Source organism: Hyla sarda, chromosome 2 (genome assembly GCF_029499605.1).
Source record: "Hyla sarda isolate aHylSar1 chromosome 2, aHylSar1.hap1, whole genome shotgun sequence".
Classification (NCBI taxonomy): Eukaryota; Metazoa; Chordata; class Amphibia; order Anura; family Hylidae; genus Hyla; species Hyla sarda.
Genome location: NC_079190.1, coordinates 192,462,791 through 192,534,879, shown reverse-complemented (window position 1 = coordinate 192,534,879; position 72,089 = coordinate 192,462,791). Strand labels below are relative to the sequence as shown.

The following is a 72,089-nucleotide window of genomic DNA, read 5'->3' as shown; positions in this document are numbered from 1 at the left end:
TGTAGGCCAGAAGTCCTCCCGTGCATGCACATGGCAGACAAACAAAGTTGACGCACTACGTTTTCACATGGTTGCTCGTGGTGCTGTGAGACCAGTCTCCCCGCAGCCTTACAGCTGTGTTGCCTTCAGCTGTGAGACCAGACTCATCTGCTAGTCCTGAACTGAGGTTGGTCATGCATAATTCTATGATATTGCTGCTCCTCCAACCTTATATAATGTCCTCCTTGACAAACTGCATCCAAACCAACAAAGAAGCAGCATATAACTATTTTAATGCTGCTTTCACTTTTACAGAGGCATTTAAAGAGTTAAAATAGGGGCACAGAGCTACCTCTGAGCCAGTTAACAGCAGTGGACCACAGTTGGTGACAATAGCCAGGTGTTTCTAGGTATGGAGTAGGCTCATGTCCCAAGCCTGCTCCATATACTGTTGACAGCCACAGAATGAGTATACTCGTATTGTGTCTAAGTGTATGTTCACACGAGCAGATCTCCAGCGCTTATTACGCTGCAGATCCGCCGCTGAAGGGCCCACTGTATGCTGCCTTAACAGGTGCTTGCTTGGAGCGGCAATACGCCGCTACAAGCAGACACACTCAAGCCATGTGCGAGTTGCTGCGCATGCGCGGTGTACTTGCACACATTGCGGCCGCTCCCCCTGCTCTATGACCTAGGCAGAGAGCTTCTGCGATGTGCAAGTATATTGCACATCCCAATGTGTCTGCTCGTAGCGGCGTATTGCCGCTCTGAGCAGGGACCTGTAAAGGCAGCATACAGCGGTCCTTCAGCGGCAGATCGGCAGCGCAATATGCGCTGGTGATCCGCTCGTGTAAACTTACCCTTAAACATTAGTGTAAACCCTTAAACCTTAGGTTAACAAGCATTTTTGTCTATTTGCATCACCCCTCCCTGCAGACGCCTCGGCAAATATGGCTTTTCAGCTCATAGTTGGCATACATTCAATCTATGGTGCAAAAAGTAGAATTTAGCCACAGTTGATGCCAATTTGTGGCATAAATTCTAGTAAGTCTGTCAGGTGATGGGAAGCCAAACTCCCTTTAACTTTTAGAAAGTAGCATGAGTATTGCAAAAATGAGAAAGTTGCAAAATATGTTGCTTGTACAACAATTTGCTACTTTTTTATACCAGAAAACTGCCATGCATAGCAAATCCCAGACACCCCCCCCCCCCCCACTTCCGTCACCAGTTCCATCACTATATCGGCGAAACCCGGCCGTTACAAAACCCCTGACGGCCGTGACTAAATCGCATTGCAGCCTATGGGGTTTTGTAACTGCCCGTTTGCACCCGTATATGCTCGTAATTCATTACAGGCGTTATACAGTGACGGGACATCGTGGCGGAAAAATTACAGCTCTGAGCTGTCGGGAAATGGCTCAAAACTGACTAAATCCTACCCCCATCATGGAACAGGATCTGTTCCATGTTGGGGGTAGTAGTACAGGGGCAAAGGGGTTGATCAAATCGGGTCTCAGAAGTGATCCGATCAAAAGTTATTAAGCAGGGGAGCGGGCGGCATACTCCGCTCCCCAGCGATGTACGATGCATTTTACTTTCATTTTCAAATTCCCCGCCGGGATCCCTGAATGGCCCGTACTGAAGAGCCAATCAGGGATCCCGGCAGGGTTCTCAAATAGAAGAGCTGCGGTGGGGAAAGATATATAGAATCGCTGGGGGGATGTATATGTCCCCACAGCTTCAATATATCTTGCCCCCCGCACAGCGCATGTTATATATGTCCCCTGCACAGCGGATGTTATATATGTCCCCCGCACAGCGCATGTAATATATGTCCCCCGCAAAGCGCATGTTATATATGCCCCGCACAGCGCATGTATATATGTCCCCCGCACAGCGCAATCCTATGCCCCGCACAGCGCAATCATAAGCTCCCGGTAGCGCTATCATTGACAAGCATTTTATTAGCAGAGCATCTCTCCGGGAAGCCGCTGATGCTCTGCTAATGCTCCGCTTGTGACTAATAGCGCTTCAGAGGCATATGTGTATAGAAACGAAGTGGGGACCAGACATATAGCATTATCTGGTCCCCACTTCGCTTCTATACACAGTCCTCCTGATTACAAACACCTCAGCTGCCCCATCGCCTCCCCCCATATCCGGTGTTACAAATACCTCTTCTCGGGGTCCGTGATCCCTCTGGCTCCGGCGCTGTGGCTGTGCGCTGCGCAATAACAAGTGACGTCCCCAACACGACGTCACCGTCAGTGCGCACAGTGACAGCGCCAGAGCCAGAGGGATCGCGGACCCCTGACCCCGAGAACAGGTATTTATAGCACCGGGGATGGGGGGAGGCGATGGGGCCGCTGAGGTGTTTGTACTCAGGAGGACTGTGTATAGAAGCGAAGTGGGGACCAGATAACGCTATATGTCTGGTCCCCACTTCGCTTCTATACACATATGCCTCTGAAGCGCTATCACTCATAGCGGAGCATTAGCAGAGCATCAGCGGCTTCCCGGAGAGATGCTCTGCTAATAAAATGCTTGTCAATGATAGCGCTACCGGGAGCTTATGATTGCGCTGTGCGGGGGACATATATACATGCGCTGTGCGGGGCATATATAACATGCGATGTGCGGGGGCATATATAACATGCGCTGTGCAGGGCATATATAACATGCGCTGTGCGGGGCATATATAACATGCGCTGTGCGGGGCATATATAACATGCGCTGTGCGGGGCATATATAACACGCTGAGCGGGGCACATATAATGCGCTGTGCGGGGCATATATAACATGCGCTGTGCGGGGCATATATAACGCGCTGTGCGGGGCATATATAACATGCACTGTGCGGGGGGAATATATAACATGCGCTGTGCGGAGCATATATAACATGCGCTGTGCGGGGCATATATAACATGTGCTGTGCGGGGCATATATAATGCGCTGTGCGGGGCATATATAACATGCGCTGTGCGGGGCATATATAACATGCGCTGTGCGGAGCATATATAACATGCGCTGTGCGGGGCATATATAACATGCGCTGTGCGGGGCATATATAACATGCGCTGTGCAGGGCATATATAATGCGCTGTGCGGGGCATATGATTGCGCTGTGCAGGGGCATATATAACATGCGCTGTGCAGGGGCATATATAACATGCGCTGTGCGGAGCATATATAACATGCGCTGTGCGGGGCATATATAACATGCGCTGTGCGGGGCATATCTTCATGCACTGTGTGGGGCATATGATTGCGTTGTGCATGGGACATGTATAACATGCGCTGTGCGGGGTATATGATAGCGCTGTGCGGGGTATATGATAGCGCTGTGCGGGGGACGTATATGATAGCGCTGTGCGGGGGACATATATAACATGCGCTGTGCAGGGGACATATATACAATTTTCTATGCGACACAACCCGTGGGACACAACCCGTGGGACACAATTTTTTCCCCCCATGCGACACAATAGTGAATCAGGGAGAAAAATACACAGAGTAAATGAAGAAACACTCAGAGATAAACCCAACACTCTTAGTAAATGAGGGCTATTATGTATACATCTAATGTGCCCATAGACTTTGATCACTCAAACATATGCCAAAAGTATTCAGTTGGCAAAAATTCAGTCGTTTACATGGTGTATCAATGCCATCAGCAGATGCAGGGACTAGTACTGTTTGACAGGAGTTCCTGTTCCTGTACATACTTTATAAATATGTATTGGTGCCCTACAGCAATAACACCAGGTGCCACTATTCCATGCACCATGGAATTTCCGAGTGGCATTCCCCTTTGAAAACATGACAGAATTTCAGCGGCGGAAAACATTGCCATTTATGGGGACCAGCAGTGTACGCAGGTTAGAGCAAATCCTCCTAAACTAAATTTTGGGAGGTTTGCTCATTTCCAATGACAAATCCTTTTGAGAAACAGTCTATATGAATGGAACAGGTGCGATGAGCTGCTGACATAATTTAGTAGCATTTGTCCATCATTTCTTTTCTGAAACCAGGAACCAAAAGAGAAGGGGATTTTTTTTGTAGTCCTCTTCCAGTACTTAGCATACCCCCACAGGTACGGTAACTACTGTCCATGTAAGAGAATAAAAAGATGCCATTATTCTGTACAGAAAATTGCAACCTCCATCTCTAGAACAACCTTTTAAAGGGGTACTTCACTGGAAAACATTTTTTTTTTTATGAACTGGTGCCAGAAAGTTATACAGATTTGTTACTTCTATTTAAAAATATTAATCCATCCAGTACTTATCAGCTGCTGTATGCTGCACAGGAAGTTCTTTTCTTTTTTAATTTCTTTTCTGTCTGACCACAGTGATCTCTGCTGACACATCTGTCCATGTTAAGAATTGTCCAGAGCAGGAGCAAATCTCCATAGCAAACCTCTCCTGTTCTGGACAGTTCCTGACATGGACAGAGGTATCAGCAGAGAGCACTGTGGTCAGACAGAAAATAAATGTAAAAAAGAAAAGAACTTACTCTGGGGCATACAGCAGCTGATAATCACTGGAAGGATTCGATAGAAGTAATTTACAAATCTGTTTAACTTTCTGACACCAGTTGATAAAAAAAATAAAATAATAGTTTTCCACCGGAGTACCCCTTTAATGCCAGAGATAACATTGAGTTAGTTTTTTTCATACTATAAGCTATATATAGTTAAATGAATGATATCTGGCCTAGAAGTATGAGGTTCATTCTCCATTTACAATTTTTCATTGAAAATGACTGCACAGCAGAAGGAAAAAGATGACATGTCAGTTCTCAGGTGACAACAAATGACAGAGCAATGAAAGGAATCCGGAATCCAATTAGAGAGGCAAGTATGCTACAACTACGGGATTCTACATGGGTCAAGTATCAACATATTTGAGAATAACAGGTTTGTATAAAATATTCATAAAGATATTTTATTACGTGTTGTTATTTAATTTCTATGAAATGTTCCATGCATCTTTATATTTCTTGCTCAGGTTTCTGTTATTTGTGTTATAGTGTATAGTCCTTTTACACACCTCCAGGGACTCTGAAGTGTTTTTTTTTTTCTATTTGTATATTGACCGCAAATCTAGTTCCAGTAATCTCTGATAGGTAATGCTAATGTGTTTTTATATAAATACATCAGCAGCATGAACCGCTGCTCCTGCTTATAATTTGCTACAATGTATCAGTGTAAATAACATTTACCAACATAGAAGCAAGGTTGTTTCACACTTACAAAGGACTTCATAGAGTGAATACTGTGGGCAGCATAAAGCTGATGCAGAGATCCCGATCCCGGCACCCTATCCCTAAGCAATGTATAGGGAGAGAGATGTGTCACTCAAGCTGGCTGTGCTGAGAGCAGCCCCCATGACCCGGGAAACTAATCTTTGGAGCGGGTCCTGGCGGGAGCACTAAGCCCAGCCAATTTGAGTGATACATCTCTCCCTATAGAATAGGGATAGTGTGCCGGCATTTTAAACTATGATTACTCTGAATCACCTAAGCATGTCATAGTAATACATATTGTGTCAGGATTGCAAAGCCTGCACCAGTTTTATGCTGACTGCAGTTTGGGAAGCATAAAACTGGTGACAGGTTCACCGCGATGGTCCCGATCAGCTCCACTGAGCTGCCGAAATACTTTTACCTTCGGTTTAGACGCCGCAATCAACTTTGATCGCGGTATCTAAAGGGTTAATGCCGGGCATCGGTCCCATCGGTGGTGCCCGGCATTAACCCTGGGTCCTTGCTGCTTATAGCATTCGGGACCCACTGGGCTTGAAGCGTGCTCAGATCGTACCTGTATGGTTAAAGGGGTACTCCGGTGGGAACTAGTGCCAGAAAGTTAAACAGATTTGCAAATTAAAACAAAAAGAAAAGAAATAAAAGGGGAAAAAAAAGAAAAGAAAAAAAATTGCCAGCACAACTACCTAATAGAAGGTTGCAGCAGAACTCTTGGTCAAAAAATGGAGGCTCTTAGCTCACTTTTTGATCAAAACGTGTCCCCCCATCCACCACACGGAGGTGGCCTAATTTCGGATGGGACCATAACACTCATTCTGAGCCTAACACTCACAACACTCACCTCTGCTGGGAATATAGCCTCTGACTAAGTGACATGCTGGATTAATTATCAATTTTAAATACCTCCTGTGAAAAAGGGGAGGGGTGCACGGCTACAGAGATTTGTAAATTATTTCTATTAAAAATCTTAATCCTTCCAGTACTTATTAGCTGCATCTCTGTCCATTTTAAGAACTGTCCAGAGAAGGAGAAAATCCCCATAGCAAACATATGCTGTTCTGAACAGTTCCTAAAATGGACAGAGATGTCAGCAGAGAGCACTGTGCTCGTGATTCAGCAGAAAGCACTGTATTCCAAAAATAAAAGAATTTCCTCTGTAGTATTCAACAGCTAATACATACTGAAAGGATTAAGATTTTTTAATAGAAGTAATTTACAAATCTGTTTAACTTTCTAGCACCAGTTGACTTAAAAAAAAAATTCCACCGGAGTACCCCTTTAAGGAAAGCGCTGTAAATGTAAAGTGCTGCAGCGAGTACGGCACAGCTATGATAGCAGGTAAACTCCGGCTGCTATCAGCCAATGTATACAAATTAATTTTTGCCAACAATAATGGTGGACAGCAGCGATCACAATGATGCCTGCCATTAACCCTTGAGGTGCCATGAGAAATACTGATTATGGCATCTGAGGTATCTGCAGAGCTCTAGGGGTTTTATTAGATCACCCAGTGCAATCGTGAGGGCCTGATGAGCCAAGATGGCCACTGGAGCTTCACTTACCTGTCTTGGCCATCTGCTGTGATCTTTTCCTCTGGTGTGATTGCCAGTAACACTGATCAGTGCTATATGCATAGCACTGAACAGTAAAAACAATCAACAGATTGCAATAAATGGTCTCTGTGGGGACTAAAAAAGTGTAAAAAATAAATAAATACAAATTTTAATAAAAGTGAGTAAGCTCTTCCCCTAATAAAATGTCCCTCTATTCCAAATTTACAAAAAAATATGTAAAAAAATAAAATAAATCAATATATTTGGTATTGTCATGTGCAGAAAACTCAGAACGATACTATTATAATGTAAATGATGCCATATGGTAAGCGTAATAAAATACCAAAATGCCAAAGTCCAAAATTGATATTCGGTCACAACTAAGGGGGGAAAAAAAAGAATTATAAGTAATCTAAAAGTCCCATATACGCAAGTGAATAAAAACTACAAGTCACTGTGCAAAAAATTAGCCTTTACACAGCCCGTATTGTCTCCACTGTTGCCTCTGCTTACTGCCCAGGGCAAGAGCAGAAGGTGCCCAGATTTTGACATACAATTCAGGTTGTTCACCAAAATCTGGCACGCCTTCTGTTTTTTGCCGAAGGAACTCTATAGGATTTGGCAGAAGTAGGTATGCCAGTTCCTGGTAAACTAGTGTTGGCTTCCTGTGAAATGTTGTGTCAGAGTGACTTACGTTTTATTACAGATCTCTTGTAAATCAGATTTATATAGGTAGATAGATAGAGAGATAGATAGATAGACATGTAGTAAAAATTATTCAGTGAAAATGTATTTTTATTTTGTATGCCAAATTAATTATAATATATTGTACAGCTTTCTATTTCTATAAGTAGTAACAGATGTTAAATATGCTATGGTAACAAAAACTAAATCAATTGATCATTCCACAATTGTTTCACATCATTACAATTAATAAGACTATAAACAATGTTATTAATTGTAATGATGAAATGGATTTTGCATATGCTTCATCATCTACCAAAGCTCCACAACCAGTATGATCAATGTGTCTCCTGGTAAATAATCGTTCACTATCTGTCACATTGCCAAATATATGTTCCAATTACACAGTTAAGATTTATGAGAAATCAAAAGTATATAACATGGCTAATAAATTTTCCTAACAATCCATAAAATTTCAATATTTATATAATCATATAATAAATAATATAATGTGTAGTTAATATAATAATATTAAGCCACTATTTTGAAGCTTTAGTCAATGAAATACAAGCCATGGCAAAAAAAATTTACTGTTTTTTTACTCTAAATATTTTCCCCTTATTATTCTTCCTACACCTAAAACAACAACGTGTTTAATAAACTAAAAGGGGTACTCTGGAGGAAAAGTAATGTTTTCAAATCAACTGGTGCCAGAAAGTTATACAGATTTGTAAATTACTTCTATTTAAAAAATCTGATTACAATTACATATGGTATGTATGGTATGGGTGCTCTAAGTAGGAATCCCAATCCTTACAATAGATGATAAAGTAGACTTGGCACACCAATCAATGCAAAGTTGAGTATTTTTATTAGCAATCCGGTCTGAGGAAGATCCTAATTGGATCAAAACGTTATATTATTTTGGATTGCTAATAAAAATACTCAACTTTGCATTGATTGGTGTGCAAAGTCTACTTTATCTTCTATTTAAAAATCTTAAGCCTTCTAGTAAATATTAGTTGCTGTTAGAGATGGGCAAATCAAAGCTGACGAAGTCAAATTCGTTCCGAATTTCCTGAAAAATTTGATTCGGCACGAATCTGAATTTCCTCGCGCTTTGTGGTAATGAATCACTTCATTCACTACATTTTGTGTGGGCCGGGGGGCTAAAATGGGGGCTACACGTGTGAGGACATGGGGCAAGGAAGTCTGGGAAGGTGGGTAGGTGGGATCACCCTGAATCACATGGCGGCATGCAGCCTATCAGCAGCCAGCCAGCACTGTGATGTCACAGCCCTATATATTCAACATCCATTGCCAAAGACGGGCATTTTGCTGAGAGAGCAGAGACTGTGTGTGTGCACTGATCACCGTTACTGAAAATACAGATCTTTATAGCAGCGAATCCTTTCACCTCAACCCGCATTCGTTCTGGCTAGAGAGAGAGCAGACACTGTGTGGTCACTAATCAGCACTAATCAGCATTACTGACAATACAGATCAGCACATGGGAAAATCACTGACCTCAAGCCCGCATTCTCTGCAGGCAGGCAGGCAGGAAGGCAGGGAGAGTTTAGAAGTCATTTCATAGTCTGTTAATGGAGATCATTCCAGGAAGCATTCCCCATTCAAAGACTGCAAGCAACCATAGTGCAGGCAGGGACCGTTTAGAAAGAGAGAGTACACTTTTTTCTGTTGCAACCGTACTGGGGTCTATTTCTGTAAAAAAGTTAAATATATTCAATAGTTCTACTTTTTTTCTGGTTAAAGCTGATAGGGGCAGTAAGTGTACAAGCACTAAAAGACTTATGCACTAGATTGTTAAGCGTATTTCTTGTGCAACCGCATTGGGGCGTATTACTTTAAAAAAAAGTTAAATATGTACGCACTCAGCAGTTCTAAATTTTTTCTGGTCAAAGCTAATAGGGGGCAGTAAGTGTAAAATCATTAAAAGACATATGCACTAGATTGTTAGGCTTATTTCTGGTGCAACTGTACTGTGGTGTATTACTAAAAAAAAAGTGAAATATATACTCACTCCGCTGTTGTACGTGTTTTCTGTTTCAAGCAAATAGTGGTCAGTTAGTGTAAAAGCAGGGATATACACACACATTGAGTGTTCCACAAGTTCCTGTTGCAGCCATATAGGGGCGTATTTCTCCATAAAAAATAAAATATAGATGCACTCCGCTGTTATACGTGTTTACTGTTTAAAGCGTATAGTGGCCTCTTAGTATAAAGCAGGGACATATACCCACACATAGAGTGTTCCACAAGTTTCTGTTGCAGCCGTGTATTTCTCTATAAAAAGTAAAATATAGATGCACTCCGCTGTTGTATGTGTTTTCTGTTTCAAGCGTATAGTGGCCTGTTAGTGTAAAAGCAGGGATATATATACACACATTGAGTGTTCCGCAAGTTTCTGTTGCAACCTTATATGGGCATATTGCTCCATAAAAAGTTTAATATATACGCACACCACTGTTCTACAAGTATGTCAGGCAGAGAAGTGCCAGGCCATGCACAGAGGAGTGGCAGAGGCCTAAATTTATCAGGCACAGGCAGATGTCGCAGCAGAGTAGAGGCACGTGGCAGCAGGAGGGGCCGCGAGAGGTCTGAGATCCCGATGTCAGCTAGCAATTGTGTCTCAACCAGCAACCCAGCAGCCATCATTGATTGGTTAACTCTTTCATCGATTTAATCCCAAGTGACATCCGACACTCCCAGTCAACAGTCGGTGAGTTTGTCAGACTTAACCCTCAGTTGGCATGGCCCAGGAGCAGTCCCTGTCCTCCAAGTGCCTCTGTCCTATGCTGTTCCCTCACATAGAGAAGTATTATATGCTGTGGGCTCAGCTCCACTGTACAGCGAGGACAATCAACTAGAGGACAGTCAGCAGCTACTGCCCAGCCAAGATGTGGAGGAGACACCCGATGCTTCCTCCACTAGGCGGGCAAGTAGTGATGAGGAGAGTGGCATGGGAGGTGGTGTTGCAAGCGTTCAGGCTCCTGAAACAGACACCATCGGAGGACTTGAGGATGACATCAGTGCCGTGCAGACATAACTCAATAATGATGAAGCCGATCGCACTTGGGAGCCGGGTCAGAAAGGGCTTCATCATCATCATCAGGAGAAGAGGGTGGCAGGTGGCCCGTGAGGCAGCAGCTTAGCCAGCAAGGTGTCAGCAGGGGGGCAGCAGTGGGAACTCTGGAGCCAAACATGCCCGGGGTAGACCACCTGCTTCATGTGGCCTACCCCCCAGAGGTAGTGGAGCAGGGGTTCCGGAGTCCGCAGCAATAGCAGTCAGTCAGTGCGGACTGTTGAGGGAAAAATCAGCTACTCGGTGGTGTGGCAGTTTTTTGTCAAGCATTTTCAGGAGGTTAACATGGCCACATGTAAGATATGTCGGCAGAAGGTGAAGTGTGGCCAGGGTCCCAATGTTGGCACCATGGCTCTGATGTGGTGGTCCAGCCTGCTGCAGCAACCGCTGCATTACCCAGTGGCATGCCGCTCCCTCTTTCAGCCAGTCAAGGCTCCACCACCTCAGCCAAAGGGAGCTGTCTGTCATTGCCATCTTCTGTTGGTCCAGATGCTCCTGCTCCTCCTACTTCTTTTCAGTCATTCCGGCAGCAATCCTTCACAGAAGCGATTTCCAAGAGACAGCAGTATGGGCCCACTCATCCAACGGCGCAGAAGCTGAATGTGCTCCTGTCCAAGTTGCTGGTGCTGCAGTTCCTCCTTTTTCAAGTGGTGAACTCTGCACCTTTCAGAGAACTGATGGCTTGTGCCAAGCCGTGGTGGAGAGTCCCAAGCCACAATTTATTTTCGAAAAAGACAGTACCGGCCCTGCACAAATATGTAGAACAGATAGGGGGCCAGTCCTTGAGCCTGTCGGTGTGTATCAAAGTGCACGGCAGTGCCGACGTATGGAGCTGTAACTACTGTCAGGGACAATACATGTCCTTTACAGCCCACTGGATGAATGTGGTTCCTGCACAGCCACACCAGCAACTTGGCCAGGTCATGCCGCTTCTGCCTCCACGCTCTCACACCGTTGGTCCTGCGACAATGTCTGACTCTGCCTCCTTATCCTCCACCATGTCATCAGCCTCCATTGCACAGACAAGTCACAGCGTGCCTCCAGCATACCAAGTGTGCAGGGCATGGCGGTGTCAAGCTGTTCTTCACCGGAGTCACACAGGGAAGGAACTGCTCAGTGCAAGTGATTTGTCAAGAAATCAAATCATGGCTTTCTGCGCGAAAAATTAAAATGGGAGCCATGGCGATCAACCAGGGGAAGGACATCTGGTTTGCGCTGCGTCAAGGAAGCCTGAACCATGCGCCCTGCATGGCACACGTGTTCAATTTGATTGTCAAGCAGTTCCTAAAGTGTTCACCCATCTGCAAGACATCCTAACTATGGGAAGGAAACTTTGCATGCACTTCAGTCACTTTTACACCGCAAAGCACACCCTCCTTGAGCTGCAGCGTCAGAACGGCATCCCCCAACATAGTCTGATTTGTGATGTTTCCACCCGTTGGAATTCCTTCCTCTATATCTTGGACCGACTATACAAACAGAGAAAGCCATCAACAATTACATGATGATCCAAGCGGATAGGGGTAGTCCCCTGTGTAACTTCGATGTCAACCAGTGGCAGCTCATACGTGACACCTGCCGTTTGCTCACGCCCTTTGAGGAAGCCACATTATTTGTCAGTCACCAGGATTATGGAATGAACGATGTCATTACACTGCTTCATTTCCTACAACAGATGGTGGAAACAATGGCTATTCAGGGCACTGGAGACGTGGCACCTACATCTCACGGCCGCATGAGCCCTATGGGGGCTGAACTGGAAGAGGAGGAGGAGGGGGAGGGGACTGTGGAGCACAGGCAATATGTAGTGAAATGGGTGGTTTGTATACTCAGCTGACAGGAGAGGAGGAGCAGGAGCAGCAAGAGGAGCTACAGGGTGATGAGGAATATGAGACAGAGCACCTAGACACACCGTGGCAGTATGCAGTGGAGATGGAGACAGAGAGTCCCTCCGAGTCATTAGCACAAATGGCAAAATGCATGCTCACTTGCTTGCGTAATGACTGCCGAATGGTCACCATTCAAAAGCAGGATGACTTCTGGGTCTCCACCTTATTGGACCCTCGCTACCAGCACAAAATGGGTGCCTTTTTTATACCCACTGAGAGGGATGACAAACTGACCTACGACAGAGACATCCTACATAGTGTTGAGCGGCATAGGCCATATTCGAATTCGCGAATATTCGCGAATATATGGACGAATATTCGTCATATATTCGCGAATATTCGCATATTCGTTATATTCTCGTTTTATTTTCGCATATGCGAATATTCGCGTATGCGAAAATTAACATATGTGAATATTAGCATATACAAAATTAGTATATGCGAACATTCGCATATGCGAAAATCTACATATGCGAATTTTCGCATATGCGAATTTTCGCACGCCAGTCTCACACAGTAGTATTACAGCCTTCTTTACACCGCACAAGCTGGAAGCAGAGAGGGGTGATCACTGTGATGTGTAATGTGAAAAAAAAAAAAAGAAAAAAAAAACGAATATTCGTAATTACGAATATATAGCGCTATATTCGCGAAATTCGCGAATTCGCGAATATGCGATATTCGCGAATAATATTCGAATTGCGAATATTCGCGAGCAACACTAATCCTACATAGTCAGTTGGCCGATGCCTATCTGCGCCATCTTCCATCCTCTCGCAGGTCTAACTCGGGGGGCCCTCTGCACACACGTTCCACTGCCATGGCTCCTGGGGAGGGGTGGGGTGGCAGGAGAAGTACCAGCTCCATCATCAGCAGCCTGAGTCTACAATTGCTGAAGAGCAGCTTTCTTCACCCACATAGTGAAGCAACTCATCAGCAGCAGGTAGACCTGGCGCAGGACCTAAATTAACAGGTGGTGGCATACCTGGACTGAACCCTGCCAACGCACATTGAAGATTTGCTGGACTTCGGGGCAGCCAAACTGGATTTGTGGCTGCAACTAGTAGAGTTTGCCCTGGAAAAGCTGTCCTGCCCAGCCAGTAGTGTGCCATCAGAGCAGATATTTAGTGCTGCGGGGACCATAGTCACCCCATGGAGAACTCGTCTGTCCACCAAAAATGTGGAGGGACTGACCTTTGTGAAGATGAATCAGGCTTGGATCAGCCAGGATTTCCACCCACCAATGCCTGATGCATCAAAATAGATTATCCATGGTGCCACATCAATACTGACAAAAGAGACCAGTTTCTTTTGCCTACCTGCCTCAGCTACTATTCTGATCCTGCCACCTGCCTGATGCCACACATCTGATGCCAAGTACTCCTTCTTTCACCCCCTTCCTCAGTGGGCACTGGTGTTGCCACTCACCGGCCCACTCTGTCACCAGGTCACTTTCAGGACCCCTGATGCTGCTGCTGCCACCCTCAGGCTTAGTCATTGTGCCGCCATATGGTCTCCTCATGCTACTGCCAGCTCTAGGCTCTGTCATTGTGCCGCCCTATGGTCTCGTCATGCTGCTGCCACCTCCAGGGTCTGTCATTGTGCCGCTCTGTGGCCAACATAGGCTGCCGCAACCTCCAGGCTGTGTCATTGTGCCGCTCTGCAGCCTACATAGTCTGCTGCCACCTCCAGACTGTGTCATTGTGCTGCCATATGATCTCATGTTGCTGGTGGCACATTCAGTTTGTTAGTGTCTTTAAACTCTTCAATTTACATCTCAAAAATTTATTTAATCTCTTCAATTGTGACGCCATATGGTCTCATGACCCTGCTGCCACATCCAGACTCTGACATTGTGCTCTGCGGCAGTGATTCTAATAGTGATGCCTGTAATCTGCATGTCATACTGAATAACAGTATTATTTTACTACCCCAGCACACTCCCTATGCCTGTTATGGCAAGGCAAAGTGTTCTACACCCCAACTGAGGCTCTTTGTAGCCCGGAAATAGACGTTTTTAATAGGGATTTGCCACAAATATATTCGGATCGAATAAAAAAAATGTGAAAAATTTGGCGAAATGGTCGCATTGAATTTTTGAAAAATGCGCCCATCTCTAGTTTCTGTATGTGCCAGAGGAAGTTGTGTAGTTCTTTTCAGTCTGACCCGATCAGCTCACCGGATGATGGGAGGGTCCTCACCTGTCTCTCTGTTGTCCTATCGGTGATCTACTGCTCCATGCCTCTGCAGCAGGCTAGAGCAGCAGATCACCGCTTACACTGATCAGTGCTTTGCAATGGCATAACACTGATCAGTGTATGTCATCAGAAGATTGCATGTTTTAGCCCCCTATGGGGGCTAAAAAAAAAAAAAGTGTAAAACTTTTTTTTATAAAAGTTCATTATCCCCTTCCCTATTAAAAGTTTAAATCCCCCCCTTTTCCAATTTAAAAAAAATATTATGTTATAAATAATAAAAATAGTCATATGTGGTACCGCCACATGCATAAATGTCCGAACTATTTAAATATTAGGTTAGCTAAACCACATGGTCGATGTCGTACATGTAAAAAAATGCGAAATTCCAAAATTGTGCATTTTTGGTCACTTCATATACCATAAAAATATTAATAAAAAGCGATTAAAAGTCCCATCAAAACAAAAATGGTACCAATAGAAACTACAGATGATGGAGCAAAAAATTAGCCCTCATACCTCCCCGTACACAGAAAAATAAAAAAAAGTTATAGGGGTCAGAATATGACAATTTTAAACATACTAATTTTGGTGCATGTAGTTTATAATTTTTTTAAGTATTAAAATAAAATAAAACCAATATGAATTGGGTATCCTTGTAGCCGTATGGACCTGCAGAATAAAGATAAGGTGTCATTTTTACTGAAAAGTGCAATGCATAGAGACGGGAGCCCCCAAAACTTACAAAATGGCGTTTCTTTTTTAATTTGACCCCAAAAATATATTTTTTTTGTTTTTGCAGAAGGTTATATTATAAAGTAAGTGATGTAATTACAAATTAAAAGTGGTGATGCAAAAAACAAGCCCTTATATGGGTCTGTAGGTGCAAAATTGAAAAATTGAAAATTGAAAATTGAGTCCCTAAGGGGTTAAGACACTTCTATATTCTTACTCTGAATGAATGACTACTAAAACAAATGAAACCACTGAATCAAATAGTAGTGAACAATTGAGACTACACTACAGGACAGCTTAGACAGTGTTATAGTCTGACAGGATTACAATGAAAATGCCATGATATACTAAGGAAACCTACAAATGGGATAATGCCAGTATTCTGTCTAACATGACCATTTACCATGTTGTTTCTGGTGATCTCTCTTCTAGATTTATATCATGGAAAATTCCTTGATTTCAGAGGGTTTACTTTTGAGAGTTATTACTAGGAAACAGGCAGTCTACATTTTGCTAGCACAATCCCACAATGGTGGTGTCCACTCTTTCCTATAAGTGTACACATCATGGTTTTTCCATGAGCCCCTGACACGGACAAAGGTGTCAGTAGAAAGCACTGTGGTCAGACAGAAAAGAAATTCAAAAAGAAAAAAACTTCCTTAGTAGTGTACAGCAACTGACAAGTACTGGAAGGGTTAAGATGTTTTAATAGAAGTAATTAACAAATCTCTTTAACTTTCTGGCACCAGTTGATTTAAAAAAATTGCTTTCCACCAGAGTACCCCTTTAATGAAAATTTTTGCTTATGGGTAGACAGTCTTTTACATGCCCCAAATTCCTGAATATATTCAGGAGACAAAACATGTCCTGTCTTCCTTTGAGTATATGATATAGTTATAGATAGAAAGAGTTTGTGTGGGTAATGGCCAACGCCTGCTTGTTATACCCAGTAATTCATCACTTTACAGGACTAGAATGATTTATTGATTTGTACAGTCCATATTTCACAAGACTTGAGATTGTTCTATGACACAATTTATCTGCAAGCTATAGGATCATTGATGGTAGGCTACATTTTCTGCCTTGTTAGCTATCATGTGCATGGCTTGGCAAGAGGAGGACTACATTTTACTGATTTAAATCCATATGGTAATTTTTTTGTTTGGCACGGTGGCTACATTGACAATCTCCTTATTATATGCAGGTCAGGTGTGGCAACCGTGACAGACATAATTCAATATTGTAATAACAATTCATTTGGCCTTAAAGGGAACCAAGCATTAGATTTTACCATCTATAATGCTAGGCAAAACGTAATATATTGTAAAATAGTTATCCTCCCCACATTTTTGAGCCCAGGATTGGTGAGGATATGAAGTTTGGAAGTTACCCCTGCTGCCCCATAAGTAGTCCCCTGGGCGGGGAACTTTTCTTACCTAGTCCCGTTGGTTCGGCCACAATGACTCTAAGCCTGTGTCATCACTCTGCTCCCTAAGTTGATGGAGCAGAGTGGTGACACTAGATAAAGTTGATTTCTGTATATAAAATGGTGACACAGACTCAGGAATAGTGTTGACACGTACTGACCACATGATACCACAGGCAATACAACACTGCACACAAACATTGTCTTGTCATCCCTCCTTTTTAATGACAATGCTTACAGCAAAGTAATCTTTCACAGGATCATGTGATCAGGACACGTTGCTTAATGTGGTTATCTGGAATATAAACCTGATTCCCTATCCAAAGGATAGAGTATCAGTGTCTGTTTTTACCGGATCCGATCGTTGGGACCCCCACACAGACTCCAGAACAGGCAAAGTCTCCTACCTAGGAGCACACCAGCCCAATACCTTTCTAGACAAACTGTTCTGCTGCTGGGGATTTACGTAGTGGGCCATCACTCCCATGACCAGGTCATCTTCGATGGTGGGTGCCAGAGCAATCCAAGGCAGGAGATGAGCCCTGTTTTGGAAATCACAGGAGGTCCCAGTGGTTGGACCCTTCACAATCAGTCACTTATCCCCCATCAGTGTAGGGGGATAATTTTTATTCCCTGAATAATCTCTTTAACGTTTTGTGATAAATCTAATACAATTACATTTAGTGGTAACACACATAGATGATCAGATAACACAGAAGTAGACACACATAATAAATACTGTATTACCACAATTGCCAAAAGGACAAAACATAAAACATAATCTTACAAAGACATAGATAGATATCATACGACCGTTGAGTGCCCATCAAGGAGAAACTTATAAAAAAATCTACAACAATTAATCTTTTTTTTTTTAAATATCTTTTTATTTTTAAAATATCATCATACAAATATTAACAAGTGTGCATCAATAAAGCACATTATGTACACATTATAACCAAGAAAAATTTATATAAATAAACCTCCCCCACCCCCTATCGCTAACCCATTCGAAGAGGAGGAAAAAAAACACCTAGTCTTAATATTTCTAAAGTCACCATTTGCTCCACAGTTCAATCATAGAACATTCTTTTTTACTTAGAGCTGATCCCAAATAAAACCTAATTTTTTTTTAAATGTTTGTTACAAGTGAGACCCAAGCATCAAAGCTTGGAGTTTTATTAGTTACCCAATGCCTCACAATAACAACCTTGGCACACATAAAAAGTTTTGCCCCAAGAATACCTTTACTACCCATTAAGTCTTCACTTCCTAATATCACTTCAAACAAAAGAAGTTATGCCGTTGTTTCCTAAAATATCTTTATTTCTCATATACGAAAAAAAACTTTACAACTTTACAACAATGAATCTTAATAATGTAGAATCAGGTCCTGATTGTGGTTGAGGCTACAAAGCATCATAGTCTTTAAGTTACAAATTCAGAAAGTCTCTCTCAAATATTTGTTTACATGGTCCCAACCTCTATTGACAAATTAATACTTAAAGAGTACCTGTCACCAAACTAAACTTTTAATATACTGTTCCTTATGTAATTATAAGACACTTTGCTATTTATTTGCTGTTAAAATTCTCAACCATTATATGTTTTAATGTAATAAAAAAAAATGGCCACTAGGTGGCTCTGTTGGGTGGCTCTGTTCTGTTCCCTGCACAAGTCAAACAGTTAATTTGGTCTCCTCCCGGCCTGGCAGGAGACAAAACTCAGAAAGTGCATTTGAGGCATGGCGAGGCACAACTCTTGCAGGCTTCAGTGACGTTGCGCCTGCATGGGAATGCCCACTTTCTCCTGCCGGGAGCTCAAACAATGTGAGCAAGTGGAAAGGTATGATACAGAGATATTTAAAGCTCAGTAAAAAAAAAAATTTAAGAGCAGGAGGGGTGTTAGGAGTAGTTAGGGAATATAATCTGTTAGTTTAGAAAATATGGTTTGATGACAGGTACTCTAAGATTCTCAGCACTATACTACATGAAAAGTCATTATGGTGCTTCTGGGCAAAATTCAGGAAGACTAGTGACATAGTATGATAGTTTGAACTAGTAATTTCAGTTTCTTACTAGCTTCTTTATTCATATTTTCACACTCCATACTCCATGATTTGCTACCACAAGTCACCATGTGTACTACAAAAGCTGTATTGCAATTATATATACAGTGGTCCCTCAACATACGATGGCAATCCGTTCCAAAAGAACCATCGTTTGCTGAAACCATCGTATGTTGAGGGATCCGTGCAATGTAAAGAATAGGAAGTTGTACTGACCTGTCCCGCCACTCCGGACCGTCACCGCTGCCCTGGATGTTGCACTCCATCGCTGTCGTCGCATCCCCGTGATGTCCCCGACGCTCCGGAACGTCTCTGCTGCCCGGGATCGTCGCTCTCACGTCGCCGTCATCACGTCACTACGCACGCCGCTCCTATTACATGATGGGACGGCGTGTGCGGCGACTTGATGACGACGATGGAGAGCGCCGGCGATGGAGGGGATCCCGAAGAGGACGCTCCAGAGCCCCGAGGACAGGTAGGAGACCATCACCGAAGCACACGGGGCATCGTAAACGGCTATCCGGCGGCAGCTGAAGCAGTCAGCACTGCCGGATAGCTGTTTATGCGATGGCCCCGACATACAAAAGCATCGTATGTTGATGCTGCCTTCAACATGCGATGGCCTCTGAGAGGCCATCGCATGTTGAAATTATCGTATGTCGGGGCCATCGTAGGTCGGGGGGGTCACTGTATTCAATTATATCAAAAGAGGAATTTTTAGATGTGGAAGCAAAGAATTTATAAGTTTGCATAACACCATAATGAATACTTTTCTATGGTGCATCTGTATTTCCCTTTATAGGTTAACCAAGTCAGTTTTTCTATAATTTTTCTGTGAACTTACTGGAAGAAAAAAAAAAATAACCGCAATGTAAAATGTTTTTTTTTAAATAAATACAATATTGTTTTTAAATAAATACAATATTACAGATGTTATTAAACTCAATGGAGTACAGTGTAAAAAAAAACTCCAAGCCTCAAACACTGGTGTATCAATCTCTGCCTCCTTCTGGTTAACCCTATTTTGTGCCCTACATATCATCCAATGAGGGTATTGTCGCTGGGATAACCTGCTCAGATTCTTCTGCAGGATTGGTCGTTCTCTTATTTTTATGCTCCTGTGTTTATGTGCAACAAAAGCCATCACTTTGGTTAAGATGGTGAAGTACTAAGAAATTGAGCCAGAAAAAGTACAAAATGTACCAGATGAATAGTCACAAGGGTGAGGTAGACCCTAGATCCAGACTGAAGGCTGCGGTGGGGATCAGGGTCAATCAGGAGTTGAACCTGAGACAATAGCACAAGCAATGAGAACCAGTAAACAGGAAAATAACCTAGCTGAATTTCTCCTATAAACAGTCATCTAAGAGCACTGGTTTTCTTAGCAACCCAATGTCATCTAAGCCAAAACCTATTCCAACATGGTGGCAGCAAAAGATTGGAGAAGAGGAAATGCCCAGCAACCAGAGTGCAGCTGCTGTCCAGGACATAGGACTGGAACCAGGCAAGGTAACAAGTAGTATATACGGTAAATGCAAAGGAAGTATCTCTTGTCTTTACACTACTGTATATACTAATGGGAGGGGGAAAAAACTAGTATGGAAATGTACAAAACAAAACAATCTCTAGCAAAACAGATGTTGGGGTAAGTGCACATGGGACTCGACTCCGCATTTGGCCTATAACTTTATCTTGCTTGTGGTACTTTTGTCCTTTCATTCTGGTATGTGCTGGTCTCACAATGTTGGTGTTAGTTTTATATTGCCTATCCAGAAAGATGCAGTGAGTTTTTCCTTTCATTGTACTTTCTACCATGAGAAGCCATTATTCAGTTGTATCTAGATGCATTTTCCAGTGATGTACATAGTGCCTATATTTTATGGATACCTTTAAATTCTATTTGATGTGTCATAAATAAACATTTTTTTGCTTTTTTATTAAAATTTTTGTGCCTTTTTTTGGGAGAGTAATGTTTGTTTCTGCAAAACTATCCTATATTTTATAATATTTGTAAAGATGACAATATAAAATGTTGTATTATGAAGCATTGTTATAATTATTTTTTTTTATTCTACAGTTTTATAGAAGAAAAAGCAGGTTTATACATATGGGATAGATACAACTAAATTTCCAGATTAATCTGCTTATGTCCTATACATTTAGCTAACTCAACATTATTGATCTAAGGTTTCTCATGACTTCTAGACTGTCAATTTACTAAGTAACTGTGAGTCACAACATTGCATGTATTGATAAAGGCAAAACATAGAAAAATTACTGTTCCCAAAGGAAATCTAACATATAGGAATCCATAAGGTATCCATAAGGTATGAGACCAAACTGGAGAAAATTGATATTTCCAGGCGACATAAATTAGAAACATCATAGAGACACCTCCAAAATAATATTTTTTTCAATAATTTGAGATCTACTACTTATGACTAATAAGAATTTTATTCTTTAACCCTTTTCTGCACTTATTTCCATCTATATAATTAGTAAAATTACTTTTCTATTAATTATTTAGAACTAAGACATATATAGGTAAATTCATACCTGCAAGTCTCCTACACCGGCATCTTTATTCAATGGTGAACATAATAAAGATGTATTATATTCATAGATAGGCTTTTCCAGACTCAAGATCACTACCCTATTTTTGTATCTAAAAATCCAGACCAAGGCAGAGGGGTCTGTTGATGCCCGACACCAGCTTGGCCCTAGGGAACTTGTATCCCAGTACCCCTCCTGGCTACTCTTCTGGGTCATATTCTCACCTTTTCCTATAACCTGTATGGGAAACATTGAAAAATATAGTTTATAAAAAATATAGTTTATATACGGTATTTATATAGTTTACAGTATATATTTATCTATCATGCATACATTACCCCTTTCACAATAAACGCTTTTCACTTTGTGGCAAATAAATCAAAGATCTGACAAAAAATGGTATGCTTAATAGCTGAACATTCTGGTTTCCTTAAACATACCTCAAACACATGAAATGAAATTATACCAATGAATGGCATATTGTTTCCCAGATCAGATAGTTGGAAAAGTATAGAATATCTCAATGTTGAGAAAAAAAACTATGGAACATTAACAATAAAATCTCATTCGGTGCTTTGTTGTGCCTTCTTAGGATTTTATGACATCTTGAATAATTTTTAGGTATGACAATCAATAATACGAAACAATATTCTATATCAAGCAATTTCCAACTTTTCAAATAGTAATTGACAGATGAACTTTGCAGGATGAAATCTTTAATAGACAATAGTTGTGGACCTGCTGTGCTACTGAACCCGTTTGGCTTTGGGCAGCGCCAAGGAGTAGAGTTTAACCCCTTAAGGACCAAGCCCATCTTGACCTTAAGGACCAGAGCATTTTTTGCAAATCCGACCACTGTCACTTTAAGCATTAATAACTCTGACATACTTTAACTTATTAATTTGATTTCGAGAGAGTTTTTTCATGACATATTCTACTTTATGTTAGTGGTAAATTTTCGTCGATACTTGCATCATTTCTTGATAAAAAAAATTCCAATATTTCATGAAAAATGTGAAAATTTGGCATTTTTCTAACTTTGAAGCTCTCTGCTTGTAAGGAAAATGGACATGCCAAATAAATTATATATTGATTAACATTTACATTTAATTTTCAAAAAAATTTCAAAATCTGAATTTTTTAGGGACCAGTTCAGTTTTGGAGTGAATTTGAGGGTCTTTATGTTAGAAATACCCCATAATGGACCCCATTATGAAACTGCACCCCACAAAGTATTCAAAATGACATTTGGAAAGTTTGTTAACCCTTTAGGTGTTTCACAGGAATAGCAGCAAGTGGAGGGGAAAATTCAAAATCTTCAACATGTTCTTGTAAACCCATTTTTTCCCATTTTTACAAGGGGTAAAAGGAGAAAAAGCCACCAATATTTGTAACCTAATTTCTCTCGAGTAAGGAAATACCTCATATACCTCGAGTAAGGAAATACCTCATAAGGAAATACCTCAAGGAATGTAACAAGGGGTATAGTGAGCCTTAATACCCCACAGGTGATTGACAAACTTTTGTTAAAGTGGGCCATGAAAATGAAAAATTAGATTTTTTTTTTTTCACTAAAATGCTGGTGTTACCCCAAATTTTTCATTTTCACAAGGGGTAATAGGAAAATACCCCATATGTGGATGTCAAGTGCTCTGTGGGTACACTACAGGGCTCAGAAGAGAAGGAGCACCATTGAGCTTTTGGAGAGAGAATTTGGTTGGAATGGAAGTCGGGGGCCATGTGCGTTCTTAAAACCCCCTTGCTACCAGAACAGTGGACCCCCTCACATGTGACCCCATTTTGGAAACTACACCCCTCACGGAATGTAACAAGGAGTGCAGTGAGCATTTACACCACCGTTACACCACTGTTCCAAAAATCTGTCAGACACCTGTGGGGTGTAAATGCTCACCCCTTGTTACATTCCATGAGGAGTGGAGTTTCCAAAATGGGGTCACTGTTCTGGCAGCACAGGGGTTTTGTAAATGAACATGGCCTTCAATTCCATACAAATTCTCTCTCCAAAAGACCAATGGCGCTCCTTCTCTTCTGAACCCTGTAGAGCACCTGCAGAGCACTTTACATCCACATTTGGGGTATTTATAAACTCAGAAGTGGGGTTATAAATTATGGGGGGCTTTTTTCCTATTACCCATTGTGAAAATTAAAACTTTGGGGTAACATCAGCATTTTTGTGAACAAAAATAAAATTTATCATTTTCACGACCAACTTTAACACACATATGTGGGGTTTTAAGGCTCACTATAGCCCTTGTTACGTTCCATGAGGGATGTAGTTTCCAAAATGGTGGCACATGTGTGTGTTTTTCTTTTTTTTTGCATTGATGTCAGCACCGCTGTAACTATCAGCAACTCCTGTGCAAATCACCAATTTAGGCCTCAAATGTACATGGTGCGCTCTCACTCTGGAGCCCTGTTGTGCGCCCGCAGAGCACTTTACGTCCACATGTGGGGTATTACCGTACTCGGGAGAAATTGCGTTACAAATTAGTTTTTTGTTTTTTTGTCCACTAACATGCTGCTGTAGACCCCAACTTTACCTTTTCATAAGGGATAAAAGGAGAAAAAGCTCGCCAAAATTTCTAACACAATTTCTCCCGAGTACGGAAATACCCCATATGTAGCCCTAAACTGTTTCCTTGAAATACGACAGGGCCATTTGAGGCCTAAATTAGGGATTAGGGGGGTAGCAGTGTAGGGGTGTGTGTATATGTCGTGTTTTACTCTTTATTTTGTGTAGTATAGTGTAGTGTTTTTAGGGTACATTCACACAGAGTTTGAGCTACCCTGTACATTCACATGGGGGAGGGGTAAATATCTTGATGTTCCAAAACTACAACTCCCAGCATGCACTGACAGACCGTGCATGCTGGGAGTTGTAGTTATGCAACAGCTGGAGACACACTGGTTGGGAAACACTGATTTAGGTAACAGACTACCACAGTTTTTCTGCACCAGTGTACCTCCAGCTGTTGAAAAACTACAACTCCCTGCATGCATGGTCTGTCAATGCATGCTGGGAGTTATAGTTTTGCAACAGCTGGAGGCGCACGGGTTGGAAACCACTGAGTTAAGAAACACACAGTGTTTCCCAACCAGTGTGCCTCCAGTTGTTGCCAGTGGCGTCTCCAGCATTCATATTTAGGGGGGGGGCACATGGGGGGGCCAGTGACAAAAGTGGGGGGGCAATTTTAAAATGTGTGTGTGTGTGTGTATGTGTGTATATATATATATATAGATATATATATAAAATTAATTTAGAATCTTCATACATTCTTGTTGCACAATGATTATTTTTTTCAGTTTTTGCCTTAGATTTTTTGGTAAAATGACTGATGTCACTACAAAGTAGAATTGGTGGCGCAAAAAATAAGCCATCATATGGATTTTTAGGTGCAAAATTGAAAGGGTTATGATTTTTAAAAGGTGAGGAAAAAAATAAAGTGCAAAAACGGAAAAACGCTATGTCCTTAAGGCATTAAAACTTTTGGACACTACCATCAACTTTGATAGTGCATCTAAAGTGTTAATGTCAAACATCAGCCTGATTGGTGATATCTGGCATTAGCTAAAGGTTTTAGCTAATGATTTATACAACACAGTGGGAGCAGGCACTGTGCGTACACATACGCCTTGCGTCCTTAGGTCTCATTTACACAGATGGATCCCCAGCATATTTTACGCTGCGGATCCACCGACAATGGACCCTACAGCGCTGCCTCCATCTGTGCCTGCTCAAAACAGCAATCCTCCGCTACGAGTAGACACGCTTTGATGTGTATACTCGCACATATCGCGGCTGCTCTCAGCCTAGCTCAGAGAGCAGGAGGAGCGGCCATGATGTGCGCGAGTATACACATCAAAGCATGTCTGCTCGTAGCGGAGGATTGCCGTTATGAGCAGGCACAATTGGAGGCAGCACTGTAGGGTCCATTGTCAGTGGATCTGCAGCGTAAAATACACTGTGGATCCACCCCTGAATGAGGATCTGCTGTATATTTTCTGCAGCTGATTTTGCTACCTATTGAAGCTAATGGGTTGCAAAATCAGCTGCACAAAATATGCAGCAAAAATATGCTGCTGATCCTGTACATGTGAATGTACCCTTAAGGGGTTAATGATAAACTAGCAGTGTGTTCACATGTTGTCCTTCCAGAGGGGTCACTTTCCCTCCTCCAGTGTCCACAGGTCTCCAACAGGTCACATTATCAGAACAATTTATGGAAAAATCGCGGCAAAAATTGCGCGATTTTACCGCGATTTACAAAAAACGCTGTAAAACCGCGATTTTTCCCCAAAATTGTTCTGATAATGTGACCTGTGGACACTGAAGGAGGGAAGGTGACCCCTCTGGACTGCTACTATACACATGACCCAGCCCCAGGATAGACTGCTGATCAGGGGGGGAGAGAGGGAGGACAGGGGACATCACTCACCTCACATGAAGCTGCTCTGTGTTCCGGAGGCCTGTCAGCTCTCGCCCCCTTCCTCTCCAGTGCTGGGGGCGGAGCCATCATCAGGTACCTTCATCCCTGCTCTGCCTGTCTCTGCTAATGATACGCAGACCAGGGGCAGCGCAGGGATATCCTCAGCAGCTGCAGCGGGCTCTTAACCCAGCCGGTCAGTCCGCCACTGGCCCCGATACTAGTATCGGGACATCCCTATTTATTTTAAATTGGGGGGGCACAAGGGGGGGCACGGCCTGATCTAGGGGGGGGCCATGGCCCCCTCTGGCTGCCCCCTAGCGACGCCACTGGTTGTTGCAAAACTACAACCCCCAGCATGCCCGGACAGCCGAAGGCTGTCTGGTCATGCTGGGAGTTGCAGTTATGCAACAACTGGAGAAGAACAGTTTAGAGACCATTGTGTAGTGGTCTCCCAATTGTGGTCCTCCAGATGTTGCAAAACTTCGACTCCAAGCATGCCCAGACTGTCCAGTCATGCTGGGAGTTGTAGTTTGGCAACATCTGAAGGGCCATGGAAGGACACAGTTTGGAGACCACTACACAGTGGTCTCCAAACTGTGGCCCTTCAGATATTGCAAAACTACCACTCCCGGCATGACCAGACAGCCAAAGGCTGTCTGGCCATCCTGGAAGTTGTAGTTTTGAAAGTCCTAGAAGGCAACAGTGAAGATCACTTACCAGCGATCTTCACAGCTGCCGCTGACTCTGCTGCCGCATCCTAACTGCTGTCCGTCCTCCATTTGTCCTGCAGCCTGCCGCCGGTCCCCCTGCAGCCTGCTGCTGATCCCCCGCCTCTCTGGCCCCTGCAATCGTCACTGTCATCTTTCCCGCTCTGCCCAGACTTCCAGGGGCAGGCAGACTGGGAGATCTCAACTTTAACCCCCTCCCCCGCCCCTGCCCTGCGATTTGGCCGGCAAATCACAGGGGATAGGAGGAGGTGGCACCCCTGTCCTCACTCCTATCCTTCAGGGTGATCGTCACTATCTCTGACAGTGATGATCACCCCTATTTTCCGGACGATCAGGTCACCAGAGACCCAATCAGCCCGGAAAAGCCGTGATTTGCCGGTCAGAATTTATCGGCGAATCACGGTGATCGCCAACAAGGGGGGTCTCAGGATAGATAACAGCAGCCATCCCGGCCTGATCACCGCATCCGGAGACGCGATGATCCAGGAATGTTGTGCCGTAAGTACTTCATAGCAGCGCCTTACATTGTTTTCATATCAACTGGCTCAAGAAAGTTAAACAGATTTGTAAAATACTTCTGTTAAAAAGAAATCTTAATCCTTCCAGTATTTATCAGCTGCAATATGCTCCAGAGGAAGTTGAGTTGTTATTTTCTGTCTGCCCACAGTGCTCTCTACTGTCACCTCTGTCTGTGTCAGGAACTGTCCTGAGAAGGAGCAAATCCCCATAGCAAACCTATCCTGCTCTGGACAGTTCCTGACATGGACAGAGGTGTCAGCAGAGAGCACTGTGGTCAGACTAAAAGGATTAAGATTTATAAATAGAAGTAATTTACAAATCTGTTTAACTTTCTGCCACCAGTTGATTTGAAAAAATATATATAATAATTTCCCCGGACTACCCCTTTAATATTCATTGTTTGCCCTATGGCCAAATACAGTCTCGTCCTGAAAAATCACTTCATCGTCACCGGACTTATTTTTTTTTTTTTTTAAAGAATGAGAAAAGTGTGAAAAGTTTCTATGTACACCTGTGCATCAACTATTGAGGATTAAATCCATCATGGATTTCCATGTAGAAAGAGTTTTATAATTGTTTCAACTGACAAATATTTTTGGGGCCCTATTTTTATTTTAAAGCGTACCCTTCAGATCCAACAAAAAAACATTTTTTTTTTAAATATATCACTCAGTACCTAATCCTGATGTTCATCTAATTTTTTTATGTGTCTAGCACCTTTATTTATTTTTTATTATACTTTTAATTTAAATCATTAGTCTGAATTCCTCTCAAAGGGAGGGGTGTGGCCTCACTCTGCAGGTCTCCGCCCCCTCCCTCAGTATGCTGTCTGCTCACATCTCCCCTAGCATTAGCAAAACTACAACTCCCAGCTTGTCTTCACTGACAGTAGCGGGACACAAGCTGACAGTGGGAGGTTTTTTCCTCCAGCTGTGAGCCCTGCGCTCACAGCTATCAATCAAGGAAGTGTGTCCATGACATAGGTGATGACGCATGGACACAGCAGGACTAGTATGTGTCCAAGCAGGCAGGGGGCAGTTGTTTGACTGACTTTTTCATTAAGGCCCATTTGGGCCTTAAGGACTCAGACAATTTTATGTTTACGTTTTTGTTTTTTCCTCCTCGCCTTCAAAAAATCATAACTCTTTTATATTTTCATCCACAAACTAGTATGAGGGCTTCTTTCTTGGGTGACCAGTTGTCCGTTGTAATGCCATCACTCACTTTACCATAAAATGTATGGCGCAACCAAAAAAATACTATTTGTGTGGAAAAATGTAAAAGAAAAATGCAATTTTAGAAACTTTGGAAGGTTTCATTTTCAGGCTGTACAATTTTCGATAAAAATGACATGTGTTTTTTATTCTTTGAGTCAATACAATTAAAATGATACCCATGATAACATACTTTTCTATTACTGTTGCACTTAAAAAAATCACAAACTGTTTAACCAAACTAATACGTTTAAAATCCCTCTATTTTGAAGACCTATAACTTTTTCATTTTTCCGTATAAGCGGCGATATGAGGGCTCATTTTTTGTGCTGTGATCTATACTTTTTATTGATACCATATTTTCTTATAAAAAACTTTTAATACTTTTTTAATAAAAAATTTTTGGAATAAAATGTTATAAAAAGCAGCTATTTTGGACTTTTTTTTTTATGTTCACGCCGTTCACCGTACGGTATCATTCACATTTTATTTTAATAGTTGGGATATTTACGCACGCGGCGATACCAAATACGTATATAAAAAAAAATTACACTTTTTGGGAGTGAAATAGGGAAAATGGGACAATTTACGTTTTTATTGGGGAGGGGGTTTTACAATTTTTTTTACTTTTTTTAACTTTTATATTTACACTTTGATAGTTCCCATATGGGACTATTTATAGAAATCATTCGATTGCTTATACTATTCAGTGCTATATATAGGCTTAGCACTCATCAGTATTATCAGTCATCTTCTGCTCTGGTCTGCAGACCAGAGCAGAAGACCCATGGAAGGCAGTGGAGGCAGGTTAGGGGACCTCCGGCTGCCATGCTGGATGATAGGATCGCCGCTTCAATCCGATCATCCATTTTAGTGACTGTGATGCTGCAGATGCCGTGATCTGTATTGATCACGGCATCTGAGGGGTTAATGGTGGACATCTGCGCGATCGTGGATGTCCACCATTACGGGCGGGTCCCTATCTGCTCTGATGCTCGCGGTTATGCATAGGACGTAAATGTACGTCCTGGTGCGTTAAGTACCAGCTCACCAGGACGTATATTTGCGTCCTGCGTCGTTAAGGGGATAAAGTCGTCCACTTGGTAAGTTTTATTAGCACTTTTGCTTGACTGAAGACCAGTTTTTAGGTGAGTCTTTGTTTTCTTTCTGCATGTTTTATAATATTTCTTCAATTTGATCTAGAAAAACATATTCCAATAATAAAATTAGGTTATTTCCTTAGTTTGAGGTACATTTCCCAAAGTCAAAATATTTATCTATTAAAGAAACTTTGTATTGTTCCTGTAATCTCCGTTTATTTGTTTTTGCATTTTTCTGTTTAGGTGTGTATTCACTAATTTGTTCAGAGCAGTTTGCTATTCTACCTGGATAGGGAATAGTTAATGCTCTGAACGAATGAGAAGCTCGGGTGTGTCTATTTAACCAGAGTTCTCCTGCATTCTGGTGCTGGTTATTGAGTGCAATACTACTATGTCTGTTTGTGCTATATTCTGACTATGTCTGCTTTAGCATTTACCTTGTATTTATCTTGCCATTTTATCTGGGTTTTTAGCCATGGTTATACAGCATGCTCCTTGCATTTTAGTCTGTGTTACATTAGTCGGTTTCAGGATTATGTTTGTTTGTTCTGCTCTGTCTGTGTTCACACTGTGTCTGAGTCTAGCTTGTACCATGTGCTCTGTATGTTATATTCCTGTTTGGTATTCCGGAGTTTATTCAGACTCATCCGGTTCTAGTCTAGTGTTTCATTTATTATATTTCTGTTTCCTACTGGGTCAGCATTTTGCCAACATGGTGGAGTGTGTCCGCTGGCCAGTAGCCAATTTGGCTTTATTATTAAAGGCTTCTCCTGTAGTGGAGTGGGGAGTCCAGTTTGTATGTTCTGTGTCCCAGTGTGAACAGTGTCCTATATTTATATCCTGTTTAGTTGATCTGATCTTTGTACCTGTACTTGTTTGTGAACAGTGTCTTATGTTACCTGTTCAGTTTAGTGTTTTGGCTCTCAGTTCTTCTGTTTATCCCCTTCATCTCCTGGATTCTGCTGTATACTCATATCATGCCTAGTCTTGTACATTTTATCATGTATGACGTTTATCTGATATCCGGTTTATGAACTGTTTGTTAATTCACTACATTCTTCTCTGTTTCAGAGTTTATATTCTGCCCTGTTAGTATTTGTATTCTGTCTGGTATGTCTGGCGGTCTTGTAGTTTTCTGTTTCTGTTCTGGTCTGTGACTAACTATGTATATTATGTGTTTTTATGCCACTGCACTTAAGCAGGAAGGGACCGACGTCCAATTGTCGACCCATGGTTTAGGATAGATGGGCAAGTAGGCAGTTAGAGATGTTTTAGGGTCAGTTTTTTGGATCACTCTCTCTGTCCCCCCAGTCGGTCCCTGACAGTTCCATATGTGGTTTGTGTATTTTCTACAGAAATGAAAATTTGATGAGCATCCTCTAAATGTGGTGACTTCACAATTTTTTGGCAGGGGTTGTCCTGATACAGCTGTACTGAACATAATGTTCTATTAGCCTTTTAGTAAATTAAATTTATTTGATTGTGTAATAAAAAAAATATTAATGTCCCATACATTTAGAAGGAATATGTGTGCAGCTCAGTTAAAGCTATTTGGATAAGCTCTGTCCTGACCATTCATTAAAGCCTACTTGTCATGGCATCTTCACTAGATTTTATCTCTAATTTCTCTATCCCTGACTAAATGGGCATAGCCTAGGCTCCCAAGTGTCTCCCATTTACTACACACACAAAGAATAGAGGATCCTGCTTCATTATATCTCTATAATTCAAAAGCAGCAGCAGAATGAAGGACATTATAGAGCAGTGTTAAGCAGCGTACTCTGTAAATCAAGCACTGGGGTGATCATTTAATTTCTCTGCAGTCTTTTTGAATTTCTCTGGCATTCTCCACCCATTTCCCATCTCCTATCCTTCTTCTTCCTCTCCTTTCTATAGACTTTTATGGGCAGCATGATATCTCAGTGAGAATGGACTTGAGCTGTTTTTCAAGGGGAGAGATGCATTTAGAGGGGAAAGGGAACAAAAATAGAGCCAGATAAGTGAAGAAAGAGATATTTTTCTCAGATAAGATATTTTTTTACTAAGCTTCTTATAATGAATTCACTTGACTGTTGATTCATGCAGAGTTAACAGTGGCTGTTGTGCCATCATTTGTGGTGTGTAGCAATTGACACACATTAATTATGAATAATATGCAAAAAATAATGGACAAGGGTGCATGACTTACTAGTAAAGAGGTGTGGTCATGAAGGGATGTGGCCTGAAAATCAGAAGCCAAAAAAATTGGGTGGTGGATTTGACTAGCGTGCATCTTATTTATCAAGAAGGTGCAGAAGGATGATGAATTTTGCGCAGCTCTGCTGTGGGTTGGAGAAGCTCTACCACGTACACTTTTTCTAGACTGAGGGAGGGAAGTAGACACTTTCCCGCGTCCTGAATTTGGCAGGTTAGGTGTTTTTACTTCATTTCACAGAGCTGCCGGGACATTTTTACTTCCATTTTAGACGTAACAATCAAATTTGATTGCAGTGTCAAAGGGGTTAAAGCCGGGCATCACCGTGATCGGTGATGTCTGGCATTAGAGATGGGTCCTGGTGGCAGATAGCCACCAGGACCACCCAGCTATGACCTGTGCTCAGCTCCTGAGTATGTGTCATAGAAGGGGAGTGGGACGTTGTCATCCACAAGAGGTTAAAGGTTGAATTGTGGAAGGTAGAAATGATTCACAAGTCTACTGGTAGGTGGTGTAGCTTTGTGCCTAAAAAAGTACCTTTGCGCACTAAATAGCGACTTTTGACAAAAGTTGCAAATGATAAATACGTGACCACTGCATGGTCAAAAAGAAAAAGTTCTACTTGTCGGCAAAAAGAATAAAACTGTCTATATCAAAAGATGCATAAAAGTCTCAAAATATGCTGCTTGCGTCTGAACTGCACCTAAACTTAGACACAAAAAATGCTCTAAAAGCAATGATAAATCTCCCCCACTGTGTAACTATTAGTAATTTCCCCCAATGTGTAGTAGATGTAAGGACCAAAAGTTAAAGCTAAAGCATGTTGGATGTCATTGAATAAGACCACCATGATATTCATGAACAAACATTCTTTCAGATTCTTTTAGGTCTAGATTTTAGGCTAAAAGAGATTTAAAATCACTCTGGCAAAGCAAATCTCAGGGGCTTAGCAAAGAAAGTCACCAATCTTGCAGGCAAGGCTGATTCAAAACTCTGCTGCCACAAGTTGATACCTTACTATTTAGATGCTAAGGGGCTTACTAGACACACATCTGACTCGAAATATCGAATATAGTTTCTTAATACATTATAGGATTTCTGGACTTAACTTATGAATATGGTAGTATTCTTACTACTAATATAAACATTCAGTAGTTGTTACATTCAGCACTTGGCAGTGGTGTACTACACACATATAGAGGTGTTTAACACCTTGAGTGCATTGCAACAGTTTTTAGGATGAAATTCTGGAAATTGTATTTGTGAACCACTTTGTAAGTGGCATTGTGTGTTTTGTTTAGATTTTTTGTTTGTTTTTCACTAGTTTACTTTACATCACAATCTTTATTATGTTAACAAGAATGGTAGCTACAAATGTGGTGACCTGTTTTTTCAATCAATCTTTCAATTGTATTTGGCAGCTGAGCCTGAAAAGTGCAGTCAAAGACGAACCATTGAGGAAAAAAAAACTCTCTCCATCAATCAGTCAAATGGAAGAGGCGGAGAAGCATTCTGCAGTGCGTCATGCCCAGAAGATTCATTTAAAGTTACGCAGGAATGGACGTAGCTTTTTTTGTGGAGTGCCTGGATTATTTTAAGCTTCTGATGATGTCTATCCCTATTTTTATCACCACACCATTTTTTCACACCCATGCTTTCCCATAAACATCCCCTTCCCCCATAACTCTTTCCAAATAATTATTCATTTATTCCTCTCAGAAGCCATATAGCTCTTTCTGACGTCCAGCAACTGATCTATGACGAACAACCTTGCTGCTTTATAAGAATTTCCTTTTAATAAAACAAAGACGTTCTCCATGGAGCGCAGTTTGACAGAGGCATGCCCAATTAAATACCTAATTGGCTTATAATAATTCCTATTTTCAAATATTATGTAAAAAAAAAAAAAAAAAAAAGCATTGGAAGAAGTGGAGAAGTTCTGTAGCACCCGGATTCCTCGTACTGGACAGACAAGTGTGTCGAGCACTCAACAGGTGAGACTAGAACTTTAATATTATTAATGTGAGCAATTGTCTGAAAGAGCTTTTATAAAGTAGCATTATGATGTGAAAAAACAGGTAGGGGGACATGAGGTAGACACCCCGATTTAGAGACTTATATGCATATGACTGTAAACACACTCTCCCAAAACCTCTTCCCTCTAATGACTACTAGTTTAGGTTAAGTGGCTTCAGTTTCTATAGCTATGCTCAGGACCTAGGACAGTTCCATTGTGGCTATGCATCCATATCCATAATACAGTAGCTTGAAAGAAATGACGTAACTCTGCTTTTCATACTGAATAAAATGCATATCTTCCACCTTCATGAGTAAAAAGAAAATATTTTCCCTGGATTTTGACAGTATGATTTGACACGGGAAAGCAGACTGCAGCTCTCAGGGGGTGGATTTTCTTTTTACTTCAATGAGAAGTGAATTGTGGAGCATAGAAGCAGCGGGGGGATTGTGCTTCTGCTTATGAAGCAGGGTGTGTGCAGCCAGAAGCAGAGCAGGGAGTGGGCATAGACTGTGACTTGAAGGTTGCTGCCGAATGATGACAGCCCTTTGAACAAGTGTTTGGTGACCTATGCATAATGTGAGTATTCTATATTGGCAATATTTAGGCACTTTCTAATTATTTATTTGCTCATTAAAAGCATACTTCAACTTTTATAGGAAAGTTGTAAGAATGAGAAATTGAACAGTTTATTCTTATGACCGTTATGGACATATTTATGTCTGTTTTATCAATGTGAACACTGTTGTCAGAATGTCTTTTTATTTTTAAAACCAGTGTCCGTGTAACTTTACCAAAAGATTGTAACCCTCACTGTAAGGGGTAGTGTGCTCTCCTTTTGTTTCATTGTTAGTCAGTATGTGTTACACTATTATTTATGTATGTATTATATTTGGATTGATTGTTAGTATATATTATTTGCAGACACTAGGAACAAACACTAAAAAAAGTTTGGAAATAATATTTATAAAACAGTCTAGGTGACAGTGAGACACAGACAGAAATCATGAAGTTGTAGTAATATTTTCTGCAAGTTATGATCTGGTAATGCAGCCAGTAGAGGTAATATACGATTCGCTGCCTTTTTATGGTGGAATGATACAGAGAAATTCATAGCATTGTGAGGCAGGAGTGATTGATGATGCTCGGAGCTCGGTGCAGGCAGAGAGGAGCAGCTATTTACAGGTGACTGACTTGTTGATATTTTCCTGTGACTTCTTAGCTGGGTAATATTCTTCTTAGTAGTAGTGTGTCAGGAGGAAGGGGAAGTTGATGATTTTGTGCTCTATGTTTTTCACAGTTCTCCATGTACAGGGGTCAAGAGTGCTGTAACCATATAGAGACATTCATGAAATAGCCAGACGTTGCTCTAGAAGATGGCTTTCCACGTGGAGGGGCTGGTGGCAATAATTATTTTCTATTTGGCGATCTTGTTTGTGGGTATTTGGGCTGCCTGGAGAACAAAGAACTCACGTGGTGATGGAGATCCCCGGGAAGGAATTATAGTGGGTGGAAGAGATATAGGACTCCTGGTTGGAGCTTTTACTACTACAGGTGAGGATCTACCGTCTTTGTTTAACCTTTCTATAAAGTTTTCTATCTGCTGCTAATAAGACTGATGTGGGAGCCTTACGAGAAGCTGGTTTCATTAAGTAAATCTTTATTGACCTGATACTTGGCAAGCCACACGTATACCAACAAGGTACACAGGATACATGTAAGCATCAGGTTACAGATTTTACTACTTTTCTTTACTGCTTGTGTTGATGGCTGGAGAGATAATAAAATTGATGCACCAGGTTTGAAATTCACAGCAAATGAGGCTGATCCCTGTATCGGAGAGTCGCAGATAAGACAATATATGAAGATTCATCTTTGGTGCTGTCTCCTCAATTATCTCTGGCTGCACTACGGCTACATTAGACAGGCTGTGCATCTATGGCATCCCTAATTGTGTATTATTTCATTACTTTCTACCGTCTCTTTTATATGTCGCTACATTATCTGCTGTGGCATAATTCCTGTTAATGATGGAATGATTAACTGCAGCAATGTTTTCTCTGCCAGGACTCAGCTAGGCTTGCTTAATGTTAAATGGGGGCTGTAGTTATGTAGTTACTTTACAAGTAAACTATTGACAGATGTTTTTCTTTGTTTTTAGCTATGCTTGGATAATTTAGTTACATTATTTATTTTAACATTTAATATCTTGTTCCAAGGCATATCTATGTGTGAATTGAACGGATCTTAATTCTTGATGAATTAATAAAACAATTTATGAATTACAGAATAAATTAAAATAAAATGATTACACTATGGACTCATACAGTTACTATGCACTACTACTATTAATATTGATATGTATTTCATTTGAAGATTGAGTCTAATAATTGTTTTATCTTTTTTTATATCAATGCAATTAATTAGCAACATGGGTTGGTGGAGGATACATCAACGGGACGGCAGAAGCAGTGTATGTTTCAGGGTATGGGCTGGCATGGGCTCAGGCACCCATTGGCTACTCGCTCAGTCTTATCGTAGGTAAGTCCAAATCGAATTACACATATTGATATTTGTCTCAGTCAAAACTAACTATGGTTATCCTTAAATCAAATAAGGGCTGAGGAATACACATATCAGGGAGAAGTAGAGGTTAATGCATGGCTAATTTAATAAGAAGACATATCTAATCAGTGTTGCATTCAGATGCTGCATTTCTATAACCTTTTCAGGCCTTGAATAGGGTGGGCTGTTTTATTTCAGGACAGAGAAAAGATAATGCAATGGTATTCCTATTAGAAGTAAATTATGTCAAAAATGAATTTAGAAATCTGCTTATCTTGCATTTAAAGCAGGGAAAAAATATCCATGATACACACTTTTCATAAGAGATAAATAATTGTTTTGAAACATATCTGGACTCATAATGCTCCAGTGAAATGTTTCAGGCATAGAGCGCTTCATCATTCATAGGATGCTACACTGTGGCATAACAACTTGCCTGTTGACCTTTAACATTGCCTCTAAATACGACAGTCTACAAGAACGGAATTATAATTAAAATTCATTACAACGTAATAAGACAAGCAGCCACAACCAAAAAGCGGTCATTATTTTGAAATTATCAGTTATGTAAAGCATGTGCTATGTTGGGATAGTCAATGGTATTAGTCATTGGAATATGTCATGTACACCGATAATTTAAGGCGCGATCAGTTAGTTTCTTATAACAATAAATGTTATGAAGAGAGTTTATCATTGTTGTTGTAGGTGAATCATTTTTATACACCTTTATGCGCAGGGGCACATTCCCTGAAATTTCACTTCTGTGCACCATTTTCTATGATTTACTTGTTGCACAAAATGTTGTTATTTTTTATCCCGTTGTGCAAAAATTTGCACCTTTTTTACACACACCAAGAAGCTAAGTCATGTTTGGGCTAATGTATTTTGGGCTAATGTATTTTTTAAAACTCCCAGTTGATGAATCCCCGACCACTGCAAAAAGCTAACCATGCTACAGTGCATTCAAATTATTTTCTTTAAAATCTAAATCCATTGCGATTTTTTTTGGTAATTTTTGACCCATTGCACAAATATTTGCAACTTTTTACCATATAAAAAAGTGTAAAACCAATTATAAAATTCCCCCCTACAAATCTATAGCCAAAATGGTTTCACGATTTGCTCAATTTGCAGTCTACTAGATCATATACTGTACCGTTAGAACCATTAAATTGCAGTATACACTCTTCCAGTAAGCAGCTTTTAGTATTGGAAAACAGAATTGATTCAATAGGAAAATGTAATGATACTAGTGATATACAGGGATGTGTCCAATTACTACAGAGGCAAAAACTTAAGTTAACTGATTTGGGGTTCACTAAGAATATGGGCATGTGTAATGTAAGTGCTGCTTTTTATAGACATTGCCACTTTATTACTTTTAAATATGAAATGGTGTGTAAGGCCGAACAAATATAATAGACACAAAAACACCTTACAACCTAAAAGAAATAAATATACTTGGCAGCAGTTGTTGGTTATGTGGACGGCAGCACTGATTGCCGGTAACAGAGGGAAGGAGCTCCCCCCCCTGTTCACCAACGGCGGTGCCTCGACACGATCGAGGGTCGCCGTTTGTTGCTATGGCAGCAAGAGGTCAGATGATGACCTCCTGTCTGCCTGCTACAGAAGCCTGTAAGATCCAGCCACAGTCTGAATCGCACAGACTGTACTGTGTGCAGTTGATCAGGTCATACTGCGCTACAAATGTATTGCGGCAAAGTATAACCTGTAAAAAGTGTATAAGAGTGTGAAGTAAAAAAAAATGCCCCTTTTGTATTATCATAAAAACTAAACAAAAACACAAATCAAATACATATTAGGTATTGCTACATCTGTAATTTTGTGTACTATATAGCTATAATGTAAATTATCCCACACAGTGAGTGCCTTAAAAAAAAAAAAAAGTTTTAATACAAATAGCTGAATAAAAAAGATCAAAAGGTAGCATGTATCCCAAAAATGATACCAATAAAAAGTACAGCTTGTTCCGCAAAAAATAAGCCCTTATTCAATGGCGACAATTTAAAAGTTACGGCTGTCGGAACATGATAACACAAAAAAGGGGAAAAAAAAGAATTTTGCTCAGAAAAAGGAAAAAGAACATAAAAAGTTATATAAAATGGGTATCGCCATATTTGTACTGACCCACAGAATAAATATAACATCACTTTTACCACACAGTGAACACCATAAAAGAAATAATAATAAAAAATGCCAGAAATTTTCCAGTTTTTCACAAAAATGCTTCATGTGTCAACAAAAATGCACCACTTATATAAAGTACAATATGTCATGAAAAAACTATAAAAAAAAAAGCATTCTAAAGTTATTACTGTTTAACCCCTTAACGACGCAGCACGTAAATGTACGTCCTGGTGACGTGGTACTTAACACACCATTTACATTTACGTCCTGAGCATAACCGCGGGCATCGGAGCAATGCCGGCATCATGCGCGGCAGGTCCCGGCTGTGGATCGCAGCCAGGGATCCGCCAGTAATGGCGGACACCCGCGATCCCGCGGATGTCCGCCATTAACCCCTCAGATGCCGGCATCACGGCATCTGCAGCATCGCGATCACTTAACAGGATGATCGGATCGCCCGCAGCGCTGCCGTGGCGATCCGATCATCCTGCACGGCAGACGGAGGTCCCCTCACCTGCCTCCGCTGCCCTTACGGGAGTCTTCTGCTCTGATCTGCCTTCCCGCAGACCAGAGCAGAAGATCACCGATAACCCTGATCAGTGCTATGTCCTACACACAGCACTGAACAGGATTAGCAATCGAGTGATTGCTTTAAATAGTCCCCTATGGGCACTATTAAAGTGTAAAAATAAAAGGAAAAAAAGGAAAAAAAAATAAAGGAAAAAAAATTTGAAAAAACCCCTCCCCCAATAAAAAACGTAAATTGTTCCATTATCCCTATTTTACCCCCAAAAAGTGTAAAACATTTATTTTATATACATATTTGGTATCGCCGTGTGCATAAATATCCGAACTATTAAAATAAAATGTAAATGATCCCGTACGGTGAACGGCGTGAACGTAAAAAAAAAAAAAGTCCAAAATAGCTGCTTTTTTATTACATTTTATTCCCAAAAAATTTTATAAAAAATGTAATAAAAGTTTTGTATAAGCAAATATGGTATTAATAAAAAAGTACAGATCACGGCGCAAAAAAATGAACTCTCATACCACCGCTTATATGGAAAAATGAAAAAGTTATAGGTCTTCAAAATAGGGGGATTTTAAACGTACTAATTTGGTTAAAAAGTTTGCGATTTTTTTAAAGCGCAACAGTAATAGAAAAGTGTATAATCATGGGTATCATTTTAATCGTATTGACCCAGAGAATAACAAACACATGTCATTTTTACCATAAATTGTACAGCGTGAAAACAAAACCTTCCAAAATTTGCTAAATTGCGGTTTTCTTTTTAATTTCCCCACACAAATAGTATTTTTTTTGGTTGCGACATACATTTTATGACAAAGTGAGTGATGGAATTACAGCGGACAACTGGTCGCGCAAAAAACAAGCCCTCATACTAGTCTGTGGATGAAAATATAAAAGAGTTATGATTTTTTGAAGGGGAGGAGGAAAAAACGAAAATGTAAAAATAAAATTGTCTGAGTCCTTAAGGTCCAAATGGGCTGAGTCCTTAAGGGGTTAAAGAGACAGATGTCAAATAAAATAAAAAAAGAGCCTGGTCATTAAGGTAAAAAATGGGTCCGTCCTTAAGGGGTTAAGCATGGATATAGTACATAGCAGTGTAGAGACTTTCACAGTAGATTAATGGCTTTCAGGATAGCACCATTAGTTAGTATACTATAGCGGCAGCAAGTCAGTGTCTGTTTATAACATCCTGTCCACTGCATAAAAATATACTATGCATCTTTCTCTAGGTGGTCTATTCTTTGCTAAGCCCATGCGATCAAAGGGATATGTAACAATGCTAGACCCTTTCCAGCAGGTTTATGGCAAACGGATGGGAGGATTACTTTTCATTCCAGCATTAATGGGAGAGATGTTCTGGGCTGCTGCAATACTTTCTGCTTTAGGTAAGATTCGTATATGCTTTCATTGATCTAAGGCAGTGGTTTCCAAACCGCAGCGTTCCAGGTATTGCAAAACTACAACTCCCAGCATGCCCAGACAGCCAACGGATGTCTGGGCATGCTGGGAGTCGTAGTTTTGCAACATCTGGGGGGTTGCAGTTTGGAGACCACTGATGTAAGGTGTCTAACAAAACTGACCAATAGTTGGAAATCATTTGGTGGGAGTGGCCATGACAACCCCGCTCTTCATACGGAGAATGGTGCTGCAAATGAAAATTGTATGTGACCATGACTGATCTCAGGAAATGCTGGATCTCTACAAGACATTGTAACTTTTGTTTAGCTCTGAAAATGTCACATAATTCGATTTCTCCCTCTCATTGAATATGTCAAATACAAAACAGGATTTGCAGCCAGAACAATCTAATCAGTTTTGTTTATTCTATGGGAAAACCCATCTGACAAGCCCATTTATTACATCATTTAAAGGGGTACTCCAGTGGAATTTATTTTTTTTTTAAATGAACTGATGCCAGAAAGTTAAAGAGATTTGTAAATGACTTCTATTTAAAAATCTTAATCCTTTCAGTACTTATTAGCTGCTTTATACTCCAGAGGAAGTTACTTTCTATTTAAATTTCTTTTCTGTCTGACCACAGTGCTCTCTGCTGACACCTCTGTCTATGTCAGGAACTTTCCAAAGCAGGAACAAATCCCCATAGCAAACCTCTCCTGCTCTGGACAGTTCCTGACACGGACAGAGGTGTCAGCAGAGAGCACTGTGGTCAGACAGAAAATAAATTAAAAAAGAAAATAACTTCCTCTGTAGTATACAGCAGCTGACAAGTACTGGAAGGATTAAGATTTTTAAACAGAAGTAATTTACAAATCAGTTTAACTTTCTGGCACCTGTTGATTTGATTTAAAAAAAAAAAAAATGTTTTCCACCAGAGTACCCCTTTAAACAAAATGATGATTACATTATGATTACATTAAGACATAATTTAGGTAATACTAAGGAGAATGTTCAGACTGAAAATATGTACAAATGCAACATAAATGTAGCCAACAGTCAGGTGCAAAGGAAAGAAATAACACATTTACACACTTGGTTAAAAGTTAACACTTAAGTATAACTAGTGTAATATAAATATTTTCTAAAACAAATATTAATAGGATATATAATAGGATATAATGTGCAGTCTTGGGTGGGAAACTAAAATGTGGTCTCAGCAAGTCCAAGATTTGGACTAGGTTAAGGTTAAGGTTCATCTTGGAGGTCATACATTCCTCTTAGTCCAGTTTACATGTAGTTTTCAATCTGGGAAGTACTGTAGATCATTATTAGGTATAGAAGGAAAGGCTTATATAAGGATACAGATTATGTCATTGTTGTAAAAGAAAAAAATCTTCACTGGTGGATTTTGCTGCAGATCCCCTGTGTTTCTATGGCATAATATGAAGCAATTGTGGATTTATTGCAGATTTTAAATTCCCCATTAAAGTCAATAGATATAAATCGCGCTAAATCGACAGCCGTTCCATAGCATAAATTGGAAACAGCTGAAAAAATGGAGCCCCTGAAAAATGTACATATGAGAAATAGCTAAACTGTATTAAATCATGAATAACATACAATAAAACCATGTAAAATGAGGCAGACTGGGGCCCCTCCATTAGCAGTGTAGCATACAAGTAATAAAGCAGTACTATATATGATCACACATGGCAGAGGAATGCAAGGAATGTCAGTATAAGGATAGTATGGACGCTACGGCCACAGGTATATTCTATAATAGGACAACCATTAAGTACTAAGTGCAGCAGTGGTGAGACAGATCATACATTACAGGTATAAGGAGGCATACTCTTAATATATTCATACTAACCACAGTAGGAGAGGTAGCAGCATGGATTCCGGGATGCCGCCACCCCAACACACCTTTAGTCCCAACGACCTTCGTAGGTAATTTTTTTCCTTACTTTTGGAGGAGGTTTTTACAGATCTCATCTACTTTGCTGCTAATGTAATATGATTTGTATTTCCTCATGAATCCAATAGATCATTAGCAGCAAACTTGTTGTTAGGCTTCAGTCATTAATGAAATCAAGTTATACCGATTCTGAATAAAACACCTATAGCCTAATATGTACCTTGGATTTACTGCGACGACATGTTTTATTTTTATTTTTTATTTTTTAAAGGGGTACTCCGGTGCTGAGCGTTCGGAACAAATAGTTTCCAAAGCTTAAAGCTGGTGTCGGGGATCGTGACGCCACGGCCCCACCCCTCGAGGTATCATGCCCCGCCCCCTCAATGTAAGTCTATGGGAGGGGGTGTGGTGACAGGTGACAGGTGCGAGGCATGACAGGTGACAGGTGCAGGGCATGACATCATGAGGGGGTGGGGCCGTGATGTCATGCGCCCGACCCAGGCTCAAAGCTTTGGGAACTATTTGTTCCGAACGCTTAGCACCAGAGTACACCTTTAAGGCTATGCAGCCTTAAGTGCCATGTTCAAAAATAGGCTGATTTTCTTGAAACAAATGCTAAAAAATAAAGAATGAGACAGAGACTGAAATGTTTGCAACCAATGTGCCTTGTATATATGGTACTTTAGCAGAGTTAAAGGGGTATTCCAGGCAAAAACTTTTTTTTATATGTCAACTGGCTCCGGAAAGTTAAACAGATCTGTAAATTACTTCTGTTAAAAAATCTTAATCCTTCCAATACTTATTAGCTTCTGAAGTTTTCTGTCTAACTGCTCAATGAAGATGTCACGTCCCGGGAGCTGTGCATGATGGGAGAATATCCCCATAGAAACTGCACAGCTCCGGGGACGTGAGTCATCAGAAAGCAGTTAGACAGAAAAAAACAACTCAACTTCAGAAGCTAATAACTATTGCAAGGATTAAGATTTTTTAATCAAAGTAATTTACAAATCTGTTTAACTTTCCGGAGCCAGTTGATATATAAAAAAAAGTTTTGGCCTGGAATACCCCTTTAATTTGTTAATGATGCTGAATCATCTGGGCATAAAACATTTCTTCCATTTTACTGAATCAATAAATATGACCTCCCACAAAAAATCATGGCATAAAATGTTATGACGTGCACTGATCTGCTTGGCTCAAACACGAAGTACACTGTAGATCAGAAGTGTAGACCTCTATGCATTGCTTTGTTGTTTCTTGGAGGCAACGATTTAGGGGAGAATACCGCTATGTTATAACATGCAATAGAGTATTCTGCATTTTTTTGTATGTATAGTACATGCATATGCAGAAACACTTATACATAGATACATACATTCACATACACATCTACACTGTGACACCCATGTACGTATGGTGATACATTAATGTGTATGCATACCTATTTCTCTAATGAAGGAGGAGAGCTTCAAGAGAGGAAGAACTATGGGGAGAGAAAATAAATCATTGAAGAGTTGTAAGGGCACAGCAGATGCTACCCCATTCCAAAAACAGATATCGCCAACAATATCAGAGCTGTTGATTTAAATAAACATAAATAAATATGTATAAAATACTGTATATGTAAACATGCCTACCATAAATGCAATGAATCATGTCTGACATATAGGCATCAGTCATGTATGACATTACAGTTGGAGCTCATGTGGCTGCATAAATAGTCATTACATGGGCGCTCTTTCATGTAGATATGAATTAAGGATGTTCCTTTGAAATGCTGAAATGAAAGATGTAGGTGACAAACCTTACACCATGCTGGGTAAAGGGGAAACACTTATCTGCAACACAAGTAGGGCTCTGGGCTTTTATCTTATAGGTAAAACTATGAAATAAAAACAAAATGATGCTTATTTCAAATGTAAATCTGCACTGTTTGATTTGAGAGCCTGTACCAACTTGACACTTATGAGTGAGTCATCTATATAAGAGACCCAAATTGGTAGGCATTTACCCGTGTTGCTGCCACTTAGATGTGATTCAAGTGATTCTGGCATGGGTTGCCTGGTCTATTTCTCCTTCTCCAGGCCAGGCTTATCTTGTTCTAATAAACATCATTTACTATAATTTCCTACTGTGCTCTGATTAGATGTAACAGTAAGGTGCTTGTTTACCTCCAGACTGTTTATAGTGACAATTAGCACAGTAATATTGATGTAATTATTCTGTTTTTTCTTTTTTTCAACATTTAAAAAAAAAAAAATTGTAGTATGCTAAAAGTAATCAAAACAATACACCAAAGTATTACACAAACTAATGTTATACAAAATGTTTACATTTGGAAATAGCTACAGTAAAAAATCAAATTATCACGCACTTGACAGACCAGACCGGTAGTAGATTACATAACTTTGCAAATGAATCAGACTATTTCTAAAGAACTACCACCTAGAAATATGTCATGAAGCAAATCCCAAGCACTCTATGCATTTTCAGATATGTATTGCCACATTTACTGTATAACACATTTTACATTCAAATGAATTGACAATCAGATATAGTTTACCAAAGTGGGATTTTCTTTTTCTAACCATTAGGGTAGGTAACACCCATCAGTGGCATCCATATAAATGAGTAGACAGGAAAAGTCCTGAAAAGACAACCTTTTTATTGACTGATTCTTAACACTACTTGATCTCCCTTTAGAACCACTCAACGTTTGAATTACGGTATTCTTTATCTCTACTTTCAGAATATTTATGCCCAATGCAGAAGTAAAATGTATCTACTAAGAAATCAGTTAAAAGCACAAATCTTACTTGCCAGTGTTGGAGCCTGCCAGCTTCAGCGCCCTTAATTAAAGAAGTAGGGTATTTACTTTATTATTACAGAAATAAAAAAGATACTTAAACTACTACAACAATAAAGCCAAATCATCAGTTCCACAGTCAGGTCTTTAAATTGTCTTGTATTGCAGCTCACCTCAATGCACTTATATGCAGACCAGACATTGTGCCAATAGTTTGGTGCTGTTTTTAGAAGCAAACAGCATAGCTAGCAGGGCTACGTAGTTTGTGCAACTCCCATTAAAGTCAATGGGAGTTGTGCAAATTGTGTAACTTCCCTGCTTCGGCCACTTTTGGCTTTTCTGACCAAATGCGGCCACTGCAAACAAGCAGGAGCTGGCCAGAAACTCAGAAGAGCCAAGGTGATGCAACCCTTTCAAATTAAAAACTTGGATTTGAGCTGTAACGTAAAAACATTTATCATCAAAATGATATCTATATATGCATATTATCAGATTTTACCCTATATAACGGCACAGCATTATATAGGCTAAAATCTTTATTCTCACCATTCCCGGGGGATGCTCCTGCCCCCAGGGATGGTGAAGATATGAAGTTATAAACAAGTCACCGCCACGGCCATAAGTAGTCCTCTGGGCGGGGGGCTCCACTCACCTACTCCTTGATTGATGGGCCGCGTCATTGCTCTGCTCACTGGACAGAACAGAGCGATGAGGCGGCCCACCAATCAAGCGGAGGGGGGCATTGCTGCAGGCCAAAGAACGGGAGTAGGTGAGAGGAGCTCCCCGCCCAGGTGACTACTTACAGATACGGCAGTGACTAGTTTATAACTTCATATCTTCACCATCCCTGGGGGCAGGAGCGTCCCCCGGGAATGGTGAGGATAAAGATGTTACTCTATATAACGCTTTCCCAAGCGTTATATAGGGTAAAATCTGATGATTGGTTCCCTTTAAATACAGTATGTATTCTAAGACTGCTGGAGGCCAATGAATACTTATGAGATGTTTTGATGATGATATCCAGAAATAATGCAGGAGGATAACAATAAAGGGGATAACAGTGAGAATGACAAGGGAAGTCCTAAATCTGCACACACAGCAAAATATAGTTGTTTTATCATTTTAAAATGATTAGTCTAATGTTCTGCTCTCACTAGCATCATTCATAACTCAGAGTCATGACAGCTCTGCCAAACATCTTTGCAAAAGGATACAAACAAATCCTGACAGAGCTCATTGACTTATAATAGTCTCTGTCAGGTTGCTGTCTGGGTTTCCATTTTTTAAATGGCAAGAATAAAGCTGCAGATTGCACTGTTATTGCCAGAAAAATTCTGGAATATTTGACTGACTGGCAGAAATGCTAGTGTGAACAGAGCCTAAATATAGGCAGCACTCTGCTAAAAGCTGTATTTTAAATGTGAAACAATATGCATATATACAATGAAGTATATACATACAGTGTATTCAATTTTTTTTTTCATTGTTTTGTTGGGGCCTTGGGCTTAAATAAAAATAAATATCAAGTTTTCCCCCATGATTCTGCACGCAATACCTTATAATGACAAAGTGAAAACAATGTTAGAAATCTTTGAAATTTTTATGAAAAGGAAAAACTAAAAATAATTTAGACCCCTACTCAGTACTAATAATTTAGACCCCTATTTAGTTTGGTGCGGCAGTCAGCTCTAAGGAAAAAGAGTTCCAAACTTTTTCCATTTAAGAATCATGGAGGCCACTTTGATCTTGGCAACTTTCAGTGCAGTAGAATTTATTTGTACCAATTCTGTCTCCGAGCTCTACAGGCAGTTCTTTCCGCCTCATGTCAGCTGTGAAGCCTTATATAGACAGGGTTGTGTCATTCCAAATCATGTCCCATCACCTAAATGTACCACAGGTGACTCCGATCAAGGTGTAGAAACATCTTAAAGATCAAGGGAAATTGGCTGTCAAAGCAAAGAGTCTGAATACTTATTTTTTCATTCTTAATAAATTTGCAAACATATCTATAATTCTATTTTCCCATTCTCATTGTGGGGTGTTAAGTGCAGATAGATGGGGACTTTTTTTTTTTTTTTTTATTGTAGCACAAGGCTGCACCATAACAAAATGTGAAAAAAAGGAAAAACTGTGAAAAGTGAAAAAGTAAATGCATTGTATGCAATAGCATTAAAAGTAACTGACCCATGTCATCTGTTGCGTCAGTGTATTGAGCTTTATGTTATTAACTGTAATTCATTTTGAATATATCTCTCACAAGGTGCCACCATAAGTGTTATAGTGGATATTGACATCAACATTTCAGTGGTAGTGTCTGCCCTGATTGCCATCTTCTATACCCTTGTTGGTGGACTGTATTCTGTTGCCTACACTGATGTTGTTCAGCTCTTCTGCATCTTTATAGGATTGGTAAGTAAAAGGAAACAGTATTACATTTTATTACCCTCTGTAGTCATTTTACACTGAACTCTAATCTTGCAATTGGTTCATCGTGCAAGATAAATATTATAATAATTTTATTATTTGGATTGTTGTGGATATCATATTTCTAAAATGGAATGTAGGTCTTTTTTTCTATTTTATTTTTTTTTTTCTTTGGGGGGGAAGGGTTGGGGGAATTTTTTTATTACATTTTATTTAATTTTCATTTTATTTAACTTTTAACTAGTCCCACAAGAGAACTTTGACGAATGAGTAGCAGATCACTGATATAATGCGCTGCACCACTATTGCAGTGCAGTGTATTATGCCTGTCAGGATAACTCACAAGCAATGTACTCGATCATCCACAAGGCTCCAGGCTGACACAGAAACCAATCAACACTGGTGATCCTCTAGTTCGGAAGCTGATGGGGTAAACGGTGCACACAAATATCTTACATGCAGTGGTCACAATTTGACCACAGCATATAAGGGGTAAACTGCCAGGATTTAAAGTTTCTAGTCTCCTGACAGCCAAACTCATGTAATATCTGCTCAGGACACCCACACTGTCTTATTTTGTCTCTGGCTAATATATGGATCCTTAAAGGGGTGCTCCGCCCCTAGACATCTTATCCCCTAATCAAAGGATAGGGGATAAGATGGCTGATCACGGGGGTCCTGCCGCTGGGGACCCCAGCAATCTCTCCTGCAGCACCCACTTGTCATCTGCTGCCCGGAGCGAAGATCGTTCCTTATCTGATGACTCATGCTACAGGGGCCGGAGTATTGGGATGTCATGGATCTGCTCCCTTGTGACATCATGCCCTGCCCCCTTAATGCAAGTCTATGGGAGGGGACGTGGCGGCCATCACGCCCCCTCAAAGAGGCATGCATTGAGGGGGGAGTACCCCTTTAATGTCAGTGATCATTAATGTGGTACTCCAGTGAATTTATTTATTGTTCCATTATGCCTGGGCTGCCCCAATTAAAAAATAATCCTTAACTTAACTCCTGCCACTCCCTTGGTGCTGCTGGTATCGCTGTCCTGGTCCTACAGGGCAGTCTTCTTCCTGCCTATGGGGCCCAATAAGTAACACTGCCGCTCAGCAATTGCCGGCCGCAACAATGTCCTGTCTCTCCTGGTGAACAATAAGGATCTAAAGTGTGCTGCCTCACCAAAGATAGAGGATACAATACTGGACAAGTTGGTTTATTTTCTTAAAAGTGATAAAACATGCAAAATGCTTTCAAAGCTGGACTGGCTTCTTTTTCAAGTACAACCCTCCTTTCTCTCCTGATGAGAGGCTGAGTGGCAGTGTAATGTATTGAGGCCTTCTTTCTGTTGCCGCAACTTCACACTGCTTTTCAGAAAAGTGGCACAAAAAGTTGAACATTTTTGTACGCTTTCAATTTGTGTGGAAAACATTATTTGTGCAAAATGTGGCATGTGCAAAATTTGCAAAGAAATTACTGTGTACAAAGCAAAAACTATAAAGATATGTTTTGATGAATCTAATGTGGAGGAACACGAGCTATCGGAACAAAACTCTAATGTTATCCATAGGCGTGACGGTCAGGTGTCCAAATAGTTTAGGCCATATAGTGTATATTACATACAGTGAAGGAAAAAAATTATTTGATCCCCTGCCTATTTTGTATGTTTGCCCACTGGCAAAGAAATGATCAGTCTTTAATTTTAATGGTAGGTTTATTTGAACAGTGAGAGACAGAATAACAACAACAAAAAATCCAGAAAATGCATTTCAAATAAATTATGACAAACATAAATAGCAGAAATGAATGATTCGTGGCACTCACCATACTGCAGATAATTCCTCTTTATTGCAGAGGCTTATTCATTTTCTTAGCAGGCACGATCCAGGCAGGGGAGTGCAATGTGAAGGGTATTGTGCAGATGACCATCATTGTGCCTGCTAAGAAAATGCAATAATAATAATGCAATCTTTGCAATACAGTAGAGTTATCCGCAGTATGGTGAGTGCCATGAATCAATGATTTCTGCTATTTATGTTTGCTACATGGACACTACACTATATATCGTAGTGCACCATCAGTAAAGCGGACAGCTGGCACAATATCTAATCACTCACAGCCACAACCTTACAGTGTAGGTGTTTAATCCCAGCAGTGCCAAACACTTCTACTACAGACTGCAAATAAATTATGAATTGATTGATTTGAAATAAGTATTTGATCCTCTATGATTTAGCAAGATTTCTGGCTCTTAAGTGATTAGGAGCACTCTCTTAAAGTAAGTGCTTCTAATCACAGCTTGGTACCTGCATAAAAGACACCTGTCCACAGAAGCAAACAATCAGATTCCAAACTCTCCACCATGGCCAAGACCAAAGAGCTAGGAGAGAAGTTTACAACAGTTGGTACAGTTATTCACAAATGGAACAAACACTAAATAACTGTCCTCCTCAGCCGGGAGCTCCATGCAAAATCTCACTTCGCTGAGTTTCAATGATCATAAGAACGGTGAGAAATCAGCCCAGAACTACACGAGAGGATCTTTACTATGTTCTCGAAGCAGCTGGGACCATAGCTACCAAGATAACAATTGGCAACAGTCTATGCTGTAAAGAACAGGGGTGTGGAAATAAAAAATAAAAAACTACTTGTCCACGAGACGAAAACGGAGCAAAATCTACTTGTCCCTCATGACGATCCACTTGTCCTGGCCAATTTTTGCTTTTACACTCTCGTTTTTTTCCCTCCTCACCCTATAATAGCTATAACTAACTATTATAATGATACCTTTTAATTTTTCCACAACATATGCTCCGAAACAAAAAAATTTTAATTGGTGAGGTGAAGTTAAAATAGTAAAAGATAACTTTGCAGGGGCGTGGCTTGGCGCCGGACATGAGCGATCGCACTAACCTGTAGCTCCCGCTCCAACGCCCGTGCTTCTTAGTATCCTGACCCGATCTCAAGCATCGGGGATGCCTCCCAAGCTGGATCCGTCCCGCAACAAGGGCAGCACGGCTGCTGAAAAGCTCCAGGAGTTTGCCCGGGACGGGTCCCAAGATGGCGCCCGGGCCTTGAACTCCTCATCCAGACACCAGGCGGGGTCCTCCCCTCGCTGCCCTGCAGCTACAGAGGTAGGAGAGTCGGCCCCTGAGCTCACACTACGGGAGGTCTCGGCGCAGCAGCTGGCAGCCATAGCCTCTTGCCAGTCCTCCCTTACTGGAAAGCTGGAGGAGGTGAAGATAGATGTGGGGCTCCTGAGGCAGGATATGCAGGCCCTGAGAGAGAGAGTTACACATGCAGAGGGGCGAATATCTACTGTGGAAGATACATTGGCTCCTATCTCTGCCTCCATGACTGACCTGACTTCTCAGCTGGAGATGTGCAGGCAAAAAGCGGATGACTTGGAAAATAGACTGCGCAGAAATAATATACGTATTATTGGCATGCCTGAGAGGTCTGAGGGCTCCGCTCCTGGAGCATTTGTTGAGAAGTGGCTGAAGGACTCTTTTCCTGCTGCGTCATTCTCTATTGCCTGTTGAAAGAGCACACCATGTTCCTGCTAAGCCGCCCCCTCCTGGGTCTCCACCGCGGCCTCTACTAGCTCGTATCCTGAACTGTAATGATCGTGATCTGGTTCTGCGGCTGGCGAGGAGGACCCCAGACCTTGCTTATGATAACGCCAAGATATCCATCTTTCCCGACTTCTCTGCTGACCTACAACCACAGAGAGCTACCATTGTAGAAGTGAAGAGACCACTGCAGGACCTCGGAATTGCTTATTCTATGGCCTATCCTGCCAGGCTGCGTATTGCGGATGGTGATCGTGCTTTATTCTTCGCTTACCCTGGGGAGGCGGCTGACAGGGTGTGCCGCCAACATGGCTCCCCTCACCGCTGAAGCCTCCCACTAGGCCTACAACGCCTACGTGCGGTGGACTCCTGAACGCCTGGATCTGATGAGTACTTTCCCTCCTCCTTGATTTCCTTTCCCCTTACTCCACTTTCCCCCCCTTCCCCTGGATTCAGTGGGCTGCTCACTCCTGTCACTCTACCTATTCTAGAGGGGTTTCCCTGTTAGTCCACAGGTCGTTAAGGTGGGAGGTGGATCAGTTGCGGGTGGATTCTTTGGCCGTTATGTATTTGTGCATGCTTTCATTAACAATACTCCCCTTGTTTTATTAGGAATTTATAATCCCCCTCCGGCCACATTGGAGGTGCTACATCTGGCGGTCACCTTTGCTGTGGGATTTCCTCATGCTCAGGTGGTATGCCTGGGTGATTATAACTTAGCTCCTGACCTCGGGATGGATCACCTTCATGTGTCGCCCCCCCCCCCCCCCCCCCCACTCTCTCCGGCTCCCTCCTCTACTCCTTTGGCCTCCTGCCTGTCAGAGGTGGGTTGGCTTGATATTTTCAGATTTAAATTCCCCCGTCTCAGGCAATTTTCATGTTTTTCCATTGGGAATAACTCCCTTTCTCGTATTGATTTAGCGTGTTGTAATCCTCTATTTTATGCATTGGTGACGCATATCTCTCTTGAGACTCTTGCTATCTCTGATCATTCTCCGTTGTTGTTGGAGATATCGCTGTCCCAGGAGACCTATGTTCGGAGGTGGAAGGTGCATCCCTTCTGGTTAAAACTGATTGGCCCTCAGGATAGGATACCCAACCAGCTCCAGACATTTTTATAGATTAATCAGCCCACGGGTACTGCAGCAGTGCTGTGGGAGACACTTAAGGCCTACCTGCGGGGCTGTTTAAAATCTTCCTTTTCCTATATTAAAAGGGAGACGGCGCTTAGGGAGGCGAAGTTGGCCAGCACCTGTTCTGCCCTGGAGGCTGCGTATGTAGCTGACCCCACTGAGGCCAATAAGCATGCCTGGCTCACCACTGGTCGTCAGTACAAAGAATGAACCGCAAATTATTTTTTCCAAACAATTCTATTTTGAACATGGTAATCAGTCTAGTAAGCTATTGGCGCACCTGGTCAAACAGAACCAAGCTGCCCCTCCGATCCTTAGGATTGCTTCTGCCTCCGGCCAGGTGCTAGTGGATAATGTGCAGATTGCTCAACACTTTGCCCAATTTTACTCCTCACTTTATGCCTCCCAGGTGCGGTACTCCTTTGAGGAGTTAACCGCTTATTTGGATACTATCCAGTTCCCGGTGCTGTCCTCTGACTCCGTCTCCCTGCTAGACTCTCCTATAACTGTGGAGGAAATATCTAATGCCTTGGGGGATATGCAGTGTCCTGGCCCTGACGGCCCACCTGTGGAGGTTTACTCTCGCTATGCTACTCTGCTTCTCTCCCCTTTGAAATGTATGTATGACGCTGCTTTTGAGACAGGTTACCTCCCCGACTCCCTCTATGATGCCACTATAGTTGTCCTTTTAAAACCGGATAAAGACCCTCTGGAATGTGGCTCTTATAGGCCCATTTCTTTGGTTAATGTAGACTATAAGATCCTTACTAAAATATTGGCAAATAGATTAAATAAGGTCATTTTATCTATTATTCATGGGGACCAAACTGGCTTTATGCCTGGCAAGTCTACCACGGAGAATATCTGGAGGGTACAGGTCGCAGTTCAAATTGGGGGGGGCGTTGGATGAGGAGTGGGCCTTGGCCTCGCTTGATGCGGCTAAGGCCTTCGACTCAGTAGAATGGGCCTACCTCATTTCGGTTTTGGCCCTCGATTTATTAAATGGGTTTCTATTTTATATTCATCTCCTCGGGCCCGAGTACTTGTTAATGGCCTCTCCTCTGACCAGTTTAATTTGTATAGGAGGACTCGTCAGGGGTGCCCACTGTCGCCGTTACTTTTCGCGGTGGCGGTGGAGCCCCTGGCCCTCCTCCTACGTCAGGATCCTTTGTATTCTGGCATTACTATTGATGGGAGGGAGGATCGTCTCGGCCTATATGCCGATGACATGGTTCTGTTTATGTCCCGGCCTAGTGTAACTCTTCCCCATGCTATTTTTGTTATTGATAGGTTTGGTGATTTCTCAGGCCTTCGTATTAATTGGGCAACGTCAGCCTATATGCCTCTCCGTCAGCGACCTGGCCCCTCCACTCTCTGTGGCTTAGATGTTGTTTCCCACTTCAAATATTTGGGTATAGTCATTCATAGAGACCCCCTATTAGATCTTCAGGTTAATGTCTTACCTCTTCGGTCTTATGTTAAAACTAAATTTTGTGTCTGGGGGGCCCTGCCCTTAGCTGTCCCTGGTAGGATTAACCTGGTGAAGATGATTGTCCTTCCCAAACTCCTTTATGTATTGGAACACTCTTCTAACCCAGTCCCTATGAGCTTTTTTAAATCCCTGGACTCCTTCCTCCCGACCTTTATTTGGGGTGCAGGCAGATCCAAATTGAAACTCTCCACTTTACAGCGCCCTAAGGATTTGGGGGGGACTGCCCTTCCCGACTTTAAGGGGTATTACTTGGCTGGCCAGTTACGTTACCTCCGACACTGGGTCCTCCCTGACTCCCCACCTCATGCGGAACTTCACCTTGCCTCCTTTTTAGGGCTCACCTCTCGGCGTGCCTTCTTGGAAGGTGTTCCCCCCCACACTAGGAGGCTCCTTCCTCTCCATAAATTGGCATTGCAGGTGTGGTGCCAGTCACAACTGTACGTCTCCTTTACTGACATTAAGGATGAACTTCCCCTCTGGGATAATCCCCATTTCCCTAACTTGACGGATTCCCTAGACCCCCCTTTTTGGGTAGCGCATGGGGTAACTCAGTTGGGTGACTTGTTTCAGCAGGACGTTTTGAAGTCGTTTGGGCAGCTCCAGTCTGACTGTGGGATCCCCCGGGAAGGTTTTTACCGATATCTGCAGCTCCGACATGCCCTGTCTGCATAGTTCCCCTTACCAAGGTCTCCCATTTCTGCCTATCCCCTCATAGGGGTCCTTTGGTCCCAGAGGCCAAGGGGTTTAATCTCTTTACTGCACACTCACCTCACTAGAGCTAAGATTGCCCATACCACTGACCTGGCGGAGGCTTATTGGAAGGCATGCGTTACTTCGCTCACCGCGGAGGATTGGTCTGAGATGCTGTCTTCTCATTTGACAGTCTCTCCAGCGGCTAACAACAAACTGATTCAACTATACATTACCCATCGTTGCTATCTCACTCCGGTGCGACTTTATAGGATGGGGCGCATGCCTTCCGATGCCTGCCACAGGTGTCACTCTCCTAGAGCTGATTTCTGGCATATGATATGGCAGTGCCCCTCCCTCCAGGCGTTTTGGCAGAGTATAGTGGATTTCTTGACCTCTCTTATTTCCCTCCCTGTCCCACTGGATCCCTTGGTATGTCTCTTTGGTTTTCTCTCTGAAGAGACATGGCAACATCATTTGAGAATATTCTTACATGAGTCATTATTCCTGGCTAGGAAAGCGGTGGCCTTGCGCTGGATGGACCACTGTCCACCCTCCTTCTCACAGTGGCGGAAATTAGTTAATGCCATTCTTCCCTATGAACAGCTAGTTTTTAAACACAGAAAATGCCCTGATAAATTTTATAATGTGTGGGGCACGTGGTGTGGCTCTCCCCTCACCAGATACTCTCCCTCAGCCTTTACCTCTCTAATGTCCTCCGGAGCTATGGGCTCTCCCTTCTAATTCTGCCGATTTTTCTTCTTGTTGTGGTATTGTTCTCCCCTGCTTTTCTCTGTTTGTATCTTTATTTGAGTTGTACCTCTCTCCCTGGTTTTTCCTCTCATTCTCTTTATCTCTGCTCTACTACGGTGCAGCAGCTGGCCTTCCTTTTATCCCCATACTGCTTTTTCCCGGCTCGAAAAAAAAAAAAAAAAAGGAAAAAGAAAGGAAATTTTTTGTTTTCTTTTCTCTTTTTGATTTGGGATTACGTCCCTGTAATGCATGGGCAGGGGGTTGTGCTCTGTGTTTTTTAAGTTTTAAGGTTGGGTTATTTATGTATATTATGCTCTACATGATCGGCACTGTGTGACATTTGCTATCCTGTATTTCTGTGGCATCATTATTTTTCTCCTGTCGTGCATGTGTCCACTCTGTGGAGCTGTTGTATATTCTTTTATTCAAACTTCAATAAAACGAGTTTAAAAAAAAAAGATAACTTTACAAATGTTGTGGTTTTCTTTTCTACACCATTTACCTTTTACTTTGTGGTTGAGCTAACGTGTTATTTTGGTACTTTAGGCCGGCCTGATTACAGTAATACCAGATTTGTATAGTTTCTGTCATGTTTTACTAATTTAAATAAAATAAGAACTTTTTTGAAATTTCTTTAATTGCCTTTTTTTCAAATACGAGGCTGTATGAGGGCTAATTTTTTGCGCAATAATTTGTTTTGCTCTGCGATCCATTGATAGAGCCTAGACCAGAAAGGACACCAGGTAAGCAGAGGTAAGCCCTCCAGCTACCTCTATAGTCGATCACCCCCCAGCGCTGCACCCCACTAGCCCACCAGGGAGCATTCACATGTCCCTTTAGACGCCGCTGTCAGCTTTCACAGCAGCGATCTAAAGGGTTAATAGCCAGCTGCAGCAATCGCTGCATGCTGGCTATTAGCGGCGGCCCCCAGCTACTGAAAACAGCTGGGGGCTGCAGAGTATTGTGCGGGCACGAGTTCCGGAGCCCACTCCATACTCCCCTCTGAGTGCTGCCCCACTTGTCGGGGGCTTTCAGGTCCAGCCCTGCTTGCCCGAAGCAGGGCTAAGAGCCTGAAAAATTCACCTGCCCGGTGCCTGGAACTGCATGTCCCGGGTGTCAGGAGATAGGAATTCCACATCCTTGAAGAACTGAAATCCTACAGCACCCCTAGGTCCCCTGCTCAAGAAAGCGCATGTAAAGGCCTGTCTGAAGTTTGCCAATAAACATCTGAATAATTCAGAGGAGAACTGAATGAAAGTGTTGTGGTCAGATGAGACTAAAATCAAGCTCTTTGGCATCAACTCATAGGCAGGAATGCTGCCTATGGCCCAAGAACAGCATCCCCACTATCAAGCAGAGAGGTGGAAACATTATGCTTTGCAGGTGTTTTTCTGCTAAGGGGACAGGACAATTCACCACATCAAATTAAAAATAGATAGGGCGATGAACCTCCTTCCCTGAAAATGGGCTGTGAATGGGTATTCCAGCATTACAGAGACCCCAAACACATGGTCAAGACAACGAAGGACTGGCTCAAGAATAAGTCCATTAAGGGTACGTTCACACGAGCGGACCCACAGCGTATTTTACGCTGCGGATCCACCACTGAAGGACCGCTGCATGGTGGCTTTACATGTGCCTGCTCAGAGCGGCAATACACCACTACAAGAAGACACACTGAAGCGATGTGCGAGTCGCCACGCATGCACGGTGTACTTACATACATCGCAGCCACTCCCTCTGCTCCTAGGCTGACAGCTTGCGCAATGTGCGAGTGTACTGCGCATGCACGCTGCGACTCACACATCACAGTGTGTCTGCTCGTAGCGGCGTATTGCCGCTCCGAGCAGACACATGTAAAGCCACGATGCAGTGGTCCTTTAGCGGCAGATCCACAGCATAAAATATGCCGTGGGTCCGCTCATGTGAATGTATCCTTAAGGGGTACTCCACTCCTCAGCGTTCGGAACACATAGAATTACAGTGGGTGGGTTGTGACGTCATGAGGGGCGGAGCGTGATGTCGCGAGGGGGCGTGGTGACCCCCAAAGCCCACACAAGCGTTCAGAATTAAATGTTCCGAACGCTGGGGAATGGAGTACCCCTTTAAGGTTCTGTAGTGGCCTAGCCAGTCTCAAGGCCTTAATACCAAAGAAAATCTGTGGAGAAAATTGAAGGTTCGCGTTGCCAAATCACAGCCTCAAAACCTTAAAGGGAACCAATCATCAGATTTATATAACGCTGGCAAAGCATTATATAGGGTAAAATCTTTATTTTCATCATTCCCGGGGGATTCTCCTGCCCCCAGGGATGGTGAAGACATGAAGTTATAAACTAGTCAACGCCGCCGTCGTAAGTAGTCACCTGGGCGGGGAGATCTTCTCATCTACTCCCGTTCTTCGGCCGGGAGCGACGCCCCCTCCGCTTGATTGATGGGCCGCGTCATTGTTCTGCTCCGTCTGTTCAGTGAGCGGAACAATGACGCGGCCCATCAATCAAGCGGAGGGGGCGTCGCTCCCGGCCGAAGAACAAGAGTAGATGAGAAGAGCTCCCCGCCCAGGTGACTACTTACGGCGGCGGTGGTGACTAGTTTATAACTTCATATCTTCACCATCCCTGGGGGCAGGAGCTCCCCCCGAGGATGGTGAGGACAACAATTTTACCCTATATAACGCTTTGCCAAGCATTATATAGGGTAAAATCTGATGATTGGTTCCCTTTAATGACTTGAAGTGGATCTGCAAAGAGGAGGGGACAAAATCCATCCTAAGATGTGTGCAAACCTGGTGGCCAACTATATGAAACACCTGTGATTGCCAACAAGGGTTTTGAAAAGTGGTTCAAATACTTATTTCACTGAGTAAAATGCAAATGAATTCATAACTTACATAAAATGTGCTTTTTGGGATTTTTTGGTTGTTATTCTGTGTCTCAATGTTAATAAATCCCCCCATCAAAATTATACATTGATAATTTCTTTGCTAGAGTACAAGTGTGTATAGCACAGTCCTCCGACTAAGTAAAGAGCATATCATTTTGTGTATTCTAGTTTAGCTAAATTAAATAAGCACTTAAAATGTTGGTGAATTGCCAAAGCACCCAGTGTACAGACTGAGTCTAATTTTCTGTAAAAGAAAAAATATCTATAAAATTTGAATATCTCCAGTGGGTGGTTTAGTCATGGATATGATTCCTGTAATTCCATTGGTCCCTTATGAAAGGAAAAGTAATAGCCAAAAGCCCAGCTGGCAGGCTGAAAAATCAGCTCATTATTTTGCTTATAAACATGTATAGGGCAATATTGCTCAAATGATCGATTATATTTTTAAAGAGGGAATATATATTTTACATATAGAAAATTCACTTATATATTTATATATACTCATATATATTTGTCTGCCTATGTATATTGCTTCATTACATTGCCTTTTAGCTAATTGACTGTCTAGGAATGCATGCCACATGGTCCCTGGCATGTGAACCACATTTAATTTTCATTTTATTGTGCAATATAGCAATGTATAAGATCAATGTCATTTCAGACATATTGACTCTTTGTGTTGCAGTGGATCAGTGTACCTTTTGCCATGACACATCCGGCAGTTACAGACATCACAGTGACAGCTGTAGAAGAAGTCTACAAGGATCCTTGGTTGGGCAGCATAAGGAGGGAAGATGCCTGGTCTTGGATTGACAGCTTCTTGCTTCTGGTAAACAATACTTCCATATGATTTAAAGGGCAGAGTATGAAAGGAGAAGACTTCATTTTTTTAGATAAGACATACATTTTTTTATTTTTTTAAATATATGTAGTAGATTGTATTGTATATATTATAGGTTTTTTTAAGTTTTTTTCACTTGTCAGGAAATATAAAAAATGAAATAATTCATATTTCCTACTTTCCCATTTGACTAGCAGACAAAGCTAAAATAAGAATGTGGAGTGGACAAGCCCCCCCCCCCCCTTTACAATCTGTTCCTACATATTGGCCCCCCAGACACCTGCTATCAGGGAAACAGCAGCACAGCTCAATTCAGGAGTACCACTGTGTAAAGAAAAACAGTCAAAGTGCCAGTTCTTGTACTCAGGACTGGTTTAAAATCATAAACTGATGGCATATTCTAGCAATATTCCATCACGTTATGAGATGTAAACACTCTTTTTATCATTGTTGCTTTCTTTTCCCAGGGGGGACATATTGGTGACCTTCCATTGTCTAGGATTGCTATGTGTGTTCTTCTATGCAGAAGATATAAAAAATGATTCTTACCTTGCTGCTAATGTAAAAGTAGTTACGCTATAAATTTCATATCATTAATTTTCCAGATTCTTGGAGGGATCCCCTGGCAGGCATATTTCCAAAGGGTCTTATCAGCGTCCTCAGCAACCTATGCCCAAGTTCTCTCCATCTTAGCTGCCTTTGGCTGTTTACTGATGGCTATCCCCTCAATTCTTATTGGTGCTATAGGAGCTTCCACAGGTAAACATTTAAATGTATAAAACTAAAATTGTTCACATAAAATACTTACAGTACAGTAGAAAAAGCTGTAAGTTATTATCATTAAGTGATTGTCTGTGTGTTTGGGGGGGGGGGGGTTGTAGGGGGTTGAGGCCCCAAATGAACTGGTCTCTTCATCCCAGGAAGTTAGGGGCTTCACAGTGTAAGCCCTTAGACTACTGTATGTACCAAAAGTGTGTGTATCGCTAGATTATGCTGGGGGAAACATAGCAAGCATGAGGGTTCTCTTAATTATGAAGACGAATGCATTTTTTATTTTATGTCTAACAGAAAGCCTATGTTTCCAATTTTTTTTTAGAATGGAATCAGACTGAGTATGGTTTACCAGACCCACAGAGCAGAAATGAAACTGATATGATTCTGCCTATTGTTCTTCAGTATCTGTGTCCTCCCTACATTTCTTTCTTTGGACTTGGTGCCGTGTCTGCTGCTGTGATGTCATCTGCTGACTCTTCCATCTTATCTGCTAGCTCTATGTTTGCCAGGAATATCTATCAACTTTCATTTAGACAAAATGTAAGTTACTCATGGAATTTCTGTTTCTTCAGAAGCATTGTTACACTTGTAAGACAGGACTTGCCATCATATAAACTATATAAATATGAAGTTAAATGATAACTAAAGGATATGGATCACGTTTAGAAAAGGTTTAAAGAGGTACTCCGCCCCTGGACATCTTACCCCTTATCCAAAGGATAGGGGATAAAATGTCTGAACACAGGGTGCCTGCCGTTGGATACCCCCGCGATCTCCCTGCTGCACCCAGTGTTCGTTTAGACCGTCAAGTGCAGCGCTGGAGGCTTGAGACGTCACGGCCGCGCCCCGCTCGTGACATCACAGGCACGCCCCCTCAATGCAAGTCTATGGGAGGGAGCGTAATGACCGTCACGCTACCTCCTATAGACTTGCATTGAGGGGGCATGGCTGTGACATCACGAGCGTGGCGTGGCAGTGACACCAAGAGCCTCTGCCCCGGATCACCAATCATCTGGCAAAGTCTTGACATGCACCAGATATCTGCCGAGATCGCAGGGGTCCGCAGTGGCAGGACCCCGCGATCAGACATTTTATCCCCTATCATTTGGAAAGGGGATAAGATGTCTAGGGGCGGAGTACCCCTTTAAAGAGGTTATCTAATATCTAAAAAATAAGTATGTTGCTGGGGAAGAGGTAAAAATGAAAAACAAGTCACACCAACCTCCCCTACAGCTCCTGCACAGCACCTTCTGTTCCCCACTCATTACCACTTGGTACTGTTTTCATGACAAGTCTGTAAAGAAGGACCTGCCTGCCCACCTGCCTGCCCACTTAGCCAATCACTGACTGAGATGAGACACCACTGTAGCCATTGATTGGATAAGCAGGCATGTCCTGATTCAACGTCTTGTATTGGACACAGCTACAAGCTGTGACCAGTTGGGGACCAGAACGAGAACTGCAGGAGAGCAAGATAGGTTATCATGACTGTGTTGTGTATATCACCTTATATTGTAATTTTGCCCGTATCCAAAGGATAGGAGATAAGAAGTCTGATTAAAGCCATCACGCTCTCTCCATATATCTCCCATAAACATTAATAGAGGGGGGGCCACCTAAAGCCTAGCACAGCCGTCGTTCTAGACATATATGTTCAGAATGTTGGGGTGCTGGTCCGGAGCTCGTGGGGGTCCCAGCAGACGGACTTCCCACGATCAGACATCTTATTCCCTTTCTTTTGGATAGGGGATAAGATGTCGAGGGGCAGAGTACCCATTTAATGATAATTAGAAGACTAGTAAAAAGTTTTCTCTACAGAGCAGAAATTATCATCTTAAGTGCTTTAAAAATATGTTTAACATAACAACTAAATTTAAAGAAGAAACTATTTTTGATGGCACATTTCCTTTAAACACAGTTTAACATTTAAAGGGGTACTCCGGCCCTAGTCATCTTATCTCCTATACAAAGGACAAGATGTCTGATCGTGGGGGTCCCGCCGATGGGGACCCCCGCAATCTCTCATGCAGCATCCCCTGTCATCAGCCTCACGGAACAATGTCCTGCCCCGCCCCCTCAATGCAAGCCTATGGGAGGGGGCATGATGGACACCACGCCCCCTCCCATAGACTTACATTGAGGGGGCGGCCAGGGTGGGACATCACAAGGGGCCGGAGCCGTGACATCATGATACTCGGGCCCCGTGATCGTGAGTCATCAGACACGGAGCAATCTATGACCCAGCGGCAGGACCCTCGCGATCAGACATCTTTTCCCCTATCCTTTGGATAGGGGATAAGATGTCTAGGGCCAGAGTACCCCTTTAACCATCATTTGAATATTTTAATGTTATTAATGGCTACAGATTGAATACATAAAAGGCTGAATAGATTGCAAATGCTATGAATTGAAAGACACATATTCCCTTTGCTACAAGAGAAGGCTTGAAATATACCTAAACATAAAATAGGGAGAAACTTAAATAATCACTAAAAGTTTTTTTTGTTTTTGGCCATATAATGCACACTCGTCATCACTAGGCCTACAGTGCCATCTGTTTTATTCCAGCACACCTGCATCCATGTGTTTCTTTACTGTAACTGGGTCATATGAACTCTAGCCTGATCCAGAGAAAATCACTGTATTTTATGTGTTAGAGTAAGGGGTCGGTACTCGGTCAGCTGATTCCTGTGAACTAGAGGATGACACCATTGCTTATAAGATGGCTCCTGAAAACTCACAGACCTCTTCCCACACATTGAGTTTTTTTTCCTGGGAAAAAAAACGATTTTGCTACAACTGCCTAAATCACAGTAAAATGGCCAAAATGCAGAAAAAAATCTTCATAAAACACCTCACTTGTGATTATAGGTAGAATAACATTTGCATTATGTCAATATTTCTGTAAAAACACTCTTTGAATGAGAAAATGCATTAAAACTGCACATTTTGTCAACTGATACCCCCAACACACTAATGAGTCTAAGCTGTTGGAGTCTAGCCAGGTGATTAAATCTAGAACTACAGTGATAAGACTCTACCCCTTCTCTTTGCAAAGCCAGAGGAATGATGAGAAATGTGGGCAGCACTGGAAATGCATTTAACTTGGAAAATAGAAATCAGTCTGGCTGACAACCCATGCCTGCAAAATTTACGTTAACAGATCAGTTAACAAGGCATACACCTCTATATTATTTTTTATTAACAGCCCATGCCCATACTGATTGTGGGGTAGAAGTCAGAGAAACTGTAGATTAGTTATTTTTGGAGTCACCTCTAAAAAGAAGGGATTGTCCAAAGAAGACTTCTGTTGCTGTCCTATTCAACAATGTGACACTGCAAAATAAATGAATGAATAAATAGTAATGGTCATTAGTATTTTTTTTTATAAATTATTTACACAATTTTGGGGTGAAGTAATGCTGTCTCTTGAAGACATGACAAACAATATATTTTAACTCAAAAGCTATTTATTTTCCAGGCATCAGAAAGGGAGATTTCCTTGGTTATGAAGATCACTGTCTTTGTATTTGGAGCAGGAGCAACAGCCATGGCATTACTTGCAAAGTCGGTGTATGGACTTTGGTATCTAAGCTCTGACTTGGTCTACATTGTCATTTTCCCTCAGCTGCTCTGTGTCCTGTTTATCAAAGGAACCAACACTTATGGCTCTATCGTGGGGTACGTTTTTGGGCTTTTTCTAAGGATAAGTGGAGGAGAACCATATCTACATCTTCAGGCCCTTATCTGTTATGGAGAATGCTATGTAGACAGGAATAATATATACTTACAAAGATTCCCATTTAAAACACTCTCCATGCTGGTTTCATTTTTAACCAATATAGCCATCTCCCACTTGGCCAAGTATCTCTTTGAAAAGGGAACATTGTCACCAAAGTTTGATTTCCTAAATGCCGTGGTGGCTAAGCACAGTGAAGAGAACATGGACAAGACAACTCTTGTGAAGAGTGATAATATCAATTTGTCGGAATTGGATCCAGTGAAGCCAAGACACAGCATATCATTGGGGAATACCTTTATAAACAAGGAGGCGATCAGCGACTTGGACTCAAGCCCAGAGTCACCAGAACTGGAAAACAAAGACCTCTGATATAGCCATAATAAGAATGCTGCTTCTACATAATTATCAATAAAAACTTTATAAACTGAAAATAAAGATGGTAAGCAGTGTTTTAATACCATTACTGTATAATGTTTTATATATGTATTTCACTGCACAATGAAAAATATACATCATACCACCCTCCCAGTATGAAGTCCACTTTAGTAAAATGTTGTGATCTGTTGTAAAGACCCAGCAATAAGCAACATGTAAAAAAAAAAAAAAAAAAAAAAACATACATATCTAGTCTGCCAAAATTTAAGGAAATTACTGCACCACAAATGCCTATTGTTTGTAAATGTAACCTTTTATTATTTTACTGCAAAATCCTCTTCAGAATGTAAATGTTTAGACAGTGATGGCCTTGGGATGGCTGCCATATTATTCAGTAGAATGCAGAAAACTTCATAATAGGGTGTATTTACATCATGTTTTGGGGAAATGGCAGCCGAATCCACGGCAGACCATGGTTTTTAGTCTGGCAAGAAAACTGGATACGGTCCAAATATGAGACGACCGGAGCCAGTAGCTGACTTTGTACGGCTCATTTAAATGAATGGGGTACGGCACGGTTCTAGCGGGGATACTGGGAATGACCGGTTTTCCAATTCCAGATCCAGCTGCCGTATCCCCAAAATATGATGTGAAAGAATCTTTACATAGGTTTTTCTTTTTCTTATATGGTTTCCTATCACCAGCAGTTTTGCACTGTTTTACTTGTGTAACCAGGAATAACAGATATAAGGATTTTAATTGTTCCTTAAACTGACTATATATACACCTTGATTAAAAAATGTTGCTACATTGTTACATCTACAAGGAACATGCACCAAATCTGTATATTTATGGAGGATAATTAGCTATATAGAAATAATATGTATTAGTCATTGGATTATCTAACATCGCTCTTCTTTTCCCTCAACTTTCTTAGTTAGTCATTTCTGCCATACAGTTGGAGATTAGGGCTTGGTGTGGTCCATCTATCTCTTCTTGAAGTTACAATTAAAAATAAAAGAAAGTTATTACCAATGGGCAGAATGAAAAAAATAACATTGTTTATTGTGTTATACAGATTCCTTAGCAAACATTTTCTCCAATCCTCTATCCATAAAAAATATTTATTTTAATTGAGATGCAAGAAGCCACATCATTGTTGCCTTATATTAACTTAAAACCATTTCTTACTTCATAGAAAACTATAGATTTAGTTATTATTGTAGTCACATTTTGTCTATGATTTGTCTCTGTAAGGGTATGTTCACACTAGTTTGTGCAGAAGGGACAGAAGATCAGTTGTCCTTTGATGTAATCCTTGACTTTCAAGGTAGACTTCTTTACATTCAGTGCCATACAAGACTAGGGTCCATGTGTGCTGGACTTTCCCTGAGCACTCATATTTCTCATATTTCTCAAATTTTTGGACAGGAATTCTACAGGAGTGCATAGTTGCACAGCAGAAATAACAAAAAAAGACCACGATGCAACAGAAATGCAACGTGATCATGTGGTTCCACTTTTACGGAATATCTGCTTTAGGATGAAAACAACGAGAAGAAAAAAATGTGGTCTCAAAAAGCAGGAGGTGCTCAACCCCAAATGCAGTTGTGCATTTATGCTGGGGAAGCAGATCCTGCGCTTGTGGTCCATTGCTAAGAGAGATCCCCATCATAAAATGCATACAATGGGGGATGCCTGCAGCAGACTACAAGTGCCACAATGGCATCCTACATCTGATGAAAAGTGGGAATGTGTAACATATAGAGTAATATATAAATTTAGGTGCACTACTGTGGTAGATGTAGACAGTAACATATGACTAACCCTCAAACTGATGTTAAAATTGAGACATTAGACAGTATATCCTCATATGAAAGACATATCTGAGCCTGCACACCAACCCCAAGATTTCTCAAGTGGCACTGGACCTCACCTAACACTAAACCTAACTGTACCATATGGGCAATACCAGGGGCTAGTGGGCAATTACAACAGCACTACCCAAGTGAGTCGTATCCAATGCCGCTGTAATTGCCCACTGGCCCCTGGTATTGCCCATACGGCACAGGTAGGTTTAGTGTTAGGTACCGTGCCGCTTGAGACACCTTGCCGTTGGTGTGCAGGCACAGGTATGTCCTTCATATAAGGATATACTGGCTAATGTCTCAATTTTAACATCAGTTTGAGGGTTAGCCATATGTCACTGTTTACATCTACCTAGAAATTGTGGCCCCAAAAAAAGCCATGTATGCACATATCTAGGTGTTCTGAACGGAAATTCCGTTACAGCACAGTTCCATTGTTTTCAATCAGATTCTTCTGCAACGTGGAATAGGTGGAAACATCTACCACAGAAATTCTGGCCTTCACAAGAGAATTGACATGTCAACTCTTTCTGCAGAAACCGCTGAAATGCTTTGTCGTCTATGGTGACGACATATTTCCCAGCAATCCTGGCACCGGCATGTTCTGCCGTGTGAACATAGCCTAATTCTTCAATGGAAAATCTTGAGTCACATGATGAAATGATCACATGACATAGTCTTACTGAAAGCCAGCTCCGATGTCTGTCTGTGTCAATATTATAATTTTATTATAAACAATAGGGTCACTAGCTGTTTTAGTGCTGTGGTATTACATGTAGAGACATCCAGTAGAGAAATATATTGCACAGATGTACTGAAGCCTGGTTGATGATGCAGTGTAAAAGAGCCAGTACCTGAAACAGATAGGGCAGTCGATGGCTGTCCTACCACACTGGGAGTTGTAGTTTTTCAACAGCTGGAGGGTCACAGTTTCACAGAGGGAAGCCCCCATGGTTATATCTGTTTGTGCTGCTATATTACCAGTATATAAAATAGTGTCAGTAATTGTAAATTGCAGCCACTTACCTCAAGGATATAGTAGCACAACAATTATTAAAATTATAGCACCAGCAGCCTAATAACACTATTTCAGTAGGCGAGCCGTAACATCATTCTTTTCAGACCACATCAGACCCTAAGTCACTATGCAGCTGTAATAAGCTCCGTCATACCTCTGCTACCCATTTGTTTGTCCTCTGTTGTACCATAAATTTGGGCTATTTGCTGTCAATATGTTTAGCTTATCCACAATATGGTGGTGGTGACGATTTTATATTATTTTAAAATGTTTCCTTTGTGTATTGAATGTAAATATTAACCTCATGTGGTTATTTCCTGACGGCCCCATACACATTATTTATGGAGCTAGCTAATTTGCAAGCAATTCTACTCTTCTGTTTTAGACACTATATATCAACTAGTGCCTTACAGTATACATGAGATCCTTACTGTGCAAATATATGTGATGTTTTCATATAATTCGCAATATGCTATTTTAATTAAAATCTTTACATTGTGACATGTATAAACATGAGAGCATTGTATTGACTAATTCTGTAACTTGACAAATCATAAAAAATTGTTTATTCCCTTTTAGGATAATACCATTATTTATTTTTTCATTATCCAAGTTCCCATGCGGATCTGGGACAATCCATCTCAACCCCCAATTTAATAACTTAATAACTACCGACACCCTTGGAGGGTTTATCCTAGATTATAACTTAATTTTTAATTAGCCTAATTAAAAAGTCCTACATTTCATAATAAGTCAACTTATTTTTTAAAAAGGTCAAGCAATAAACGTGTAAGATACCGATAGAGGTCCCCCCCCCCCCATGAACTACAAGACACTTTAGCATCCTTTTACAAAGAGAACAAATAGAGCAGTACCACCAGTACTTCCTGATGAAACTGGTTGCTAAAATGCATAGGAAGGCATTATTCTTTGGGGGAAATTAGGAAAGGGTGAGGTTCCTGCAGTACAAAGAACATGTACTGCCAGATACCACTTGAGAGCTTAGTTTTACAAGCAACAAGGAAAGTGCTTCCACTTTATTTGTTGAGTGAAAGATTGCTGAAGACTCTAATAATGTTCAAGGAGTCCCCCTGGCACCATCACCAACCTGAAGACCTCTACTGGTAGATCACATGTTTATTGTTTGCCCATTTTATATTAAAAGTTGGTAAATAAAATTTATAGCCCCGGCGCAATGATGTTATATAAGCAGCTATGATGCAACTGAGCGGGTCCTTGACTTGCCGCTCCAAAGTTATAAAGCTTCTAGTAATTAAGAAATTGTGTATCAACACTATTATGGGTAAGTATTTTAAATAAAACTTACTTGATTATTGTAGAACAATTCATATGCAGCGCACTCTAAGCGGTGTTCACTAAAAGAAAAACATATGCTGTGATTGATCTTAATGCTGATTGTTACGCCGAGCGCTCCGGGTCCCCGTTCCTCCCCGGAGCGCTCGCCTCATCTTCGTTGTTGCAGCGCCCCGGTCAGATCCACTGACCGGGTGCGCTGCGGTCCCGCCTTCAGCCGGGATGCGATTCGCGATGCGGATAGCGCCCGCTCGCGATGCGCACCCCGGCCCCCGTACCTGACTCGCTCTCCCTCGGTCCTGTCCCGGCGCGCGCGGCCCCGCTCCCTAGGGCGCGTGCGCGCCGGGTCTCTGCGATTTAAAGGGCCAGTGCACCAATGATGGTGCCTGGCCCAATCTTCCCAATTAGCTTAATTTGCTCCCACCTGTGCACTCCCCTATATCTAGTCACTTCCCCTGCACTCCCTTGCCGGATCTTGATGCACTTGTGCCTAGTGAAAGCGTTCCCTTGTCTGTTCCTAGTCCGTGTTCCTGACCTCCTGCCGTTGCCCCTGACTACGATCCTTGCCGCCAGCCCCCGACCTTCTGCTACGTCCGACCTTGCTTCTGCCTACTCCCTTGTACCTCGCCTATCTTCAGCATCTTCAGCAGCCAGAGAGGTGAGCCGTTGCTAGTGGATACGACCTGGTCACTACCGCCGCAGCAAGACCATCCCGCTTTGCGGCGGGCTCTGGTGAAAACCTGTAGTGGCTTAGAACCGGTCCACTAGCGCGGTCCTCGCCACCCCTCTCTGGCACAGAGGATCCACTACCTGCCAGCCGGCATCGTGACACTGATGAATTACTCCTGAGCAACAACCATCCAAGTAACCACCACACAAGTACAAGTTATGCATACAATATGCACAACGGTTTTATCCAATGTACGTTATGCTATATGATCACTTTTTATCCATCCATATATTGCTCATAGTTATGTGCCCGTCCTGGGTTCAGTACGGCTGTTGTTATTATGATATTCCAAACAAGCTAGCTGCCGTGGTCTGACAATTCTGAGCTGAGGCCCGTGGTTTGCTTAGTGATGTCACTTACTGCAAAGGCCTAGGGCCAAAAAGGTGTCTGGGATCTGACCCAGAGCCCAGACACCTTTTTGGCCCTAGGCCTTTGCAGTAAGTGACGTTTACTAAGCAAACCGCGGGCCTTGGCTCAGAATCGTCAGACCACGGCAGCCAGCCAGTGAGACACTTCCGGCCGAGTAGCTCTCCTGGTGTTCGGCTCCTGGTCGCTATCTAGGATCTTATCAACTACAGGACTACAAAACTACCCCAGGAGGGACAAGGGAATAACGGATTACAACACAGCAACAACTAAAGGTACTCATGTGGGAGCGTCTGTTTGTTGCGCCACTATTGTTGTGGACTATCATAATAGCAACAGCCGTACTGAACCCAAGTCGGACACATAACTATGAGCAATATATGGATGGATAAAAAGTGATCATATAGCATAACGTCCATTGGATAAATCCGTTGTGTATATTGTATGCATAACTTGTACTTGTGTGGTGGTTTCTTGGATGGTTGTTGCTCAGGAGTAATTCATCAGAATTAAGATCAATCATGGCATGTGCTTTTCTTTTAGTGAACACCGCTTAGAGTGCGCCGCATATGAATTGTTCTACAATAATCAAGTAAGTTTTATTTAAAATACTTACCCATAATAGTGCTCATACACAATTTCTTAATTACTAGAAGCTTTATAACTTTGGAGCGGCAAGTCAGGGACCCGCTCAGTTGTATTATATTAAAAGTTATTGAGTTATCATAAATAGTAGAACTTTTTAATTTAACTAATTAAAAGTGAAGTTTATAATTAGGATAAATGTCTATGTTGATTGGTAGTTAATGTTAATTTATATATTTTTTAATGTCTAAGGCTTTGTTTGCATAATCACATTTCTGTTCTATAATGTCCCATTTTCATTTTTTTCATCCAAAGGAAAAAAAAAAACAGCATCAGACCTCAGAATGGAGGAATAAAATATTGCTTTTGGGGAAAATGTCCCTTCTTACCTCTCTTTAGATTCTTTCCTGCTTTATTTATTTAGAAAAAAAAAACATTAAAAAAACTACATACAATGAAACCTCTGCATGCATAGTGGCCATTGTCTTTTAGAAGACCACCCATTTATTCAGGGCAATTCTGGGTGGTCCTCTCAAACAGGTTTCAGTGTAATATACTTTGAGAATGAGACAATTTTGACATTTAGCAAGAATCTATGGAAGCTGACTTTATTTCAGTTTTCACAAAAAAAACTAATTGTAAAGTTTACATAGCATATTTAAATTTTAAAGTTTTTGTTTGAATTTGTTTAAAATAGAAAACTGGGAGATGCATATAATAACACATTTGCTAAATCTAAAATGACAAGCTTTAAATTGTGGCTATTCACATATATTAGAATTTGTGTTTGTTAAGTAGAACTCCTCCAGCTAAAGAAAAACTAGTGAGCAAATAGAAATGTTATACTATTGCTATCTGACTGGAGCATATCCAACTGTCCTCATGACCAATAACAATTTTTCCATGCACATGTCAATTCACTGTGTACTCAATTCGTAGACGCAAGAAAATGGTATTATAATATTTAAAAAAAGTGAGAGTGAGATTTAACTTTATTTACAGGCATCGATATAGTACTTTGCATTTATGTGTATATTTATGTTTTGTTTTTTCAAGAAAAATAAAACGTGTTGTGAGTTTTCTGCTTTGTGGCTATACTATACTAGTGCAAGAACAGAATAAATGTATTACTCTTGTTGTTCTATACCTGACATAATGTGTTGGCTTTTGAAACACAAAAATAATTGTTGTTGTTCCCATTGTGATTTAAATCTGCAACAAGCCGGAGTGAAACCTATCATATATATATATATGTATTTGTCAGTTGACTGACTTTTCAGATTATTGTTATAAAATATATATTTTTGTTTGTTTCAGAAATGATATATATAGTAAAATGCTTAATAAATAAATAAATAAAACAAAATGCATCTATAATTCAAGTATTGTATTAAATAGTGCCAAATGGGTTCTGAAAAATAAATGTGTAATATAAACTTTATATTTATCTATGTAACCCACAGATATACATATTTATTTTAATAGTACTAAGAATATTATGTATGTATGATAGCAATGGAGATATTCTTTAATAAACTTTTTTTTACTTAATGCTGAAAGAAAAAATACACTTATTGACACAAAAAAAAGAACACACAAAGATAAAGCTGTTTGAATCAAATTAAAGGGGCACTAAGGGAAAAAACATCTTATCCCCTATCCAAAGCATAGGAGATAAGATGTCTGATTATGGGGGTCCCGCCGCTGGGCAACCCTGTCATCTCAAGGCTTGCAGCGGCAGCGGACGGAACACGGAAGTTTGGTGCACACCATGCCCCCTCAATTCATGTCTATGGGAGGGGGTGTGACGGCTAGTATTGGCCATCACGCCTCCTCCCAAAGACATGAATGGAGGGGGCTTGGCGGCTGTAGTCGCCAGTCATCCGGCACAGTGCATGAATGACCAGTGTGCCGCGCCGGTTAGGGGGTAAGATGTTTTTTGCCGGAGTACCCCATTAAACTTTACATGTGTGTATGTAATGATGATATACTAGAGCAAAAGAATACGTTTATTGATGAAAACTGTACAACTGAAAGGCGGCTCACCAACCTCTAGTTTGGATACAAGATGAGATCCAGTTGGGCATGGAGGCATACAGGTTCTATGGCATCCTGCAGCCCAATTGATCACAGATGTTACAGCTCGATTTGTAGATCCTGCACACTTGTAGGTTGCCTTAGCTGGGATCCCAGCTAGAGTCATAAATGCTGAACTGAGAAGAAATCTGGCAACATGGCAGCAAAGGAAATGTTGCAATCTAGAGAAGACATTCCTGGGAATCACCTGCTATGTGTGGGCGAGCATTATCCTACTGAAAAATGCCAGGTGTAAATCCTGTCATGAGAGGCAACACATGTAAGCACAGGATGTCTTGCACATATCACTTAAGATGTAAATATCCCTTGTATCGCTATTAGGTTGACCAAATGTCATATGTGATGGCTCTCCAGATCACCACACCAGCAGGTGAGACAATGTGTCGCTCCACATTAAAAGGCAG

At 41.4% G+C, this 72,089-nt stretch overlaps 1 protein-coding gene across 3 annotated transcripts; it reads left to right on the top strand.

Moving 5' to 3' along the window:
- Window positions 1–33,417: 33,417 nt before the first annotated feature.
- On the top strand, window positions 33,418–65,552 carry SLC5A7 (solute carrier family 5 member 7). 3 transcript variants are annotated; one of them, XM_056556034.1, is made up of 9 exons: window positions 33,418–33,647; window positions 34,971–35,224; window positions 36,098–36,211; window positions 40,145–40,300; window positions 47,298–47,446; window positions 58,661–58,804; window positions 59,422–59,575; window positions 59,913–60,130; window positions 63,072–65,552. In XM_056556034.1, exons 2-9 carry the CDS (start codon window positions 35,047–35,049, stop codon window positions 63,699–63,701), a joined length of 1,743 nt encoding a protein of 580 aa, XP_056412009.1. In that variant the 5' UTR covers window positions 33,418–33,647; window positions 34,971–35,046; the 3' UTR covers window positions 63,702–65,552. The 3 variants fall into 3 exon arrangements, with proteins under 3 accessions (XP_056412009.1, XP_056412008.1, XP_056412010.1); XM_056556033.1 differs by lacking the exon at window positions 33,418–33,647 and adding an exon at window positions 34,044–34,249; XM_056556035.1 differs by lacking the exon at window positions 33,418–33,647 and adding an exon at window positions 34,751–34,855.
- The last annotated feature ends 6,537 nt before the right edge of the window (window positions 65,553–72,089 follow it).

What these genes read in the sequence shown, in the direction of transcription:
- SLC5A7 (XM_056556034.1), top strand. Translation starts at nt 35,047, where the DNA reads ATGGCTTTCCACGTGGAGGGGCTGGTGGCAATAATTATTTTCTATTTG. An exon ending in TGCTATAGGAGCTTCCACAG is followed by an intron (nt 59,576 to 59,912) that starts GTAAACATTTAA and finishes ATTTTTTTTTAG; the next exon opens with AATGGAATCAGACTGAGTAT. An exon ending in AACTTTCATTTAGACAAAAT is followed by an intron (nt 60,131 to 63,071) that starts GTAAGTTACTCA and finishes TTTATTTTCCAG; the next exon opens with GCATCAGAAAGGGAGATTTC.